The 67,500-nt window shown below is 46.5% G+C and overlaps 3 protein-coding genes across 9 annotated transcripts in view; all 3 read right to left on the bottom strand.

Annotated features, from left to right (window-relative positions):
* Positions 1-22,186, bottom strand: part of fwd (phosphatidylinositol 4-kinase beta fwd) — a 93,533-nt gene extending 71,347 nt beyond the window's left edge. Inside the window, exons 1-2 of one of the 3 annotated variants that reach the window (XM_071672707.1) lie at positions 22,064-22,130; positions 8,368-8,430 (exon numbers count right to left, since the gene is read on the bottom strand). The gene's annotated coding sequence lies outside the window, so the exon portion shown is untranslated. Of the gene's footprint in view, positions 1-1,226; positions 2,061-8,367; positions 8,431-22,063 lie in introns of those variants that run through there. The other 2 variants (XM_071672706.1, XM_071672705.1) reach the window with 2 other exon arrangements.
* A 1,267-nt stretch (positions 22,187-23,453) lies between these two features.
* Positions 23,454-53,321, bottom strand: LOC139754816 (ionotropic receptor 93a-like). Of its 4 annotated transcripts, none has more exons than XM_071672671.1 (12): positions 53,204-53,321; positions 45,219-45,396; positions 42,273-42,400; positions 41,463-41,579; positions 41,125-41,363; positions 39,649-39,777; positions 37,455-37,626; positions 33,809-34,045; positions 31,655-31,920; positions 30,874-31,011; positions 27,205-27,391; positions 23,454-27,011 (listed from the first exon to the last, which is right to left on the bottom strand). In XM_071672671.1, exons 2-12 carry the CDS (start codon positions 45,313-45,315, stop codon positions 26,589-26,591), a joined length of 2,133 nt encoding a protein of 710 aa, XP_071528772.1. In that variant the 5' UTR covers positions 45,316-45,396; positions 53,204-53,321; the 3' UTR covers positions 23,454-26,588. The 4 variants fall into 4 exon arrangements, with proteins under 4 accessions (XP_071528772.1, XP_071528792.1, XP_071528781.1 ...); XM_071672691.1 differs by having other exon boundaries at positions 45,219-45,340; positions 53,204-53,313; XM_071672680.1 differs by lacking the exon at positions 53,204-53,321 and having other exon boundaries at positions 45,219-48,531.
* A 13,328-nt stretch (positions 53,322-66,649) lies between these two features.
* Positions 66,650-67,500, bottom strand: part of LOC139754809 (glutamate receptor ionotropic, delta-2-like) — a 39,941-nt gene continuing 39,090 nt past the window's right edge. For both annotated transcript variants that reach the window (XM_071672657.1, XM_071672648.1), the window contains one exon: positions 66,650-67,500. This exon is cut by the window's right edge and continues 1,126 nt beyond it. The gene's annotated coding sequence lies outside the window, so the exon portion shown is untranslated.

The following is a 67,500-nucleotide window of genomic DNA, read 5'->3' as shown; positions in this document are numbered from 1 at the left end:
TGCCAAGGCTTGGGCAATCAGTGGAGTAGATCAGGCATTACCCACGGACGTTACCCACAGGCGTTACCCATAGGCGTTACCCACAGGCGTTACCCAGTCCACTGCCCTCAATGATGACCACACAAGCTTGTGGTATGAACCACACTCTAGCTAGTGTCATGGTCAGTCGAGACTAATCATACTCGTATCTGTCAAGGTCAACACTATCATTGAGGCCCACCACCCACCACCTTCACTGTTCTCATTTAAATCAACCCATCAAAGGCATTTAAACCGGTCATAGAAAACGGTACGGCTCTACTGCGAAATCCATCAGTAAACAAAAAGCAGCTGATCAACATGACAGTTAAGTGACGCGCGAGCGCTCGCTCAGCGACGGTGCCACACCCACCCAACCCCCCCTTGAGGAAGACCTTTGACCTCACACTCGAAGGTCAGGTCAGAGGTGACACCCACCCTTGTTGCCGCGGATCGTAAAGTCGTGCCTGCCAAGGCTTGGGCAATCAGTGGAGTAGATCAGGCATTACCCACGGACGTTACCCACAGGCGTTACCCATAGGCGTTACCCACAGGCGTTACCCAGTCCACTGCCCTCAATGATGACCACACAAGCTTGTGGTATGAACCACACTCTAGCTAGTGTCATGGTCAGTCGAGACTAATCATACTCGTATCTGTCAAGGTCAACACTATCATTGAGGCCCACCACCCACCACCTTCACTGTTCTCACCATTGCTCATGATGATAAAACGACACACACACACACACACACACACACACACACACACACACACAAACAAAGACCGTCAGGGCAACACACACAAACACACAAACACAAACACAGACCGTCAGGGGAACACACACACAAACACAAACACAGACCGTCAGGGGAACACACACACACACACACACACACACACACACACACACACACACACACACACACAGACACATACACACACCTCAAGGTGAAAGACAGAGATGATTTGTATAGCCCTCCTCCTCCTCCATGAGGTGGTTGGTCCAGACGAGGAGCAACAAGTCATCGGAGGGGCGGGTGGAACAACCCAGCCAACTACCACCCGAGACAAAGAGTTCGGGGACTAATCAATCCATTTCCTGCCCAACGAGGAGTTATAAATAAACATTGGGTCAACCAGGAGGGGCGTGCGAGTATAGCGGCGAGGCTACCAACACACACATGCACCCACCCCCGCCCACTAACCTGCCATTGTCGTCAGCACTGTAGCACATGTGCGGCGACCTTCCATGATGGTGTGCCCAGCTGGGCGGGCGGGGCTCTCCCTCCGTATGGGGCGAGGAGGGGCGGCGACGACGCTATCCCAGCAAGGGGGGAGGTTGTGCTGCTGCTGCTGCTGCAACTATCCACACGTCTCTGTGTGTGGAGGAGGAGGAGGAGGGGTTGGTGGGTGGTGGCGGCGGCCACAACAAGAGGAAGCGAGACTCGGTGTTGGTGGTGGTGACAGCAGGACGCACTGCTGCCCTTCACACTCCGCCAGGACACGTGCACCCACACCACACACACCAGACCCCCCCCTCTCCTTTTGCAAGCCACAACACACCAACACGCCCCCGCTACGCCCGCCGCCCCTCCCCAGCGTCAACACTGACGAGCCTCCGCTGACACAGGAGGGCGCCGCCGCTCGCACATGACACGGTGATCCTACGAGGGTGTCCCATCCACACTCGTGTGTGTCTGCCACGACACACTAGTCCTTGGGCGGACGTATGACACACACACAGACACACGTGGCCTGGGGTTGACACAGAGCGGTGTAGGGATGACAGGGAGTGGTGTGTGTGTCGGGTGAGGGGGAGGCTGTGGTGCCTGTAGACGAGGGGCGAGGTACTATATACACCAGCAGCGGCGGGGTGGCTGGGAGGCAGCTGAGGTGGGTGGCGGCTCTCACACCACTACACACTACACACTGGCCCACCTGGACACACTAGGCCAAACACTTTGAGGGTTACGCGCACGCCAGACACACCCTTCCCACCACCACTATGGCTAAGGCGACACTGATCCTCTTCTGGCATGTGGGGGAACCGCGCCGCCTGAGGGAACATGCGCGCGCACCACCCTTCCTCCTCCTCCTCCACCACCTCCTCCTCCTCCTCCTCCTCCTCCTCCTCCTACCTCCCCCCCCGCCAACACACCATCCCCCGTCCTCCCTCCCTCACACAACACCACCTCCACCTCCTCAAGACCTTAACATACTCCAGCAACCTCCACCACCACCAACCAGTGTCACGGCTCCGGCAAAATTAGTGAGGATCATTGAGCATATTGAGGTGCCCACTAACCCACCCCCTCCCCCTTGTGAGGTGGTGGGGTGGGTCACGGGTGGTGGGGTGAGAGGGGATGGGGTAAGTCAGGGTGTGCGTGTCTCTCTCCTCCATCTCACCGCGCCCATCCCCCCTCCACACACACACACACACACACACACACACACACACACCAATAGCCCACCCTCACCACCGCCCCCCCCATCCCACCCACCCCCTCCTCCTCCTCCTCCTCCACCTACCCCCAACCCACCAGACAAGCAGCAGCGGTGTTTAGCCCACGCACTCCACACCCAGATCCCCTCACTACCACTGACAACAACCACCACCACCACCACCAGTGACATCTCTCTTCAACACCACCAACTGCACTGACAACACCACCACTATCTACAGCCAGCATCACCACCACCACCACTGACAACATCCACCAACACCACCACTACCTACAGCCAGCATCACCACCACCACTGACAACATCCACCAACACCACCACTATCTACAGCCAGCATCACCACCACCAACCACTGACAACACCCACCAACACCACTGACAACACCCACCAACACCACCACTATCTACAGCCAGCATCACCACCACCAACCACTGACAACATCCACCAACACCACCACTACCTACAGCCAGCATCACCACCACCAACCACTGACAACATCCACCAACACCACCACTACCTACAGCCAGCATCACTACCACCACTGACAACATCCACCAACACCACCACTACCTACAGCCAGCATCAACCACCACCAACCACTGACAACATCCACCAACACCACCACTACCTACAGCCAGCATCACTACCACCACTGACAACATCCACCAACACCACCACTATCTACAGCCAGCATACCACCAACCACTGACAACATCCACCAACACCACCACTACCTACAGCCAGCATCACTACCACCACTGACAACATCCACCAACACCACCACTATCTACAGCCAGCATCACCACCACCAACCACTGACAACATCCACCAACACCACCACTACCTACAGCCAGCATCACTACCACCACTGACAACATCCACCAACACCACCACTACCTACAGCCAGCATCACCACCACCACTGACAACACCCACCAACACCACCACTATCTACAGCCAGCATCACCACCACCAACCACTGACAACATCCACCAACACCACCACTATCTACAGCCATCATCACCACCACCACTGACAACATCCACCAACACCACCACTACCTACAGCCAGCATCACCACCACCAACCACTGACAACACCCACCAACACCACCACTACCTACAGCCAGCATCACCACCACCACTGACAACATCCACCAACACCACCACTACCTACAGCCAGCATCACCACCACCAACCACTGACAACACCCACCAACACCACCACTACCTACAGCCAGCATCACCACCACCACTGACAACATCCACCAACACCACCACTACCTACAGCCAGCATCACCACCACCATCACCACCACCACCACTGTTACACCCCTACAATCACCAGCATCGCCACCACGATCACCACGGGCCATCATGATCTTCTGCTGACGGTGCCACCGTGTGTCTCGCCCAGTACCGTGCATGTTTCCCTGTGGCCATTCGACACACTGTGGGACCCAACACCTGAAGGGCAGACTAATCACCCTTAACCCTTGGGCACGACGGTACGACCAGTGGGGCGCGGTGGTACGACCACGGGGGGGCACGACGGTACGGCCAGTGGGGCACGACGGTACGGCCAGTGGGGCACGACGGTGCGACCAGTGGGACACGACGGTGCGGCCAGTGGGGCACGGCGGTACGACCACTGGGGTATGACGGTACGGTCAGTGGGGCACGACGGTACGGCCAGTGGGGCACGACGGTGCGACCAGTGGGACACGACGGTGCGGCCAGTGGGGCACGACGGTGCGACCAGTGGGACACGACGGTACGGCCAGTGGGGCACGACGGTGCGACCAGTGGGGTACGACGGTACGGCCAGTGGGGCACGACGGTACGACCACTGGGGTATGACGGTACGGTCAGTGGGGCACGACGGTACGACCACTGGGGTACGACGGTACGGCCAGGGGGGTACGATGATACGACCACTGGGGTACGACGGTACGGCCAGGGGGGTACGATGATACGACCACTGGGGTACGACGGTACGGCCAGGGGGGCACGACGGTACGACCACTGGGGTACGACGGTACGGCCAGGGGGGCACGACGGTACGACCACTGGGGTACGACGGTAAGACCAGTGAGTCCGATTACAGTCCTATGGAAGCCGTCCTCCCGCGTCGTGCTAAGCTTCCCTGGGAGTGTGGTCAAAGTGACACTCAGTGACAAGACTTAAAGTGTCATGTGAAAAGGAGTTCTATATCAAGGCCAACGGGCATACCGGCCACCTCCACGGGTGTACCGGCCACCTCCACGGGTGTACCGGCCACCTCCACGGGTGTACCGGCCACCTCCACGGGTGTACCGGCCACCTCCACGGGTGTACCGGCCACCTCCACGGGTGTACCGGCCACCTCCACGGGTGTACCGGCCACCTCCACGGGTGTACCGGCCACCTCCACGGGTGTACCGGCCACCTCCACGGGTGTACCGGCCACCTCCACGGGCGTACCGGCCACCTCCACGGGTGTACCGGCCACCTCCACGGGCGTACCGGCCACCTCCACGGGTGTACCGGCCACCTCCACGGGTGTACCGGCCACCTCCACGGGCATACCGGCCACCTCCACGGGTGTACCGGCCACCTCCACGGGTGTACCGGCCACCTCCACGGGTGTATCGGCCACCTCCACGGGTGTACCGCCCTGCCCGAGGATTGTACCATCGTGCGCGACGATCGTACCGTCCTACTCCACGATTGTACCACCGTGCAGTCCCGTTCCAGGGTCGTACCGTCGTGCTGGACGATCGTACCGTCCTACTCTAGAATCGTACCGTCCAATTCCAGGATAGTACCGTCTTGATAGACGATCGTACCGTCCTACTCCAGGATCGTACCATCCAACTCCAGGATCGTACCGTCCAATTCCTGGATAGTACCGTCTTGATAGACGATCGTACCGTCCAACTCCAGGATCGTACCGTCCTACTCCAGGATCGTACCGTCCAACTCCAGGATCGTACCGTCCTACTCCAGGATCGTACCGTCCAACTCCAGGATCGTACCGTCCAATTCCAGGATCGTACCGTCCAACTCCAGCATCGTACCGTCCAACTCCAGCATCGTACCGTCCAACTCCAGCATCGTACCGTCCAATTCCAGGATAGTACCGTCTTGATAGACGATCGTACCGTCCTACTCCAGGATCGTACCGTCCAACTCCAGCATCGTACCGTCCAATTCCAGGGTCGTACCGTCTTGCTGGACGATCGTACCGTCCTACCCTAGAATCGTACCGTGGTGTTCGTGGCCTTCAATATTAGCCCCCCGACCCCCCGCTATTGGCCTGGTTGCCCCGTCTATTCGGCCCAGGTGACACAATTTCCCATGAATATAACCACTCATAAGACACACACTAGGCGTCTGTCATACAAAAAAAAAATAATATATATATATATAAAAATATATTAAACTGGAGCAGGTCAGGAGGCTGGCCTTAAATAATCTTTATGGAACAGAATACACGAAAAAAAAAATATATATATAATAATCTCTGACACAGATGTATGAACATACTCCTTGATTCCCCCGACACGTTCCACCTTCAGGTTTTCTGTGGCAAGAATTTCTATCGCAAAATAAAATTCGTTCCTGCGAAGTACACTCATTTTTCGTACGCACGCACGTACGTACGTGTACGTGTGTGTGTGTGTGTGTGTGTGTGTGTGTGTGTGTGTGAGGAAAATAAAAAATCCTAAAATAATGAATGTTACAACTTCCCTTCACACTTTTTATCAAGAAACGATGAAATGTATCAAGAAATGAAATATATCAAGAAATGAAATATATCAAGAAACGATCAAATATGTCAAGAAATGACGAAAATATATCAAGAAATCATGAAACATATCAAGAAATCATGATATATAAAAAAAAGATTAAATATGTCAAGAAATCATTAAATACATCAAGAAACGACGAAATATATCAAGAAACGATGAAATATATCAAGAAACGATGAAATATACCGTGAAACGATGAAATATATCAAGAAACGATGAAATATACCGAGAAACGATGAAACATATCAAGAAACGATGAAATATATCAAGAAACGATGAAATATATCAAGAAACGATGAAATATACCGAGAAACGATGCAACATATCAAGAAACCATAAATTACATCAAGAATTAATGAAACACCAGAATATGACAACATTCCACCCAATAAATTACAACAGCGTTTAGCGTTTGAGTTAAGAACACCCACGCCCGCGCCCCCCGCCCGCCAGCCAGCCAGGAACGCGTAGCGAGCGCGCCTCTGACGTGGTCGTACGCCACAAGCGACGAACACAAACACGTTGCAAGGCGAACCCGCACAGCCCGTGCCCCCCGCCCGCCAGCCGGGAACGCGTAGCGAGCGCGCCTCTGACGTGGTCGTACGCCACAAGCGACGAACACAAACACATTGCAAGGCGAACCCGCGCAGCCCGCGCCCGCCCGCCAGCCAGGAACGCGTAGCGAGCGCGCCTCTGATGTGGTCGTACGCCACAAGCGACGAACACAAACACGTTGCAAGGCGAACCCGCGCCCCCCCGCCCGCCAGCCGGGAACGCGTAGCGAGCGCGCCTCTGATGTGGTCGTGCGCCACAAGCGACGAACACAAACACATTGCAAGGCGAACCCGAAGCTCGCCTCGAACTCTGGACCGAGCAACCGAGACGCGACCCCGAGCGATACCTCGCCTCCCTCCCTCACCGACCATGATTCATCCACGTGATTCGCGAAAAGCTTTAACTTGGGGACGAACTTCGAATGCACACACACACACACACACACACACTTGATCGCCGCTTCCCACAAGAGACGTCAGGGTACCTTAAAATCACCGGCCATTAATACATACATTGAAGCGGAGCAAGAGTCGTTCCCAAGGACACGACCATCACCACGAGATCCAGGATCATCATCCTTGGGGGTCGTGCACGACGACGAAGACGACCACGACCTATGGGGACGACACGTGACCCCCAACAGATAAGCCCCAGGGCCGATACGAGATAACCAGGGTCGTGCCTTTTTTGGGAGACACCTGGCGGGCCATAGATAACCACCCCCCCCCCCCTAGCGCACTAAGACAACGAGAACGACCCAAAGACACACTGCCGTCCTGTGGCGGTGACCCGAGGTGGTGACCTCTCCACCCCGGGTGATGCGGGCGATTCACACTGATGACCTGAGCAAGCATCATGGGAGTTAAGGTAATCTTGGGGTCACAGCATGACACGTCCTCGGTCATTGACTGTGACCCCCCCGAAGATCACCTCAGGTCACAGTATGACACATCCTGGGTCATGAACTGTAAGGTAATCTTGAGGTCACACCATGACACGTCCTGGGTCATTGCCCGTGACCCCCCCCCCCCCCGAAGATCACCTCAGGTCACAGTATGACACATCCTGGGTCATGAACTGTAAGGTAATCTTGAGGTCACACCATGACACGTCCTGGGTCATTGCCTGTGATCCCCCCGAAGATCACCTTAGGTCACAGTATGACACATCCTGGGTCATTAACTGTAACCCCTCCAAGATCACTTCAGGTCACAGTATGACACATCCTGGGTGTTCATAACTGTGACCCAATCCTAGTGACCCATGATGACCTCGGGGTCAAGGCATAACTGTGATCCCCCCCTACGCATACAGTGAACCAAGATGACCTTGGGGTCACAGCATATCTGTGACCCAAGATGACCTCGGGGTCACAGCATAACTGTGACCCAAGATGACCTCGGGGTCACAGCATAACTGTGACCCAAGATGACCTCGGGGTCACAGCATGACGCACCCTGGGTCATCCATCCATACGAGGACGCGGAAGGCGGGTGCCGGGGGAAGACCGTGGGTGGGATGTCCCAGCGAAGACACTTACCTGCCGCAGCTCACGGATGGGCACTGTTATTCACCCACACGCCGCTCGCACATCACGCCTCACCTGCAACACACACAGAACACATGATCATTTCTCCATCCCGCACATGGAGATAGATAGATAGATAGATAGATAGATAGAGAGAGAGAGAGAGAGAGAGAGAGAGAGAGAGAGAGAGAGAGAGAGAGAGAGAGAGAGAGAGAGAGAGTTAGTGGAGTATGGAGGTGTGGCTGGCTTGGGCACGTCAGGAGGAGGTGGTGGTGGTGGTAGTACAGTATAAGTGAGGTGTGGCCTGGACTGGGCAGAAGGCCGTTTGGACCAGGAGGATCAAAAAGTGGTGTGGTGGAGGCGGTGGACGAACGGGTCGAGTGAAGGTGGAGCACGGCCGGGGTGTGGTGGGTGGAGGTGACGAGGGCCACCCCCACGCAGGCCACGCTATACAGCCCGGGCAAGCAACCCCTCCATCAACCCGACTATAGCGTTACAGAAATACAGGCGAGTATATGAGGAACAAAGTTAGAGAGAGAGAGAGAGAGAGAGAGAGAGAGAGAGAGAGAGAGAGAGAGAGAGAGAGAGAGAGAGAGAGAGAGAGCTGTGCTTGACAGCCACGGGCATAGTAGTTGTCTGGATACAGACAGAAGCACAGAACAAGACGGGTCAGCACAGTAACATATGAGTCAGGTAACGGTGGCCTGAGGGATCCCGTCGGTGCACACACACACACACACACACACACACACACACACACACACACACACACACACACACACACACACCCGAGCCTACATTACGTATACATAAACATAAAGATGCCTAAATATACACATACACACACACATAAATATGCATATACACATACATGCCTACACATACGTAAACAAACGTAATATAAATACACCTCAATATACGTATATGCACTAATAAACATGCCTCTACATATGTACATACAGAATAAGAGAAGACTGCACCAATTCATGAGCACGATGGGTTCTGGAGGTTACATCAGTAAGGGTCCGTGAGCTGTTAAAACCCAGGAACAGGTGAGGGACGTCCTCATGTGTATCACAGCGTCGATCAAGTATTCACGGGTCACACACAACACCTGATACCTGAAGGTGGCCACTGTTTACTGAACAGTACTGTAGTGTATGTGGCCCGGATGGCTATGTGATGGGTGTGACCCGGATGGCTATGTGATGGGTGTGGCCCGGACGGATGGCTATGTGATGGGTGTGGCCAGGAAGGGTATGTGATGGTGAGTAAATTGGACGTGTGTGTGTGTGTGTGTGTGTGTGTGTGTGTGTGTGTGTGATGGGTATGACCTAGACGAGGGACGTGAAATATGGAGGGGGTGTGTCCTGATCAGTGACAGAGGGGGCGTGTCCTTGTTAGTGATAGAGGGGGCGTGTCCTGGTTAGTGATGGAGGGGATGTGTCCTGGCTAGTGACGGAGGGGGCGTGTCCTGGCTAGTGGTGGAGAGGATGTGTCCTGGCAAATGATGAGGGGGGGTTGGGTGTCCTGGCAAGTGATGAAGGGGGCGTGTCACAGCTAGAGATAGAGGCGTGTCCTGGCAAGTGATGAAGGTGGGCGTGTCCTTCCTAGTGACGAAGGGGGAGGAGGAGGCGTTCTGGACAATGAGATTAGAGGGCGTGTCCTGGCAATAAACGATGGATGATCTGATTAGTGATGGAGGGGAGGGAGGAAATCCCAGCCAGTGATGGAGGGAGCGTGTCTAGCACGAGATAAAAAAAAAATAATAACAATAATGACCACACCAAAGGAAGCCTTAACAATGTGCAGGAAATGATATGATCTCCGGGGAGAGCCTGTTGCAAAGCTGGGGGGTGATAACGGCAGCGAGCAGCCACGGCGATGAATGAGGGAGGTTAGGCTGGCTGACTGGCTGCTGCCGGGATGATGGTGGCTGTGGCTACCTAACGCTCGCACGTGAGGTGCACGGCAGGAGTAAAACGGGTAGTAGTATGGCAAAGCGGAAGGCCGCCCCCAGGTACCAGAGATTGGTGATGACCTCTGGGGTGACAGATTGCGGGGCCGGGGAGAGGGGGGGGGAGACAACAACCCTCCTCCCGGGGAGGGTGCGGGTGGGGGAGGAAAGGATGGTTTTGAGAGCGGCCGCCGGCGGGGTAGCACACCACACCACCCGCTAAACACCAACAATCACCAAGTCATGTCGTCCGCCGCCAGCCAACGCCAGACTCTCCCCCCCCCCCCCCCGCGGGAGAAAGGAATTGTTTCGGTAAAGCGGCAGTCCTTGGGCGGCTCTAATGTAGAGTCGGCCATTGTTTGGGTGGTGTCTGGGGGTTTGGGGCCACACACACACAACCCCCCTCTTCCTCCCTCAGGTCTTACATAAAAAAAACAACACACACACACACACACTCCCGTCCCTCACATCTACACTCCTTTCTACCAACAAGAGACACTCAGTCAAACACATCGTCACATACCCACACACCACCACCACCACCGAGTAAAAGCATAGACAGCAATCGCATGGTTCTGGAGGCACACAACATATGTTGCCCGCGCGTCCCTCACATTACGTAACTTGCCAGGAGAGCAAGCAGGGGTCCTACTGACAGCGGCGGAGAGGAGAATAACACACACGACCCGCGGAGGAGATATGGCCAGATACAATGCCCATGAAGTATGTGCAACATGGTGTTCCACTGAGTTCATCGAATGACTTAACGTATAAAATTCATTTTCGATCATTTAATGTCGCCAGGAACCCCTTTCTGAAAGGTGTCCTGAGGTTACAACAAATACTCTCCTTCTCCAGATGGCTCCTCCACCATCACAGCTACGCCACACTCAGTGCCAGGGACAAGATGTACTCCTGACGGAGGAGGTAAATCCTCCCAAAAGACGACTTTCCGACTGCGGTGTAGCCTTACGCAGCGTAGTCCGGCAACACCAAAATCATATATATATATACTTGCTAACATATGGTGGTCCTGGCTCTACCATGGTATGGTCCAAGCCCTTACATCACTATCACAGGGAAAGAGAGTTATCAGCCAGCCGGGACGGGTCAGGCAGTGTTGACACAGTGGCCACATTTGAATAAGATAACAAGAGACACACATTCCAAGGTTCTATGCCACCTCACCGCCATCGCAGGAGCGAACTTTGAACTTGCTATTACGGTTGTTCTTCTCTTACTGAGACAGTATTAAGATTGTAATAACAAGAGTTACGTTTCACGATAATCTTCATAATACTGTTTTCACTAATGGGAACACCTAGTGCCACTTCGCGAGAGCGTGAACGACGCAGTGTCATGATGGCAGGGTGTGAGGGGGACAGCTGATGTCACGAACCCCCCTCCCTTCCCCCTTAGACACGTCACATGTACACTGACGTAAACCAACATGACCTACGGCGCCGACAATGACGGAACTCGTACGACTTCTGGCATTAAAACAGTTGCCCTCTACGACCTCTGGTCTCACAAAGATCCCATGTCAGTACGTTACGGGAATGCGGAAGCCCATTTGGCCGCCCGTCGAAATCTATCAACATCCCGTCACTCATCATCCTATAAAATGACCTCATATAACTTACGATTTCGGTGTCAGTGAGGAGGTATGGCCTCTGAAGCCACAACAGGTCATGCCATGTGACTTTTAAATTAATATGCGACCTCTAGCTGCGGCGAGTCCCCGAGATGACACGCCCTTTACCCTAAGCCTCTGGTACACTGGGGGCTCCACGAGGGTAAAACTCCCTCCCCATACTATACTAATGAGTATTTACGTAACTACAGTGGCTCCATGGAGGCTCGGTATGAATTCATGAGACCCCCTACACACCATGATGAACCTCTGAAAGTCCCGTGTGACGTGGAGAGACTCACGTAACACATGAAGACCAAGTAAACCCATAAGACCCTCAGGGAAGGCCCGTGTGGACCCCAGAGAGTGCCCCCTGATACCGTAACTGACCAAGAAAAACTTACAAGTATGTCTGGAGATTCACGTGACCCTTCAAAGATAAATAACTACAAATCAATGATAATAATAATAATAATAATAATAATAATAATAATAATAATAATAATAATAATAATAAAAATAATAACAATAACAATAATAGTCATTCTAGTAACACAGAAAAAAGGGTGTCGGGTTTAGAAAGCATTTCATGTTTACATACTTAAAATAAATAACGGATGACGTGGAGTTCCAGCGCAGGAGAGCGATTCTCGGGAACATCGTCGTCAACTAGTTCCATGTGGATGTACAGACGACTAAAGTTAACCCGGAAAATATGCAGTATACTGATAATGTGTCAAGGGTGAGGCGGGCATTACGCAACATGGTGTAATAACCGTAAGGTGACTGTATGAGACGTCAGGTTGTTTTGAGACGTCACGTTGTTATGCACTCAGCCATCCCGATACAACAGCAAATTTCAAGGGTAAATTATAACATGTCCGCAACGGGGTGCCATTTACATCTGGTCTTGGAGACATACACACGTCGATGGCATTATTGAGTAAACGCTCCGTATGCAAATCATATTTCGTGTGTCTGAATACCAACTGCATAGATTAGCAGCCGAGGGGTTTACCTACGGTAGAGATCGAGTTCTGTGAGCTGGGTGACATATTACTTTACGAAGACATATTCCATCGTCGACTACAGCCATACACACAACGGTCCCTCTGCCACACAGCACAGCCGCGCAAGGAGTCCACCTGCCACACACACACATACCGTGAGGTATTAAAGATTGATGGAATAATCAATGGCAGACAGCAAGTATGTTAGGCATCTGGTGTGACCTACATACTGTCCCGTCCACATCATCCCATAATATCTATACACCAGCACGACCGACATGACATGCACGTTCTCCTGTACCATCATCAACCCCACTCCTGCATCACCCAGCCTGTACCGTCATCCCCTCCTGACCCACCCAGCCTGTACCGTCATTCCCTCCTGCCCCACCCAACCTGTGCCGTCACCCCCTCCTGCCCCACCCAACGTGTGCACTCACCCCCTCCTGCCACACCCATCCTGTACCGTCACCCCCTCCTGCCACACCCATCCTGTACCGTCACCCCCTCCTGCCACACCCATCCTGTACCGTCACCCCCTCCTGCCACACCCATCCTGTACCGTCACCCCCCTCCTGCCACACCCATCCTGTACCGTCACCCCCCTTCTGCCACACCCATCCTGTACCGTCACCCCCTTCTGCCACACCCATCCTGTACCGTCACCCCCTCCTGCCACACCCATCCTGTACCGTCACCCCCTCCTGTCCCATCCTGAAGCGCATTCTCCTGTACGGTAACCCCCCTGCCTCACCCTGCACTACCATCCCTGGCCCAACCCTGTACCATCGCCCCCCCACCCCACTCCGTCATCACCCGACCGTACCATGACAGGTAAATTCCCGTGTACTATCACCCCTTCACCCGCCAGGAAAACGAGAGTATCTACCTGTCTACCTACAACGAGATTTGGTGAGCGCGTAGCGCCCATCGCATGCTTCTCTGCGCCGCTTTAAAAAATACGAGGTTCACCAGGGATTGACAAACTATATATCTAGTTTTCTTTACACCGACTCTGTTGTTGTTGCAGTACATTTCTTACTTTTTACGGTATTCTACTGAATAATCTGGCCATTTTTTTTTTTTTTTTTTTGCTGGACTGATATCCTTTTTGGTGTATTCCCAGGTATTATTCCACGACTGATAATTCTCCAATTTCCTTGTTACACCGGTGCTAGGCCTTAACTACATTCTTCATTGCCATCAATCTCCTGCAATACGTTATATCATCACCTGTCTTTCCCTTGATCTTCCTACTCGGTAAAAGATGAGAGATCTTTCAATTTCTCACGGTAGTTCCAATGTCCCAGACCACCAATTCTGCTTATGAAATGTTTCTGGATAATTTCTCTAACAAGCTATTTTTTTTTCACTACTGCGCGTCAGAGTCGACTCTCGGGCGCGCAATTATAATTTACGTGAGAATATCACATGTTCCCATGTACCTCTCTGAACTGTTTTATTACCGTCTGTTTGACTGGCGATCTAAACACCGTAGCCGCATTCACTTTTGCTTCATCTGTGTACATCTGACATTCCTATCTTTAGTATTTTATCTCTCGTTATAAAAGCTATCATTATCATACCACTCATTGTCTGGGTTAAAAAACAACGCTATCTTATCAATGTTTTCCTTCAAGTCTCTCATTAACAAAACCCCCTAGATCTGAGATTCTATTCGCTATTTTCTTTTAACTGTTCTGCAGGGCCGATATAAAGCTGCCGGTTCGATGACAAACTCGTTCAAACTCCCTTTTCGTTAAATTTCATTAGGTTCTCTTCAACCCATTTCCAGATTATATCAGGTGTTTCTGACCCCTATCGTTTGAATCAGTGCCGTGCCATTATCACAAAAACTTCCTTTCCATGAGCTCTAGGTCTGTGTCTGCAATCATTATCAACTATAGATAATAGTTCCTTTGTGGTTCTGTTGCATGTCCTCTCCTTCACACATGGGTCAATTTGCTACCACTCTCAATCTCCTATTAGTGAAAAATACTGTTTTTCTAGTTTACCCTTAGAGAATCTGTATCTAACGCTATCTAATACTTCACCATGAAAAAAATCCATTCTTTCCCTTAAGGAGAATTTCATATATGTCACTGTAGTAGACTAATATAAATCATGGTTGTGTGCTCTTTCTATGGCAAAGATCCCCGCTTCCTAGGCTTCATTATCATGCTTTCGAATAGCCTGATTGTAAGTGATTTAGGCTAAGGGTAACTGGGTCTATACTTTATTGGCACTAGCTTACATCATCCTGCTACATAGTGTCCTGAGAAAAAGGGAGAGAGAGAGAGAGAGAGAGAGAGAGAGAGAAACTGAAACATACACAGGCTCATGATCCGAGAGAGTTAGAAGACTTATACGAGATTTCGTCAAACAGCAAGGCTAGCTTTCAGGAATCACAGCAAGAAAATCTAGTTATGAAAAACGAGTCGTGTGAGTTTTGTGTCATAAAGTGTTATATGACTAGGAGAGATTGCATATATGTGGACTAAATGCCAGCAGAAAGAAAAGAGGTACCTGGAGCAATATGCTCAACACTCAATTCTGTATTAAACACCATTCCCCTCTCATTCAAGCAACACACCAGTCCCCTCTCATTCAAGAAGCACCCCACGACTATACATCACACACAAAGTAAAAATAAAAATCTTACACGTACTTCACATTTCAGCGACTTTTAATTACAGATTCCTCATCTTACTCACAGGTGTCACTAATAATTTGACAACATAGCTAAGACAAATATCACACATGACAGTCATCCACCTATTGTCAAAAATAAAGTGTAACTGCAGCTCTCCAAAAACTATTATGGACAGCTTTACAGAAAAAAATATTCTATATTTTTCAAGAAAATATAGTTAATTTCTTATTCACATTGTTACGAACCAGTGCCATGGTTATCACGAACCTGCGTGTTTGTTGTGTTTATGACGAAATCAGGCCGGGAAAAATAAAAACCATCACTAGCAAAGAGGATACGAGCCATTAGCCCAAACCCTCTCCTGTCCAGTCAACACTTTCCCACAATGCAAAGAAAAGTATAATATGTACTTCTTTGGGCATACTCTTAAATACTATAAACACAGATGTATCATGTAAAGGAATTCTTTTCAATATGCATCAAGCAACAAGCTATAGAGAAATAATGCACAAATAAAGACTTAAACACCATGCCATCAGACACTACACTCCCTAACCATGTACAAGTTACACTTTTTCGTCTGCACTCCCACTATACAAAGACAGTTTCAAAATATCAAAAGACTCGTATCTATTACCTCAATGAAGACAGAACACTTAGTAATCAATTGCACAACAACTAGCTCACACAAACATATAGAGAACATCACCGCACTTTATGAAATCTGATCCCACCCTGTGGCCACAGCAGGCCTACATTGTTCATCTCTATATGTGAAAGTTTCGCATCATTTGTAAGGATAAAATCCGTATATTGTTCCCTCTTGTTGGTCTGTGGTTTACTCGTAGAAGGTTAAAAGATTCACCAAGATTTATTCTTTAGAATTATACTCATTTACTGATCTATAATTCCCTTCTGTATATTTGCATCTATATTCATAGCTGTCTACTCCTTCCTGACATACAATAAAATGTTAGTTAATGTCACTTGTCCACATAAATGTAATCATCAGATCAAGTCTCTCCATAATCCCTTCACTGTTATTTTAACTTGGAGTATTATTTCTGGTTTACAGCTGTTCTTTTTCTCATTCCCTCTTGGTGTTGTTTTGATTAATTCTAAACGTTTCATATTATTGCGAATATAAGTTTATGTCATCATTCATTTTGGCCTCCTGTTCAACGATGATGCATAATTTCTAAATAATTTTCTCTTCTCTGTCTATTCTGTACACTTTGCATACTTTTGTTTTACATGTCTATTAAAGTCCTACAAATATCCACTTTCCTTACCATACATTTCCTGTTTGACATTCATATTTTCCTATTCCATTGTCCAAACGTACTGTTTCTAGTGCTACATTCCTGTATAATACATACCGCACTCCACATGAGCTAAGAAGACAATATTCAATATGTTGTACTAACAATTCATAAAGTTTCCCGGAAAATATGTTTTCTTATCCACATGACTAACTGCCATATGGATTCATACCAACTTCTTGAAACTGTTTGCATGTACTGACATCACCTTAATGCTACCTCGCTGATGCGGGAAATGGCAAATATGTATGAAAATATACATATATCTCCTTTTTAGAAATTAACGTGCTGTCAATGGACTGAACGAGGGCATGTGAAACGTCTGGGATAAACCATGGAAAGGTGTCTGGGACATGTATGTGGACAGGGAGCTGTGGTTCTGGTGCATTACATAATGCACATGACAGCTAGAGACAGTGTGAACAAATGTGGTCTTTTTTGCCTGTTTTCCTGGCGCTACCTCACTGAAGCAGGGGATAGCGATGCTGCTTCCTGTGGGGCAGGGTAGTGCCAGGAACGACTAAAGGCAAACAAGTATGAATATGTACATGTGTATATATGTATATGTCTATGTATGTGTATGTATATGTGTATATGTTGATATGTACATGTATAGGTATGTATATGTACGTGTATGAGCATTTATGTATATATGTGTGTATATGAGTGGACAGGCAATTCTTCATGTTTCCTGGCGATACTTTGCTTGATGTGGGAAACAGCACTTAAGTGTAACAAATAATATATACATACATATATATTCTTTCTTTCATACTATTCGCCATTTCCCACACCAGCGAGGTATATAGATAGATAGATAGATAGCTAAATAGAGAGAGAGAGAGAGAGAGTCTAGTACTAAGGATATTTTTATCCAGCATACTTGGCATTCACTCATGGTTTAAATTAACTTTCTTGTATGATTCACTAACAACAGTACTCTGGCCATGTACAAACACAGAGATTAAGGGGAGCCCAAAAGGCAAAATGAAAAAAGATAAGTGTTTTATAAAATCATATTCATGACACAGGTGATTCGCAAAAAAGTCTAAAATATCTTGTTTCCTACAAATGATTTTGCACCCTTCTGATAATTGCTGATGTGATGCTGAAGCCATACTTCTCAGTTTTTGGAAAATTAATGACTTTTAGTGAAAAACAATTTCTTTCAAGTAAAACAGTCCTCTCCTTACCACTTACTTAGCAGCTTTTTCTTAATGTGGCTCTTCTTTTTATAAGTACAAACTCCACTTCCTATGAGTACACAGTTTAATCAAGACACTCACCGTATCGTTTTTGGTGACATATGTCTTTTTTTAAGAAGTCTCCATCAGGTCACTGTTCCTTACATTTCCCTCCAGACATCTTTAACTCAATATTAATTGGAATACTTCTACACTCTTTCCACTTCCCACTTTTTTCACTAATAAATGTTTTGAAATATAATGTTATAGAAATTACTAAAAACTGTTCGAACCAGGTTAATTCACACACACACTTTATTTTGATTCATTATACCCACAGTACCCTACAAATATTGGTACCAGATTTGCTGATATTAATGTTAAACCACATGCTTTTTCTTTCATCACACAGTTAAGGGATTAATAAACAGATACTTCCTTCTGCAAACTTTCATTAAAATGTTCAACTTTTTAAACTACATAGAGTGCAAACACTAAAGTATTCACATAGTATTTGTCTACCCGTGCATCCAGACTTGATGTAAACAAACAGTGCTTCAGTCCCCAACCCCATTGCTCATTACAATGAGATGTGTTAAAGCTATCAAAGATTTTCTGTATAACTCCATGGAATCCCTGCCAAAATGAATAAAAAGCACCCAGCACCTAGTGCAGTTGTGGACATGTTAATATGATATGTAATATGACAGTGGATGACAGTAATGTGATGAAGCAATATGATAGTGGATGGTGTCCTGTCAATATCAGTAAACCACTTTCCTTTGCCATACAATGATCTTTGATGTACTTCTGTTACACAGAGAACATCATATGCAAGGGTGTGTGTGTGTGTGTGTGTGTGTAAAAATATTCCTCAGAAACATATCCCATCATTCAAAATTGTCTATTGGTAAAGTTGGCCTTGTTTATATCATTTCCCTTAGAGTAACACTTTTCAGGAATGCATCCGAAATGTAAAAACAGAGCCCCTGCAGTATATGAGTGCTGCAATAAGATGACCATTCTATCAACTACAATAGCATGAATATCCAGACTTTACACCTTGCTAAACAATCAGAATCCTTGGAAATGTTCAATATCTAAACTCTGGAAAAATTGTTCGGTCTTGACCATGCCAAACTTAAGAAATTTCACTGTATCACCTACAACATGCATTTCTTGTTTCCACCTTGTTTACAGGCCTTTGTTTTAGGATTTGTCATTCATAATTATTCCTAATCATTGATCTAGTATTTTATCCTTTACTAATTCCTATAAATTCATCTGCTTTAAAAAAGGTTAGGATCTTAGAAATCACTGTGTTTGGTATATCTCAACCTAAAAGAGCTTGCAGTAAAAGCATAGTCTGCACCACTTTTCATCCCTCCCCCCAGCATATTTTCACTACCTCCACTGTTCCTCTAACTCATCCTTGAACCTATTCTTTTTCATCTCCAGCTCTGTCAAGCAACTCATTCATGTTATTTTTCTGCTCCCACTCATTGCCATTCCATTTATTTCTTGATATTTCAAACTTATCATTTCCAATTCTTTTCTCATTATTCACTGTGGGTGTCATACTCACAGAGATATAACACTGCAGTTTAGAGCAAGGGGTTCACACTAAATAATACAAGAAGTTCATAAGACAAGTTACTCATACGTGAATTTTACTGAAAAAGAATGAGTGCAAGAGGTATTCATTATAAGGATGTATAACCCTCTTTACTGCTCAAGCAGCGAGCAGCTCTAAAGAAAAATAAAGGCAAGCAGAATCATCAGATTTGCGCTCTGGCTTATTTTCTCTCCTTTCAGCACACACCTCTCCCTCAAATATTTACAAGAAAGACACAAAGCCAATGATGACAAATGTATACTCTTGTATATATATGTTTTATTGTCATTACCCTTAAAGGCCACAACTTACTAGATCTTTATAGTCACTGAATTGAGTTTAAACATCCTATTATGTCTGAAGCACTTTAGGACAAGACATTCCAGTCTTTCCCACACAATGCACTGTGATACAATATCCCTTGTCTGTACTACAGGGTGAAGCTACCCACATGTGCACTGACACAATGTCCCTCGTAGTATGTGTTCAATGTCTTCACCGTGGATATTACACCTTGGGTATGAATAATTTGCTAAACTGGTGTTTGTAACATTGGAGAGATGGGTGGTATCCAGAACCTAGACAAAAAAAATGACTCATACATGCCCAGAGACTGTAGTTTTAGAAGCGTGTCTGGCAGAGATGACCTTACGAGCAGGATGGGTAGGCAGTTGTTAAGTGCTTGACATGTTCTTACAGTGTGTAAATGTTTTGACAATGTCATGTTTGTCGGGGGCATGAAAGATCTGTAAGTACACTTGCTGGTATCCAAGGATTTCCAACATTCCAGAACCATTTCAATAACCACAGTTTTCCTACAGGAAATTGATTGCAAAAATTTTTTCACTTTCATCAAAACAAGGATTCAATGCCGTTCCAGCAATGTTTACGGAAATGGACGCACTTGATATAATTGATGTATTTTGATTTAAGTGGTTGAACTGGAATCCTTTCTCTCTCTAGACTTTACACAGGGTGAAATTTTAGATGTATCTACTCCTATGATACAACATAAATACTGGCAACTATGCAAGGTTGTTGATTGCTGTGGAGTTCATTTGTCTATAACGATTGGAAATGAATTAATGTATGAGGGGACCTGTTGGTGTTAATGGACTCTGCCTGCTAAAGGCTACGCAGCAAATGAGTAGTCACCTTCGGTGAAGCTGCATCACTGAAAGAAGTCTCGTCAAAGAATTTCTCAGTCCAAAAGTGTCTACATTTCCCTACTACTGGAGATATCCCATCCTTAGGCTGCCTTTAGAAAAGTTCTGGGTAACACCAGAACTCTTTCTCAAAAACTGGTTCTGGGATAATTATAGTTAAAATATATAGGGAACTTGTTTCATTATAGGATCATATTCTGATATATCTCTAGACAGCTGAACTCAAAGTTTACATCTAACACGAACAAACCCTCCCTCACAACATAACCACTCATGATTTAACAAGAAATAAAACATATGAATGAAAAATAATAACCCCACCCTCTGATCAAATATTTACACACACGAACAATTCCATTAAAATGGAATGGAGATCATAAATCTAAAACATACACGTCTACTTTCAAAAATATTCATAACTTTACCCTGGGAAGTTGAGACTTACAACAATTGTTTCTAGGTTATCTCATCTTCATAGTATGTTCTTTCATGTAATAAACAATTCTTTCACATATCATTATTCAAGAGACCATGAAGTATGACATCACATCAGTGGGTTTAACACAAAACATATCCACAAGACAACACAAAGAAAAACAATAAACTGTTGAGACACAAATATGATAGTAAAAACTGGGTCTTCTACTGTATTACTGGTGTATTTCACAAACCCCAAGGTAATCATCTATATTTCCAGTGGTATTTGGAGTTGGGGAATACCAAAAGAAGCTGTGCACCACCAGGTCCCCATAGATCAGCTGGTCGCCCTTCATCAGGTCCCTAAATGTCAATAGGAATTCCAAAACAAATCCCAAAACACGTACTGGTCACCCTACACCTGGTCCTCTACGTCAGCAGGTTCGCCCAACACCAAATTCCACAAATCTTCAGGTCGCCCTACACCAGGTCCGTGAACATCAGCAGACTGGCGTACACACCAGGTCCATACAAGTCAGCAAGTCGCACTAAATCTGGTCACAAACCCCCCCTCACCAGGTCGTCCTTCCACCAGGTCTCCCAAAACATCAGCAGGTCGCCCTTCAAGTCCCAAGACGTCAGCGGTCACTCGCCCAGCACTGTATCATATCTCGCCCTCGAGGTCGTCCTTACACCAGGCCTCGGGCATGCACCACAACAGGTGTCAGGTCAAGAGATGGAGGAGACTAACCTGAACCATAAAGAGGAGTTGGTGGTGGGAGGGAGTCACCAATACACAACTTGTCACACACAACAACACGACACTGCCGCCATCTGCGAAAATCAATCAGCAACTGTTGAATATTCTTAATATTTCTCTATTTTTCTCGTCAAATCACAAAGCTCTTTAATCATTTTGATCCTATCTATATTATCTCTTCTTTCATGTATAAACTGTCGATAAATTCATTCAAACAAGCTTGTCCGCCTGACTACTAGTCTTTATACCAGATGGGTTCAGTATGGCGCGAAAATTCAGATTTGACAGATCAGGCCGAAAAAAATGTGTATGTTGGGTTCCTCGCTTTATATTAGTAGTCTATCCCTCATACTAATACAAATACCCCTAATTCTACCGTGGCATAATAATCTAAGTATGATCTAGTCCTGGTAAAAAGTATTTCCTTCCAAGCGCTGTGAAAGTTACTTCCCGCCGCCAAGTGAAAGTGACGCAAGCTGCAGCTGCGGCTCCCACGCCTCATTTTGTAATCTAGGAAGAACATTAACTTGAAGTTACAGGTTTTCTTTTTCTAAATACAAAAGAAATGGTTATCAAGTGAGCTCTAAAGACATACGTTTTGGTTGTTGACCGTCATGGAGAGTCGTTTGAGATAACACCAAGGAATAGTAATGGTATTCAAACTTGACCATATTCAGTCCGTGTTCAGCGAATACGAATAGGTTTTTCATTCATTACATAGTCATACACTTTCTGCTGTCAATCACCACAACTTAGTGCGAGATATTTTCCTTCATATGAACATAGGAACCGATTTATTTCACAGCTGATGACCTCCAGCAACGGTGGCCTTGTTACATGGTTGGATGAAGCTAACGGTAAAACACCCCCCTCTAGATTTGTTGTTGCCAGGTCGATATTCCTTCAAACTGCGTGACAGAAAGACGTAGCTTCATGTCAACGGAGGCAAGCTTGCCAGAATAACACCCTCATTTGTACAGTTTCGTGGTTTTTAAAGTGGGGAAAGATGGGGGCGGCTCGAGAATAAGTGTGGAGCCTTAGGGTACGTCAGCGAGTACGTGGGCGCAGCTGATGAAGGTATACAAATGGAGACAGACCACTGGGGGCCTTTCGAGGCTGTTGATTATAATGGAGATCATTAGTGTGTGGTAAGAGTAGAAAACCAAGACAGATGTCTCGAGAAATGATTGTAAACTTTAATATGTTTAGAGTGTTAAGTTTTATAGCCTATGTTTCGCTGATAGCCTGAGAGAGTGAGAGAGCACATTTAATGGGGTATTCCCGTTGTCCTAAAGCAATCAATTATTGAGTTTTATTTACATAACACAGTGCAATTCATTCTCTCCTGAAGCAGTAGATTAGGTGTATAATACAGCTGATATTTCTTTCATATGAAATGGTTTATTTCAGTCCTCTTCGTTGTTAGAAATAGATAAGGGATAATTGATGGATTAAATACCTAGGCAATGACTTTCTGATTTCTAACAAAACTATATCATTTAGGATTTAACTTACAATTTTCAGCAATATATTACACTAACATTTTCTCTGACATACATGGTTTATTTTTTTTTCTACAACAAATTACGTAATACTCTAATTTGCTGGTTGTTGCCACAGTTTCACTGATGCAGCTGGCTTAGAAAACATCCCTTTATTTCACTCTTAAGCCTAGTCCACGTTGGCTACCTTCCCTCCATGACTTCGAACGTTTTCTTGAAGCTTTGCAAAGGTATGTCAGTATCGTTTTGAATGACAATGTCACTGTTGTCTTTCCTGTCACGAAGAACGAGGTCTTAGAATTTCATACGTAAAATCTGGTATATTTTCAATGACTTCTGAGTACCAGGGGATCAGTGTACACCATTTAGTGTCCACGAGAAGACCTACCTACACCAAGGTGATGGTTCTTCAGCCTACACTGGAAGAAGGTGTCCCAAACCCCAGCATCACCTGTGGACATCATCTGTTCGTTCAGCAGTAGTTTCTGTGTATCAAAGCCAACCCGACCGTCTGACACTGGATGGAAAGGTAGACTCCCAAGGGCCTTGACTGTAATGATGTGACCTGACAACTGTAGTAGTATGATTGTAATGATTCGACCTTACAACTGTTATAGTATGATTGGCATACGGGTCATTCGGTGTCCTACAAGCATATACACCAAATGTCTTCAGGTTAACAGTTACAACCGAAAAATAACAAAGGTCAGGTTTGCAGATGCAGTTATTTCTGTGGACTTTGAGAATACCAAGGTCCGACCTCTGACTTGACCTGTTAAGGATCGTACCGTCGTGCTCAAACATCGTTTAACAGTTTCTAGCAAGCAACTCTAGATCCACCACCTCCTCTACTCACCGACCTGTACAAGCCAAGAAACTCGGGAAGCCATCTAGCTCGACCAACCTTAAAACAGAATTCTAGGAGTTGAACCTTCCCCTCGTACATGTGTAACACCACCTGACCCTGAGATAAGCGGTCTTCTCAGCGTTCTTAAACCAGCGAAGCCAAGAATAATGTCCACCATGCCTTATGCTGGTGTTGGCTTCCCTCGCCCACGGTGGAAACTGAGGTTTTGAGGATTATAAACACACTCAGGACACGAGGGGTATGTTCTTAATTATTATTATTTTCCTGAATTAAATGTATAGTAACTCGTGGCAAGACAGTAGTATTAATGGCGTAGATATCATGACCATAAGGTTGAGAGTGGTGAAAAAGCCCTCATCGTAGGCATGGGCTGTGCCTACGTCTAGAGACTAGTATGGTAATCGCAGGTAACTAAACAAGTAACGTATTACTAGTACATTAATATACATGCAGTATAACCTACCAGTCATTACATCAATTTATTCTTCAGATTCCCCCAAAATTCTCCGTAAATAAATAGAAGTCTGTCAGCCATTGTTGTTTACGAAAGTGGCGTTTACCTCTGCTCATGCGCCATAGGTCATCTGTCTCATGAACTACTGAGAAAAGTATCTGTCGTCCACACGGTATGGCCATCCAAATTCATAAGAACAGAAAGTAAATTCTCTTCTTTATAGACGTAGAATCAGTTGTGATAAGGCTTCTTATATCAAGATATGGATCATTACCAACAACTGTATATTCCCCGTTGCTCTAATCAAGAACCTGTGATTTAAATCAAGGTGTTCTGCCCGTATTTAGACGCTGTTGTTTCAATTACCTGATTACATTTGGGGATATCATGTGGTTCTCGAAGGCATCGCTTCGACTTGGCCTCTGCAGTTGCATCACATGACCTTCCTGGATAATAATATACCTGGCGAAGTTTTAAATGAGGCGGTGGTGAACAGAGCGACCCATGATCCGGGTATGAGGAGGTACTTGCCTATGTATAATCTCACAATCTCTAATTTTTTTCCCCTGAACGATACACCAAAAATGAAATGAGACGATAAGGAGTTTTGAAGCTTTACTCACAGAGGTCTCCAGCTAACACAAGGAACACACGCCCTCCTCACGTACCCCACCTCCCCTGCCAGCCAAACATACACACACACACAATACCACCCTTAACTCTTCATGCAGCGGATCTACAAGCGTTGTGTTCTGTACTCTCCATCAACGTCTGTGATTCCTAGGTCTTCAGTAGTGTGACAGCGTCTGAGAGAGACGCTCTCGCTCTCTTTCCCCCCACCGCCACATCACTAGTCATAGGTCGCGTTCACAATACGAGCCGTAATAACCTCGAGAGGATAAACCCCTGTACGTAATATTGTGTTACCCTTTACAGAAGCAACATGTACTCGCGCCAGATGTCATGTACCCGTCTCGTTGACCTTCCCCAGTACACACACACTCACGTCCCACTACTCTCTCTTCACTTTTAAGAAAATGTCGTGTGCTTTCCTACTTAACATTCTCCACACTTTCCTAGTTTACCTTCTCTGTCTTTCCTATTAGTTACACTAAGTGTCTGTAAAATACTAATGTTGGGAGTAGATCAGATCACCGATCACAGACCTTTTGCTACACACAATTCATGTCATTCTCTCCACCTCTACAATTGGCCCAGGTAATGTCAGCAGAAATGCGAGGCTCAGTCGTCCTCAATGTACTGTCCTTCTTTCGTGTCGGCCAACCATTACACTCAACATGCGAAGATCTTCCACGATAGATAAGAGCGTTTATATTCCTTAGCACACCCATTACATAATACAAACCGTGACTGTAACATTCACCTTGATGAATTTGATGACCGGTGATCACAAATTCACATTTATCTATCGCGTCCATCATCATTCTTTTGTGGTGTTATTATTTTTGGAATATTAACCTCCTCCATCCCTCCCGCTTCATCACGTCCTCTCGTTACGTTTTCCTGACAGGAAATGGATCTTGGTCTTCAATACTCCACACAGATCAGAGTGTGTTTCCCGTGAATGCCTTTCCAACCTGTGTGTGTTGCCGCGTTCTTCCCCAGGGTGTGTAGCTGACGACGGCCCCCGTGGTCAGGTGTGGATCTAAAGGTGAACGTGTGCGAGACTTTTCAGGATAGAAAAACGCTGGGGAGAAGGTCCCTCCTCCCCCCAGTTACTCTTCCCTGAGCAGCGGGACTTGGAAGCCTCCGGCAAACCACTTGGACCGGGTTATCCTGAGGTGTCGGTCCGCCACTTTCACGCTGCCGAAGGAGCCTGTTCCTCGCCGCCGCCGCAGACCATCTGACTGTCAGCTGCTCGCCTGCGAAAGAGACGGCAGCGAGGGTAAGGCCCAAGAGCAGGAGCATAAAAGGTCCCTGCATGTGTTGGATAGTGAGGCCCCTCCTACTGCTGTGTTCTCCCTCCGTGGCTTCTGTCCTCCTCCCTTCCTTCTGCTGTTCCTGCTCGAGACTCTGCGACTCCCTGCGCTTCGCTCGACTCTCTCGCTGGGTTCGGAACAACTCGTCCTTCCTCCACTGGTCGTACAGTCCAGCCTGTAAGATAAGATCAGACTTAAGTCTCTCTCTCTCTCTCTCTCTCTCTCTCTCTCTCTCTCTCTCTCTCTCTCTCTCTCTCTCTCCTGCTGTAACCTGACGTTAATTCTTGAAGTCAGCCAGTCCTTTCACGATCCAAATGGCGAGCCACTTCGCGAGTCAAGTCACCAGCACTGAAGCTATGGCGACTCACCTCCAAGATGGCTTTGATGTTGCGGTCGAAGGCGGCCTTGAAGGGGGCGTCGTGAGGAATGGGCCAGGCGGACGTCGAGGGAATGATGTTCTCCTGACCCACATACATCCGTGTTGAACCGTCCGACTCGGTGAATCGGTAAGCAATGATGTATTCAAGGTATTGACGACTCCCTATGTGAGCCTGTCTGGACAGAGAGGAAGAAAAAATTAGAGGATGCAATGTAATTTTTATATCTAACATGTGGGTCTCTAAAAACAGATGAGCAGTTTTCGTATATTGCTTTTTGAGTTGGGAGACCAGATAGGTGAGGCGTAATTTAGGGTGGAGCGGATGATTTGTCTGTAGAGTACCGTATAACACTGTAATGTCCCCTGGCACGGAAAAAACATAACTACTCTTCTGAAAACTTCTGACAGCATTACTGGCTGGTGTTGCTCATCTGTGTGAACCTGGGGACCAAACAACTTGATGTGGTCATGAAGCATTTTCTGTATCAACTAACGTCCTAAGCATGACGGTACTGTGCGTATTGATGTGAATGTAACCTCTACAGCACGATGGTGATGATGATGATGACCTGACCTCTAAGGATTAGGTCAAAGGCCACATTATCATGCTTAGGAAGTTACCTGGTAAATACCACATGGGACCAACAAACACCTAATAGAGTGAACATATATAGCTGACATTACAGCTCGTTCCTTATTCTAAACATCACATTTTCAATCATTTCAAACTACAAAACTGACAAACAGATTTCAGATTTCTGGGGGGAAGGGAGACCATTATATAATAGGCAGTATATGACATTAGTTTCAGCTTGTTGAGCAGAGCAATGAACAAATTTCCAAATCTCCTTCCTCACCTGCATTTTTCTATATATTCATTACTTTACATAGAAAATAAAACTCTACAGAAACTACACTCTGGGAATACAGTCTCGTTAAAGAACCTGTCACTCCAAAGGAGTCCTCCATTTCCCTGCAACTGAATGTAGCGCAGCCGTGGGCCTGTAGTTCCTGGAGAGAGTTCCTAGGGTAATTATAAATATCTGTCTACCTATCTAGAAGGGAGGAGGTGTTGCCAAGGTCTCGTAATGCTGCTGCAGAAGGGAGGAGGTGTTGCCAGGGTCCGGTGGTGCTGCTGCAGAAGGGAGGAGGTGTTGCCAGGGTCCGGTGGTGCTGCTGCAGAAGGGGGGAGGTGTTGCCAGGGTCCGGTGGTGCTGCTGCAGAAGGGAGGAGGTGTTGCCAGGGTCCCGTGGTGCTGCTGCAGAAGGAAGGAGATGTTGCCAGGGTCCGGTGGTGCTGCTGCAGAAGGGAGGAGGTGTTGCCAGGGTCCGGTGGTGCTGCTGCAGAAGGGAGGAGGTGTTGCCAGGGTCCGGTGGTGCTGCTGCAGAAGGGAGGAGGTGTTGCCAGGGTCCGGTGGTGCTGCTGCAGAAGGGAGGAGGTGTTGCCAGGGTCCCGTGGTGTTGTCAATGACGGAGTCCCGGTGGTGGTGCGGGGCCAGGCCTCCCTCCCCACTGAACACCTGGACACCGGGCCATCAAGGTCATGTCGCCTCGCTGCGCACGACGCCGCCCAGATCTTCCGACTCGAACAGCGGGCAAGAAGGACGTTGGGGGACTCCATACGAAGCTACGGAGGGCGTGCGTCGCTCCGGTTATGTAAACTACTACAGATACCAGATGTCCTTGGAGGGGATCTGGTCGTGTTTGCTTCGCCATCACCAGCTGCTCTGTGTGTGTGTGTATGTGTGTGTGTGTGTGTGAGTCACAGCGAGACAAGTACATGACTGGGACTGACTGACTGGGGGTAGCTTGTACTGGCATTTCCTGTGTATCAGGGGGCAGCTGGAGTGAGCTGCTGGCAACACCGCCAACCAACACTCTCTGTGGAGTTCTCTCTCTCTCTCTCTCTCTCTCTCTCTCTCTCTCTCTCTCTCTCTCTCTCTCTCTCTCTCTCTCCGTACCTCTCCTTCCTTCTCCAAGGAGTCCCTTGTACCCTTACGAGTCCCCTTACAGCGCTCAGGAAGCTGGCCACGTCCATCGGTCGGGACCACAGTTCACTGAAGTGTTATGGTGTGTGTGTGTGTGTGTGTGTGTGTGTAATGTGCAGTGGTGTTACCGTGCTCCGCCTGCGAGAGGTTACTGCCGCGCGAGTAACGTCACCTCCGTCGAGGCTGTATCACTGGGAGTACAATCGCTTCCAAGAACTTTTCACTCTAAAGGAGTCTACATGTCTTGCTACTGGGAGGAGCGCAGCCTTGAGATGCAAGTGTCTTTTCGAAAGGGACTTTCCATGATCACCATGGCCACTGTGGCCAGTTCTTCCCATGGCCATTATGGCCAGTTCTCCCCATGGCCATTGTGGCCAGTTCTCCTTATGGCCACTGTGGCCAGTTCTTCCCATGGCCACTGTGGCCAGTTTTTCCCATGGCCATTGTGGCCAGTTCTTCCCATGGCAGTTGTGGCCAGTTCTTCCCATGGCCATTGTGGCCAGCTCTTCCCATGGCCATTATGGCCAGTTCTTCCCATGGCCATTGTGGCCAGTTCTTCCCATGGCAGTTGTGGCCAGTTCTTCCCATGGCCATTGTGGCCAGCTCTTCCCATGGCCATTATGGCCAGTTCTTCCCATGGCCACTGTGGCCAGAGTACCTCATGAACCAGGTGTTGCTCTGCTGATTGACCTGAACAAGGCTGTGGACGCTTTCACCCGTGAACCAAAGGTCAACAATCATATGAACTCGAGACAACAAGCTGGGTCACTGTCAGGTGAGGCACATGACGTCACCCTCTGGGCCAGTGAGCACGGCGGTGAGTGTCGTGAGTAAGGGAGAGTGTGTGGGGTGAGTACGGCGATGAGTGTGGTACGGCGGTGAATATGGGAAGTATGTGAGTGAGTCTGATGACATATGCGGTGAGTATGTCAGAGTAGGATGAGGGTGGGTATGGTAGCGAGTGGGGTGAGTATACGATGGTGAGTAGGGTGAATATAACAGTGAGTATGTTGAGTATGCCTGGCACATAACCTCATGAAGTAAACATTACCTAACAGCTATTTCCCCGCGTTTCTCCCGTTTCGCATCACGTCCCACAATCATATGATAAAAACACCATTTTCAAACATAATTCAAAGCCTGGATTACCTTGCACTGTACAGGAAATAATATCTAGTATAATAGGAAAATGCTCTTTTTTCTTCCTGTGCAAAGCTGTCTTTACTAGTGTTCAAACAGCCTTCAAGGACGACCTTTGAAAAGCAGAAACATATGGTCCTTCTTGAGCTGAACGAGAACCATTGTGCTGTCATAAGGCTGAACCTTGATAGACGGTCTTTTGTTGGCCTCTGAAGGCCAGGTTCTGGTATCCCAAGGCACCTCCATCACAGTATGAGGCGGGTAGGCAGCCTAATTTGAATGAGTGTGATGACCTAAGTACAGTCTCAGAGGCTCGGGTGACCGGCCCTTGGTGGCCTTAGAGCGGCCTTTAAAAACAACGTGTGGTGGGTCAAAACCTAGCCCAAGGGTTCTGAAATACCTACATCCCAAATCCGAAAGCTTCAAGACCGTACATTAGTTCGTCAATGTAAAGGGGAGGGAGAAAATAAATACGATAATTGTACAAACGCTTGAAATCACTGGAGAAGAGGAAACTTGAGGCTCACGTACTTTCTCCTGAGAGATCCCTGAAGTCCTTCAGTGACGGAGACTCCAGTTACCATCAGCCTGCCCAGGGCGGAGAAGGTGCTGGACTCGGATTGGATGAAGAAGTTCTTGTACGACACTCCATACGACTCTATTGTGGCCCTACACGCGCCCGCATCAGGGAGGGTGGAAGAAAAGAAGGGAATATATATATCATTCGAGTCTCTAAAAAGAAGGGAATATATATATCATTCGAGTCTCTAAAAAGAAGGGAATATATATATCATTCGAGTCTCTAAAAAGAAAGGAATATATATCATTCGAGTCTCTAAAAAAAAATTGTTCCTTGACTACCATATTCCCTGGTGTGATATGAGAAACCATCGTGAATTTAAGACCATCAAGGTACTATACAATTACCACCAATCTACCATCATATTCTGGATCGATTACTTGTACGTATACCTCAGCGCTTCCACTTGTAAGCCAGCATTCCCCACGAAGCAACGCTCCTCACATTACCTTACTCTCCCGACTCTCACATGCCTTGGAGGATGATCTCGACGCCAAGTATCTTACCCTTAAAGAAGTGGCTACATTCGACCTTCATGCTGCAACCATCACATCCTGCCCTCTCTTCTCTTCCTCGTCTCTGCTCATGTGGTCTATCCCATGCGACAGTCTGAGTGTTGATGGTGAGGTAGCCACATGTACAGACATAACCCTGGTCGTCACCACATGTGGTCCATGCACTCTAAGCCCTTCCTTTCTCCCTCGCCTCCCTACATCCCGAGACCTTCCTCACCTCTCCACAGTAGCCACCAGTTCTCTCAGGGTCTCGGGGCGCGATGGGTACTGAGGCAGGGTGAGGGAGGCAGTTAGTTTGCTGCGGTAGGCGGTGCTGATGATGAGGGCGAACACCAGCCAGGCCGCGACTAACACGCGGTTCGAGTTGCTGCTGGGAAGACGACGGGAGAGGCCTTGCCCCATCAGCGTACCAAAGACCTCCAGTATCACTAACCCAGCACCGACCCTGCGCCCCGCCTCTGTTCGCATGTCCGCTCGGGTTACCTGCAGACACGATTCATACTGACGTCTCCCGCATGACGGCAGGCCCTTGGGTACACGACAGGCCTCGGGGGCCCCCTTGAAGTAACCTGCAGAGGTTCACATTCAAAGGTTAAGACTGTCATGCAGCCAAGGGTCGTATCGCGGTCGTGAGGCGCCCTCTTGTCGAGTCGGAGGGGATGACACAGGAAACATAAATGTCTCTGAATAATAACAAGAAGACACAGCTGTTGCGTCATCGTGTGAGACAGAGATTTTTTTCTGGTCGTGTGGGACACAGCCATGTTATCGCGTGATGCATAGACATGATGTCGTGATACACAGATATTATGTTACCGTGTGACGCAGAATCATGTCGTCGTAGTGAGACACAGTTCCATTATCGTGTGAGACTAAAATATGTTGTCGTGTGGTACACAGCTATGTGGTCGTGTGGTACGCAGCTATGTTGTCGTGTGGTACACAGCTATGTTGTCGTGTGGTACGCAGCTATGTTGTCGTGTGGTACACAGCTATGTTGTCGTGTGGTACACAGCTATGTGGTCGTGTGGTACACAGCTATGTTGTCGTGTGGTACACAGCTATGTTGTCGTGTGGTACACAGCTATGTTGTCGTGTGGTACACAGCTATGTTGTCGTGTGGTACACAGCTATGTTGTCGTGTGGTACACAGCTATGTTGTCGTGTGGTACGCAGCTATGTTGTCGTGTGGTATGCAGCTATGATGTAGTGTGGTATGCAGCTATGATGTAGTATGGTATGCAGCTATGATGTAGTGTGGTACGCAGCTATGTTGTCGTGTGGTACACACTATGTTGTCGTGTGGTACGCAGCTATGTTGTCGTGTGGTACACAGCTATGTTGTCGTGTGGTATGCAGCTATGATGTCGTGTGGTATGCAGCTATGATGTAGTGTGGTATGCAGCTATGATGTAGTGTGGTATGCAGCTATGTTGTAATGTGGTACACAGCTATGTTGTCGTGTGGTACACAGCTATGTTGTCGTGTGGTATGCAGCTATGATGTCGTGTGGTATGCAGCTATGTTGTCGTGTGGTATGCAGCTATGTTGTCGTGTGGTATGCAGCTATGATGTAGTGTGGTATGCAGCTATGTTGTCGTGTGGTATGCAGCTATGATGTAGTGTGGTATGCAGCTATGATGTAGTGTGGTACACAGCTTTGTTGTCGTGTGGTATACAGCTATGTTGTCGTGTGGTACACGGCTATGCTATGTAGTACACAGCTATGTTGTCGTGTAAAACATAACCATGTTGCGGGAGCCAGAGATATGTTGTGTTTTCAATTGGGTAAAGCCTGGTAAAAAAAAATTGTAACATCTGTAAAAAAATTTATATACCTGACATTTGTTTTGATGAACAAAACGCCCACAGGTCCTGCAACACACATCCCTGATCATTCATGCCAACGTTCATGTCTACGTTAATGTATACATCATGAAGGAAAAACATATACGAGACCCCGTGGTGAAGGTTGTACAATGATCATCAGAAAACGAGGTTAGGATACACGAGTTATATTCATGCATCTGGGACAGAAAACGAGCTTAGCATACACCAGTTATATTCATGCATCTGGGACAGAAAACGAGCTTCGTATACACTAGTTATATTCATGCATCTGGGAAAGTCAATTTAACTGATCTGTTTACCTCCCGTCGAAGGCTCACGTTCATGCAGTAACTGGCGGGGGGGGGAAAAAAAAAAATAGAGGACATGACAGCCTATAAGACGGCTGGCACAGCCAGATGCCCTGGATGACACAAACGTAAACATTTTCTTTACCTTTTCTTTAAGTGACAGAGCGTCACTAGCAGGCTGGGCGACACCAGGCCCTTGTGGAGTGAGACTGTGGGCGAATCGCATGCCTTACCTCGACCAGGGCTAGGGAGACGATTATCAGGGTGGCCAGGATGGCTGCCCACACTTCCGTGGCCAGCGGGTAGTAGAGATTCTGCCAGGCTGGCCTCAGCCGGGGCTTGGCCATACCGAAGCCTAGCGGGGAGTAGTCGAAGACGTCTGTGAAGTCGTACATCTCCAGGCGGTCGGGGAGAATCACGTGGACGACGCTGGCTACGAAGGCCTTGCGACGCCTCACCTGGTCAGTCACCTACGGGGGAACAGTGGTCAGTCACCTACGGGGGAAGAGTGGTCAGTCACCTACAAGAGAACAGTGGTCAGTCATCTACGGGGAACAGTGGTTAGTCATCTACGGGGCACAGTGGTCAGTCACCTACGGGGGAACAGTGGTCAGTCACCTACGGGGGAACAGTGGTCAGTCACCTACGGGGGAACAGTGGTCAGTCACCTACGGGGGAACAGTGGTCAGTCATCTACGGGGGAACAGTGGTCAGTCATCTACGGGGGAACAGTGGTCAGTCATCTACGGGGAACAGTGGTTAGTCATCTACGGGGCACAGTGGTCAGTCACCTACGGGGGAACAGTGGTCAGTCACCTACGGGGGAACAGTGGTCAGTCACCTACGGGGGAACAGTGGTCAGTCATCTACGGGGGAACAGTGGTCAGTCACCTACGGGGGAACAGTGGTCAGTCATCTACGGGGGAACAGTGGTCAGTCACCTACGGGGGAACAGTGGTCAGTCATCTACGGGGAACAGTGGTTAGTCATCTACGGGGCACAGTGGTCAGTCATCTACGGGGAACAGTGGTCAGTCACCTACGGGGGAACAGTGGTCAGTCATCTACGGGGGAACAGTGGTCAGTCACCTACGGGGGAACAGTGGTCAGTCACCTACGGGGGAACAGTGGTTAGTCATCTACGGGGCACAGTGGTCAGTCATCTACGGGGAACAGTGGTCAGTCATCTACGGGGGAACAGTGGTCAGTCACCTACGGGGGAACAGTGGTCAGTCATCTACGGGGGAACAGTGGTCAGTCACCTACGGGGGAACAGTGGTCAGTCATCTACGGGGGAACAGTGGTCAGTCACCTACGGGGGAACAGTGGTCAGTCATCTACGGGGGAACAGTGGTCAGTCATCTACGGGGGAACAGTGGTCAGTCACCTACGGGGGAACAGTGGTCAGTCACCTACGGGGGAACAGTGGTCAGTCACCTACGGGGGAAGAGTGGTCAGTCACCTACAAGAGAACAGTGGTCAGTCATCTACGGGGAACAGTGGTTAGTCATCTACGGGGCACAGTGGTCAGTCACCTACGGGGGAACAGTGGTCAGTCACCTACGGGGGAACAGTGGTCAGTCACCTACGGGGGAACAGTGGTCAGTCATCTACGGGGGAACAGTGGTCAGTCACCTACGGGGGAACAGTGGTCAGTCATCTACGGGGGAACAGTGGTCAGTCACCTACGGGGGAACAGTGGTCAGTCATCTACGGGGAACAGTGGTTAGTCATCTACGGGGCACAGTGGTCAGTCATCTACGGGGAACAGTGGTCAGTCACCTACGGGGGAACAGTGGTCAGTCATCTACGGGGGAACAGTGGTCAGTCACCTACGGGGGAACAGTGGTCAGTCACCTACGGGGGAACAGTGGTTAGTCATCTACGGGGCACAGTGGTCAGTCATCTACGGGGAACAGTGGTCAGTCATCTACGGGGGAACAGTGGTCAGTCACCTACGGGGGAACAGTGGTCAGTCATCTACGGGGGAACAGTGGTCAGTCACCTACGGGGGAACAGTGGTCAGTCATCTACGGGGGAACAGTGGTCAGTCACCTACGGGGGAACAGTGGTCAGTCATCTACGGGGGAACAGTGGTCAGTCATCTACGGGGGAACAGTGGTCAGTCACCTACGGGGGAACAGTGGTCAGTCACCTACGGGGGAAGAGTGGTCAGTCACCTACGGGGGAAGAGTGGTCAGTCACCTACGGGGGAACAGTGGTCAGTCACCTACGGGGGAACAGTGGTCAGTCACCTACGGGGGAACAGTGGTCAGTCATCTACGGGGGAACAGTGGTCAGTCACCTACGGGGGAAGAGTGGTCAGTCACCTACGGGGGAAGAGTGGTCAGTCACCTACGGGGGAACAGTGGTCAGTCACCTACGGGGGAACAGTGGTCAGTCACCTACGGGGGAACAGTGGTCTGTCATCTACGGGGGAACAGTGGTCAGTCCCCTACGGGGGATCAGTGGTTAGTCATCTACGTGGGACAGTGTGCATGACGCACTTTCATGTTACGTGCATGAGCCTGACGTACAGGATGGAGACAGTACAGTGTACAGCATCATGAACATGTACATGGCTGACAGCCGACCAAGACCAGGTAAGTACGTGACAATGTCATGCGTGAAACTGGTCGATGCACTGATACTGGGCGACTACAGAGTTAAACTGGTGATCCATAGAAAACCATTGATCAGTTTGATTATTTGTGGCGATCAATGATTGTGGAGTGTACATATGATCATATTGTTACGAAGACGTGTGTGTTTGTATCTATTTCTTATCAGGGCGAGGAGTGATGCTTGAGGCTGGCTCGGAGTTTCTGTCCACCCAGCATTTTACGAGAGTGTAACTACGCCGAGACTCTGGGACCCTCCAACCAATGAGAACTTCCCCTATATTTCTATAGCCAATCGAAATGTAAGGTTTATAGCAGCAAGGGCGAACACTTGTCTTCTGGTACCCACAACACCCGCTGAGACTTGATTCCTTTCTCTGAAGCCCAGCGAGGTGGGTGGTGTCCCCTGCTGTAAGTCCTGCTGTGTTGTAAGCCTGTAAGCCCTGCTGTGCTATAAGCCCGTTACCCTAGTGTTGTGCTGTAAGCCCGTTATAATTATCAGTGTAATGTTATCGAAGAACTGCCATAGAGGAAAGAGAACTCCTGGCTTGAAATCTTATCTGGAATTTTAAGTCATGTACGAATGTTATCTTATGTTCAATGTTAAGCTCACTTTCAATGTTAACGTAATGTTTCATGCTTGATTTATGTGCCTATCTTTGTACACTTGAATTCTTTCATTATAAGTAGATTTAGTGTAATGCTGGTCTTTAATTCAATCCCATAACTTTATTATTGTGTTATCCTGAGTTGTGCAACTTGACAAATCTATAACGTCCTTGCAAAACAAGGACCAGTAGTATTTGTAACAATATATCATAGTTTTTTGAAGAAAATCATCCACCGTACATCTGCCACAATGTCACATGTATATCTTCAATACGTTAGAAACAAATGCACAAAAAGGTTATTTCAATCCCATGATATAAGATCTGAGTACACAAAAATAACTACTGTACTTAGTACCTGAAATAAAACAAAAGAGTGCCTCATCCGTAGACAGCTTCCGAGAGCAGTGGCCGGAGCAATACCTGTAGAATAGGAAGAAGACGGCAACATTTGAGTGACATAACGGAACGGATGGAGAGAGAGAGAGGTGATGGCTGAAGAAGTTAATGAGACCGAAGGCTTGTGGTTTCCACAGTGGACTATAGAGAGGAGGATCAAGAGCCAACCCCAAAACATATTCGTGTTCTAAAGGGTTGAATCCTTTACTGACCTCACATCCGTCACTCCAGCACATCCTAAAAGGTATTTACCTGTTGCCAGGTGGCGGAGGGAAGGACTTGGATGGTGAAGTTGAGGACGTCTGCCAGGGTCTGGAGGAGCTGGTAGTCCACCCCGGAGTACCTGGTGGCGTTGCCCTCGCCAGATGTAACCCAGTAGGGTGGGTAGGGCAAGCCCGTCACGTTGACTGTGGCGCCATGGAAACTGTGGACAGAGGACCATGGCGAGTCAGGGACCATACTGCACCCAGGCAGACGCTGCTCTGCACTACACCACCTGAACGTATATGGAAACTTGTACGGGAGGAGAGGGTGGAAGATAATAACCAAAGTCTACCTTTATCAGTGTCTGTTCTACCAGATGGGTAACAGGTCGTGGCGTCATTTGAGATGCTGTAGTCATATTAGTATTATATGAATGATTTTTTCTGGACGTCTAGTACGAAATTAATGTGCATAAAGGAAAAGGGAAGATGAGTGAGTGTTATTATGCTGCACACACCAACTGGACTTCCCTAGATTATAGATAATGATGACCAGCTCCGTGATCACGACGGGACGACCTTTGGATAGAATGGTCTGGTCTTTGACCTGACCCTTAAAGATGCAGGCCATGACCCAAGGGTTGTATACCATCGTGTTGGAAGAGGTCACTCTCCATAACCGTCAGCAGGATAACAACTTCCTTCAAGCAAGTCTTCCTTCTATCTCAGTGTGACAGGAACGGACGGACATGACACACGACACCAGGTAACGCGTTCGTGAATGAGTAACCCAGGTAATAAGTTAGTCACTTCTTCCTGGACGGCAAGGTAAACCATACGAGGGTAACTTCCATGTGCCCCTCCGCCCATGACGGAGACACGACGCTAACCAAAGCTTCTCTGACGTTTGAAATCACCTTGAAGACCCTCTGTACTGGAGGCTGGGGAAGATGAGGAAAAACAAACCTATTACGCGATGCAATCGGGATAAAAACTTGTGACAGAGCGGCACATCATGTTGCACAGACCAGTGACTGACCAACACCTCTCCTGTCTGTTTGAGAGACATAGACCAGTGACTGACCAACACCTCTCCAGACTGAGAGACACACAGACCAGTGACTGACCAACACCTATCCAGTATGTGAGAGACACACAGACCAGTGACTGACCAACACCTCTCCAGTATGTGAGAGACACACAGACCAGTGACTGACTGTGAGAGACACACAGACCAGTGACTGACCAACACCTCTCCAGTCTGTATGAGAGACACAGACCAGTGACTGACCAACACCTCTCCTGTCTGTTTGAGAGGCACAGACCAGTGACTGACCAACACCTCTCCAGACTGAGAGACACACAGACCAGTGACTGACCAACACCTCTCCAGTATGTGAGAGACACACAGACCAGTGACTGACTGTGAGAGACACACAGACCAGTGACTGACCAACACCTCTCCAGTCTGTATGAGAGACACAGACCAGTGACTGACCAACACCTCTCTAGTCTGTATGATAGACACAGACCAGTGACTGACCAACACCTCTCCAGACTGAGAGACACACAGACCAGTGACTGACTGTGAGAGACACACAGACCAGTGACTGAACAACACCTCTCCAGTCTGTGAGAGACACAGACCAGTGACTGACCAACACCTCTCCAGTCTGTATGAGAGACACAGACCAGTGACTGAACAACATCTCTCCAGTCTGTGAGAGACACAGACCAGTGACTGACCAACACCTCTCCAGTCTGTGAGAGACACAGACCAGTGACTGACCAACACCTCTCCAGTCTGTGAGAGACACAGACCAGTGACTGAACAACACCTCTCCAGTCTGTGAGAGACACAGACCAGTGACTGACCAACACCTCTCCAGTCTGTATGAGAGACACAGACCAGTGACTGACCAACACCTCTCCAGACTGAGAGACACACAGACCAGTGACTGACTGTGAGAGACACACAGACCAGTGACTGACCAACACCTCTCCAGTCTGTATGAGAGACACAGACCAGTGACTGACCAACACCTCTCCAGTCTGTGAGAGACACAGACCAGTGACTGACCAACACCTCTCCAGACTGAGAGACACACAGACCAGTGACTGACTGTGAGAGACACACAGACCAGTGACTGACCAACACCTCTCCAGTCTGTGAGAGACACAGACCAGTGACTGACCAACACCTCTCCAGTCTGTGAGAGACCCACGAACATGTGTCCACTCACTTGGAGAACTTGTTGGGGAAGAGCGGCAGGCGGGAGATGAAGACGAGGCCACGGGCTACAGTCCAGGAAGCCAGGCGAGCTACCCGCGCCCCTCGCCCACTATACGGCAGGTGGGCGTACACCCCACACCTGCAATACAACACGGGTATATACATGCGTGAGTGTGTGAGCTGCCGTCGTACGAACCTAAGAGGACACATAACTTATATAGCGCTCCTTAAAACTACTGAATACACTGCCTTAATACAAGTTACTCTCTTATACCCTTACCAGTTCACATCCCGGGACCTGGCTGGCCTTACCCACGCCATATACTGAAGTACAAGTATAACACCACTGGTCATATAACAGCGAACTGTCGCAATAATCATAATTAGTAGATAATGTAAAGTGTTGGTTGTCTCAATACCTACCAACAGTTTTCTGTTCGGTGTTACACACACTTCTGCATACGAGGAGAGAGAGAGAGAGAGAGAGAGAGAGAGAGAGAGAGAGAGAGAGAGAGAGAGCTCTACAGTCCTGAGGCCCCGTCCGTAATCCGTTTTTTTTTTTCCTTCTTCTAAACTATCATTTCTACTCTCAAGGTTAGCGGCATTAACTGCAGCCTGGCTCGGCTTCTTCCGCGAGCCCATAACTCTGTCGCTGAAGAAATGCTTCCTCATGTACCTCTCCGTGTACACTTCCTCATGTGCCTCTCCGTGTACACTTCCTCATGTCCCTCCGTACAACTCGTCTAGCTTCCAGTGGCGTCCTTATGCTCAAGCCTCTCTCTCTCTCTCTTTCTCTCTCTCTCGTAGTATCAAAGATCTCTTCACGTCATCCTCAACTCCTGAGACAACAAAGCCATCACGTCTCTCTCCCTCCCTCCCTATGTGCTCAAGATTCGTGAGGGGGCGCCTCCCTCCCCTCTCTCCTCACCGCTCCCTCCACACACACACACACACACAGGTCCGGCACCATTCTTCTTACGTTCCCCTGGAGTATGGTGCAGTATGGCTCTTGAGGCAAGATTAGCCTGTTACATCACGTTCCGTTTTAGGACGAACGCACACACACACACACACACGTCGAGTTTATCTCCCCAAAGCATTCCACAGTCCTTGAATTTGAAGGCAATTTCGACACAGACCCTAATTATAATTTGCACGCTACACTATCCTGCGGCTTGTCATCATTTTACTAGCGTGTATTTCAACCTGTCACTCCCTCGTCCATCCAAACACTTCTCTCTAATATTGTTCTTTCAAAGCCACAAATCTGGCCAACTTCATTTACACCTCTGCATGTCAATCGTTTGATGTATATGGCTCACAAGCACAACCATCTACATGACAACGTGCTGGAACCCACCTGGAAACACTTCGACTCTTAAGGACCTGACCTCGTACACCTCACAGTACAGAGAACCAGAGGACACCACTGTGTCTGTAGCTGACGCACCTGCCGAAGTTTTAAAGTCCCCCAAGCCCCGAGTACCTTAATGCTGTTGCTGGTGGTGGAGACTCGACGTTTATAAACATGGTGTCCATCATGGAGAAGGTCCAGTGGGCGGTCATCAGTGCTCTGAGATGGCGTATGGCTAGACTAGTCACTACCAGGAGCCTAGTCCAGCTCAGCAGCAGGCGCTCCTTCACCGACCACTCCCCCAGGGAAGCCAGGAACCTGGCCTCCTGGCTCATCACCACCACCACCACACACCACGACGCCACCTGCACCTGCGGTAGACGTCGGGACTCGAGTGTGACACTCACATAAACCTCACCCTCACAACCGTAACACTCACCTACCCTACCCTACCAGCGTCGCTTGCTCACCTGGCGGACTTGGATGACGACCTGGGTGAGTCGTGCAAACGTGTCGTTGGTGTCGTGGCCGTTCATGGATGCCTGGAACACGGCCACGCCCCAGGGGGCCCACGGGTCAGCAACCTCCTGGACAACACGAGGGAGATGTTAATTACCAGGTGACAGCATTCCTGTCTTTTGGTTCCCTGCTACGTACAGTATGGGGAGGGAGGTGAACTCTGGTAAGGCCCGATCGCACGGACATGTCATTCCTTGACGGTCGCGCTAAGAAGGGGCGACACAGAAATCAGGTGGTGGGATAATCACATGAGCACCCATGACGGAAGCCTACCATACCCTCTTCCCTGTGGAACTTGTAAGACTGCACACACTTGACTTGCCCCCGGATCAAACCCACCATTAACTCGTACGTTTGCACCGAGACCAGTCCTTCTTCTACCACTACTACATCAACCCTCTATAAGGATTTGAAAGTCGTACCGAGAATATTAAATCTATCGTTAAAAAAGGGGGTTAGATCATGGATGTTAAAGTTAATTCTTCGTACTTAAAAAGTTATTTCTAAGCAATATATCCTAAAATTCAAAGGTCATCTTAGATTCCACTGATCATGCAGCGGCAGCATTTAAGTCCAAGTTTACTTTACTTTTCCACGTAGCAAATCAAATGTCTTTTAAAATTTAACCTACATCTCTTCAACAACGCGGGATCCTCATATCTTGACTGCATTCCATCTTTTGCAGGCATTGCATCTTCAGCAAGAACTTACTAACCGCGGTGCAAAGTTGACTTTCAGTGCAAAGTCTAGGGCAACTGCACCTTGAAGACGTCCATGTGTGAGGAGGCGTCGTCGGTGAGGAGGAGGAGGGAGCACCGCGGCCGCTCCGTGCTGCTCAGCACAGCCTCCACCACTCCAGCCGCCCTCGCTAACGTCTCCCGCTCGCCTCCTGAAGTACACTGCCTATCACGACTCGGTACCATTTCCCCAGTGGTATCCTAATGCTTTTTTTTTTTTTTCCAAGTCTTATTATGTAAGTTCGACTGATACGGTGCAAGGAAAAGGTTTAACCTCTTGAGCACGACGGTGCGAGAGCAGGATGAACTGGCGATCTGTGTGTTTCAAAATATCCCTTTCCGTCCGTTGCATAAGTGACATTTTTTTCCCTCTTACCCCGCGCCAAGGGGAAGTTTTCAGACATCAACGGAGTGAACTTAAACACCAGACGCACTATCACAAAAGCCAGATATCATAGCATTACACCACCACCATCACCACCACCCAGCCGCTTCGTCACGTCTTACGCAAGGCTTTCACCATCTCTCCTTTTCTCAACCGACCATATTTTCCAAGACCCGCGCAACACCTCACATTCTCCCCCGAATGCTTCGCATCCGCCACCCTATCATCTAACGCATCCACCACTCTCATCATCTACCACAACTATGGAATGAGTTAGATCAAGAGTTGGACAAAGAAGATATTCGAGTGGAAAGGAGGAATGTTTCTAAAAGACACGCTCTCAAGAAATGGACTGATACATATGAACAAAGCAAATTAGCGTCCGGTTTCCTAGTTAGATATACAGGCTACAAAAAAAGAAAAAAGGACATTACTTGCTCTGTACAGTGAATGATCAGACCAGACTTCATCTCGAATAAGCTGCTCATTTCCGGTTACCGAAGTTGATGAAAGATGAAGAAAACTCAGAACAAAAAACAAATCAAACCGTTCACTCGGAAACAAAACTCAGAACAAAAAAATAAAGCCAACCGTTCACTCAGAAACAAAACTCAGAACAAAAAAATAAAGCCAACCGTTCACTCGGAAACAAAACTCAGAACAAAAAATAAAGCCAACCGTTCACTCAGAAACAACACGTACGAACAGTCTCCATAGATGTCAATAAAAAGTGATGAAATACTAAAATCATATTTATACCATAATTCAAGTTGACTACTTCAAGTCAAGACTAAAACTCAGTGACCAACAATAAATCTATAAAGTTAGGAGAAAAAAAAAAATGCAAGACAAACATGAAAAAAACTTTTCAATCGTAAAGTAATTGAATATTGATTTAAAACTACCTCCAGATGGCGTCATGGTGAAATTACCAATACTTTTCGATCAAAGTTAGACGGATATTCTAGTGATATCGAATATCAGTATCTAAACCTGTTCAAAAACGAAATTCAACTCCTTTTTTTAAAAAAAAATTTGCGTAGCTTCCCCCAAGTCATCCAGTTTTCTACACTGAAAAGAACAACTTCTTTTTTAAAATTTGAGCAGCTTCCCCCAAGTCATCCAGTTTTCTATACTGAAAAGAACTATAGAGTTTTATGTAAAAAAATTTTTTTCCCCTTTAGAATTTCCACATCATTCTCTTCCTGTACTGCATGACGCTCCAGCGCAATTTTCCCTTTCAGGAAAACGCCATAAAGAACGGGCCATCATACCTAAGATTAGCATTGTCAAGCTCAAGGAACGTACCGTCAGGCTCAGCGAACGTACCGTCGTGCTCAAGGATCGTACGTACCGTCGCGCTTAGCCAACGTACCGTCGTGCTCAAGGATCGTACGTACCGTCGTGCTCAAGGATCGTACGTACCGTCGCGCTTAGCCAACGTACCGTCGTGCTCAAGGATCGTACCGTCGCGCTTAGCGAACGTACCGTCGTGCTCAAGGAACGTACCGTCGCGCTTAGCCAACGTACCGTCGTGCTCAAGGATCGTACCGTCGCGCTTAGCCAACGTACCGTCGTGCTCAAGGATCGTACGTACCGTCGCGCTTAGCCAACGTACCGTCGTGCTCAAGGATCGTACCGTCGCGCTTAGCCAACGTACCGTCGTGCTCAAGGATCGTACCGTCGCGCTTAGCCAACGTACCGTCGTGCCCAAGGATCGTACCGTCGCGCTTAGCCAACGTACCGTCGTGCTCAAGGATCGTACCGTCGCGCTTAGCCAACGTACCGTCGTGCCCAAGGATCGTACCGTCGCGCTTAGCCAACGTACCGTCGTGCTCAAGGATCGTACCGTCGCGCTTAGCGAACGTACCGTCGTGCCCAAGGATCGTACCGTCGCGCTTAGCCAACGTACCGTCGTGCTCAAGGATCGTACCGTCGCGCTTAGCGAACGTACCGTCGTGCTCAAGGATCGTACCGTCGTGCTCAAGGGAGTAATTTGACAATTACTGGGGCAGATAGATAGCTAATGAGTTGGCAATGCTAATAAGTAATGCCAGTGTACGATACCTGTCCACATACGGTGTGATACCTGCAACACAATTCAACACATACACATAATCCAATTAATATTTTTATATTTTCTATGTAACAAATGAAGCACATCAATATATAAAAAACATGCTATTCATATATTTTTTTTTTCTTTAGTAATCATGAATTCAAAACTAAAATATAAATGAATGAATATTGGCAATGACTGAAACGGCTTACTGGCTACAGAAGTACAAAGTAAATACAAAGTAAATACTTTCCATGGTCAAAATGTACAAGTGTGTCTTGTAAAACTATATAGCTGCGTTACGATCTAGTTTGCCACAGGATAAACTATACCTAACTCAGTGTTTTAAAAGTCCGTGGAAAAAATTGTGTCCCCCCTATTCAAACTTAGATTGTTAAAGGTTTTTTACCTAACCAAATCTAAACTGACCTACGCCTGAAAAACCTTGGGGTGAGGGAGAGAAATCCTCATATGATCTGAAAAATCAAAGTACAACTGCATTATAACAGCGCCATTAATAACTGACCTGTGTGGTTGAGGAGGGTTGAGGCGGACATACGAGCAGCAGAGGCGGCGGCCATGATGCATGACGTCACCACCAAGGCAGCGCAGGCGACCTTCATTTCTTGCCTCCGTCCGTCCGTACAACTGATAAGATACCGCTTGAGAATCTGTTTCAGTATAACGTCTGATGGTTCTGTCAACTAGAGATAACAACAATTACACTAGTAAATCACCCGTGCCGTGTATCAGAGAATGATGAGAGGACTTCCAACCCCGAGGCAAAAAAGGAGCGCAGTGGTTCACTCACCACGAGCAGATGCTGGAGACACCATCACCACCTCCCCAGCCCTCCAAGTTTCCCTTTATTCCTTCTCCATTCCTTCTGTCATCCATAGAATCACTCATAACAAATAGAAGAAGAGAGAGAAGTGCAGTACAAGTTACGATAACTATACAAAGTTGATGTGACAAGGTATGTTTTTATCAGTTTTACAGGGCGTTGTATGATGTGTGTTTTGAGAGGCTACGGAAACACGAGTAACAGCAACAACACACAGTGCTCTATTGGGTAACGAAGGGAGGTGATGTGGCCTAGTGCAAGAAGCTACTTAAGGTGTTTTTTTTTATGGTAAGACGGTGATGTAAAATGAGATGTTGGAGGCTGGCGTGGCAGGTGTCCAGTGGGTGCTGGTAAAGTTGCTGAAGCTGAGGCAGGCATCCCAAAGGAGGGCGTGGCCGTTGTCTCGTGGAGCTTCTGCAGGAGGGAGATATAGCAGCCACTACAGAGCCTTACGGTCTGAAGTTCAAGTTACTTCTTGAGACAGGCGGAGGCGATGTCCTACATGAGTCCTACAGAAAGTGAACGTCACGGGTGAGACACTACAGAGACGTGCCAGGAACATGAAGCCTCCGGAGTCACACGGAAGACTACTACTGACGGAGGAAGCGCCTCAAGGGATCCTTGAGCCTGCAGTCGCATGGTTAAGACTTCAGGCACCAGCGTGGCGCACTTAACTGTCTGAGACAAGTCGACTGATGGGCTGATTTGCCCTCTGTAATGCTCGGGTATATGAGTGTGACCCGACTCAGGCCATAAGGTCGGTCCTGGGGAATGAAGATGACCATTTAGGAACTGTCAAAGCCTCTAGAATGACTAGAGACCAAAGGCGGGGATAATACCGCTGACTGGGTAGCAGCCACGACGAGGAGGCACCGCTGGTTGGCAAGGGGACCTGAAGAAGACGGAAATTCTGACATTTAGATCTTATGTGGTTGCCTCTGCTGACCTTGCCTCTCGCATGCTGTGTGACCCAGGTGAGACCATCGCAGCGGTGGGACGACCCATGTTCCCCAGGGAGAGATTAATTCAATTGTTCAATGCGGTTGATGTAAACTTACAGTGGTCAGGTGTTCTGCACTGTCCCTCAGCATCTAGAATTATCTCCTCCTCCCAGCGAAGATCCTGGGAAAAGTCTCTCCGTGCTGGATGCAGCGGCATTTTTATCTTAAGTCCCATGTATACAGTGTATTCTGCAGTTTATACTTATTTGTAATGTACGGGGAGGGAGTTCTACGCTCTTGGGGGCTTCATGTGAGTGAGAGTTTCCATGCATGCAATCCACGATTTCCACAGAGAGAGAGAGAGAGAGAGAGAGAGAGAGAGAGAGAGAGAGAGAGAGAGGCCAATATTCCGTCTCAAAGCTACGCTGTTAAATAATTTGCAGCTCTTTGCCATGTAGCTTACGTAAAAAGGCGTCGCTCAAACCCTCAAAAGATTTACAGGTTTACGCGAACATGCAAAATAACCTCGATTTTCTTACGCCACTTTGCGGTAGCCACGATCTCAAAGCCCTTGCCTTCGTTGATACTGGATTTGTAAAACGATAATTCGACACATTAAGCCACAACGATGGTAGCTTGTTGGATCCCTTCCGTCTGTGTGGGTCAGCAGCACAACTCGGTAACTATCTAACTTAAGCTTGTTTAGATCTGGTATAGAGACTGACCTTGACATACAGTCATCACAGTGTTGACATCGCATGGTCAAAGTTTAAACTGAAAAGGTAAAACACGTAGGGTATGGCGTGGGTAAGGATCTACACTGATAGATTGAACAGCCTTTATTTCTCTCAAAGATGATCGCTGTCGAACTAGGGAGACTGATAACTTAACTCTCTGGTGACACAGCTGGTGTGGATGCAGTGCTCCTCAAGAGCAGGTAACACTTAAAAAAAACTATCAAGTGCAATGGTTCATCAGCAGAAGGATTTTGGCTTAAGGTCATTAATTAATGCTAGAAGGGGAGCCCGTGTACCTCTGCTTAAGCACAACGGTTGTACGACCTTTAAAAAGCATTAAGATACACCTCCTGAGCATACGGCAGTATGACTTTAGGGTATGATGACCTGGCCTTTGACCTGACGCCTAAAAGGCCAAGTAAAAGGCTAGGACATCAACCCCAGAGGTGCCGCGCTCGCAGTTCGTACCGTTGAGGTAAGTCGTACAGTCGTGATGTTCAGTCGTGTAAAGTCGTGGTAAGTCGTAAAGTCGTGGTGTAGAGTCGTACAGTCGTGACGTTCAAGTCGTACCGTTGTGGTAAGTCGTAAAAGTCGTGGTGTAGAGTCGTAAAGTCGTGGTGTAGAGTCGTACAGTCGTGACGTTCAAGTCGTACCGTTGTGGTAAGTCGTAAGAGTCGTGGTGTAGAGTCGTACCGTCGTGCCGCAAGGGGGTTTAAAAGAAGTGGTTGGGTATTTGCCAAGACTGGTGCAGGAATGCCAGGGTTTACACTGACTGGCTCAGGGGGAGGAGGTGTCAAGGCTGGCAAGTTTCTCGCCACATCCAGATCACACACAAGAAGATCTCTGTCTTGCCGCATATACCCTCCAGCCGTGTGCCAACCCACGCACACATACCCTACAGTGTCACGCAAATATCCATTATACGCCCGAATACGTTTGAATTACCGACCGTTCAGTAAAAGACCATATTTTCTGTGCCCATTTCGGCCAGCAAGGAATGAAACACGCACCGCACACAGAGCCAGCGAAAGCACCTGCACCGTTAGCCATCCACAGGAGAGGGCGCAGACAAGCCAGAATTAAATGTTAGGTAATATAAATAACTTCAAAGAGAAACGTATAAATAAGGCCACTACACATTCAAGAAACAACGAAGCGAATTGGGGCAAAGTAGTTATACCAATGGGAAGCCATCATTAAAAGGAGTGATCTCACCGAACTTAAATATGAGGCCAGACACATCAGCCTTGGCCCGTGGAACCTGCCTAAGTGAGGTTAGTCAGCTGCCGACCCGGGTGGTGCACGAGTGACGCCATGTAGTCAAGGTGGGCGGGAGGCGGCTTGGTGGCTCTCTGTTTGTCTCATTGATTTATTATAGATTGCATTTATCATTAATATATATATATATATATATATATATATATATATATATATATATATATATATATATATATATATCATCCCTGGGGATAGGGGAGAAAGAATACTTCCCACATATTCGCCGAGTGTCGTAGATGGCGACTAAAAGGGAAGGGAGCGGGGAGCTGGAAATCTTCCCCTCCCATTTTCAATTTTCCAAAAGAAGGAAGAGAGAAGGGGGCCAAGTGTGGATATTCCCTCCAAGACACAGTCCTCTGTTCTTAACGCTACCTCGCTAACGCGGGAAATGGCGATATAATGTATATATATATATATATATATATATATATATATATATATATATATATATATATATATATATATATCAGGACTTTGGATCTCAATGACTATGGCAGAGATATCTCTTGCGATATGAAGAAAAATGTAGCCCATCCTACCATTAAAAAATTATGCGTCACATCAAGTGGTTGTGTAAACAATAACAATCTACTCCAACCTTGACTACGTTGGTGTGCGTGATGGCGCAATTAATTTATTGCTCAGTGCGGGGAGGGGGAGCTCTTAATCTTAGTCTCTATCTATCGTAACAACTCATTTACAAGTTACAGGACGAGATTTCTACACTCATGGGGACTCCACCTCCTCTTGTACTTTATCAAACTGTTATTTCAGTGTGAAATAAATTACTTATCTCTTCCGTAACAAGTTTCCCGAACTGTATATACAATTCATCTGTCATCACCTTCAAATATTTATGGCTAAACCAGACACTGGTTGGAACAAAGCCTCTGCCGCATTCCGCGGGGGAACAAGTTCATGATAAACACACGGGTGCAAATGCCGCTCTTCTCGAGTCTATTGATTTATTATATGGCCGGACCGCAAGTTCCTGGAGGGATCCATCGCCGAAACTGTGTGAACACACATACTACTACGTAACAACCGGTCATGAAACTTTATGGCCAAACTGACCTGCACGGCGGATTGTCCCAGAACTAAATTCTTTGCTCTTATCATCAAGTGGACTGAACAGCAATGGACAAGTATGATTTGACATATACAAATACCTCTTACACTAACCTGATTCGTGTAGAAGGAAAAGAAATCTAGAATCTGTAACTCCATATATGTACGCTTAATGTTAATGGGTAATGTCCCACAGAGCTGGAAAAATAAAGAAAAATAAGGATAGTTAAATTTAATATTTCTCAAGGGCTATAATTCTCTTGTACCCAGCGAAACGTGTAAAGCTTACATTATCTTTAGACTGAAACAATGATAGTCTTATTTACTTACATTATCTTTAGATTGAAACAATGGTATTCTTATTTACTTACATTATCTTTAGATTGAAACAATGGTATTCTTATTTACTTACATTATCTTTAGATTGAAACAATGGTATTCTTATTAGACTGAAACAATGGTATTCTTATTTACTTACATTATCTTTAGATTGAAACAATGATAGTCTTATTTACTTACATTATCTTTAGATTGAAACAATGGTAGTTTTATTTCCATTATCCCTGGAGAACCCTACAACACCCGATGGTACCAGTAGTGGTTACCACACGTTTTGTGTAATTATCCCAACTAAAAGGCCTCAGCAAAGGCTAGGCAGCTGCAGAAATTTTAAGTCGCAACGATGCAAGGCTTACGCAAAACTAGGCTGCAATAAAGGACACGCAGCAGCAGTGCTAGGGTGCAGAAAGAACAGACTGAAGCCTGGTTAGGCTAGGCTGAATCAAGGCTTGGAACCAGCAATTCTAGGCTGCAGCAAGGCTAGATTGCATTAAGGTAAGGGGCTTCAGCAAGGACTTGTATCATCAATTTTTCATCTGTCCTTGATGTCTTAGGCCATGACATTCACTGTAATATTCATCCGTCAAGACACACAAACGTGATTCACCTGAGGATGTTCACCAGGCAAGCACAGGGCCTATCACCCGATTCTCTTAAGAGTAAGATTGTTAATTGTTAACGCAAGAGACAACGAGAAACACCTTCACTTCTTCAAAGTTCTTGCCTGACGCCATGTAAGAAGCAAGTACGTCTGACGTGATGCCTGGTGCCATATACATTAGGGGATCTCTAGGATGTTTCCTTTTTGTTGTTGTTGTTGTTCCTAAAGCTACGTCGAATAACGGAAGCAAACGTAAAATTAATGGCTCGCCTTACGCCATATACATAATCTATCACACACATTGGTTAACATGCTTTATGCTACATTACTAGAAGTGAGAGAAAGTTCCAAGGCAGGTTTAGGATTACATCAGCTTTGTAGCCTATCGTGTGCGCTTGGACTACGAAAAGTTCATTTTCCAGACGCAACCACAAACCAGCACTAAGCTGTACACTTGCTGTAACTGCTCGGTCACCACGCTCATGTTAATGCTGTTATAGAATTAAGTTATGGATAGTGGTAGTGACGCATGTGGTACAAAGCCGCAGCTCAGTGGTCATAACCCGCATAGGGCAGTATCCCCAGGTCACAGTAGTGAAGCTTCCGCAAGTCAAAGTGGTAGTAACAAGAGCAATACAACGACCCAGCTCACACTAATAGTGTGACATGTAGCACAACACCCTAGCTTACATGGTTGTGATATCTAGCGCAACGCCTAAGCTCAAAGTAGTGTGACACGTAGTACAACACCTCAGCTCCCAAGCTCTTCCTCCGCAGAAACTAATAAAAGAAGCCGCTATTTGTGATCTTAATGGGAAAAGCTGTGAGGGTGTTAGTACAACCAGGTTCTTCAAAGATCGTTCCTCCAAAAAGGGCATTAAGTCGTCACTGGCCGCCTTTCAACGAGCTCCACAGTGCTGGCAGAGTACACATTAATTTTCAGGCAGACAATGCTGTCTGTGGTCCATGTCAACAGGAGAGGGAATGTTAAGGTACGATACCTGGACGTCGATCGAACGGGTCAATTCAATCTAGTGACAAAGAGCAGCAGATGAGAGAGAGAGAGAGAGAGAGAGAGAGAGAGAGAGAGAGAGAGAGAGAGAGAGAGAGAGAGAGAGAGAGAGAGAGCACCTCGCTCATGCAGAACAGGACACCCAAAACATATGGTGAAGATGAGGGTGAGGCGAAGCTATCAATTTAATGAATATGATTTTATAATGAAAATACAGTTTGAGGACGAGAGTGGAGCGATAATGGCCTTCAAAACCTGATCCGTGAAATGATCCAAGCTAGGTTCACAGCAAGCCAAAGACTTAAGAATAATAGTAGTAATCTATACATTAATAATAATAATAATAATAATAATAATCATACCAGGAAGAAAGCTCTCAAGAGTAAAGACAAGACAGAGTTGTGATTGGCTGACCTTCCTCGGTTATGAGCCATAGGAAGAGCTGTCCCGATGAATGAAGCCCCACATTGTATACAGTAATGGCCCTCCTCTCCCCCACGACCCTCCACCAACCTATATATCTTCCCAGCCGTGCGGAAGTTACCTTGACTGTCTACCCACCACCACGGCCGCTATAATTAAAGAGGTCGCATAGCGGGATAGACTAAGGGAGCTATACAGTACCTATTACTTACAGTACCTATTTACTTACGAGCTCAGTTATGATTGCAAAAATTTGTATCCAGAAGGGCCGGGAGACCGAACGCGGTAATGCAACGATCATTAAGTTCTACGTCAAAGCAAAAGCCATGACATCAATACTAAGGCTTAGACAACATAATGTGGTAGGTCAGCACTAACCTTTATGTCGAAAACAAACTAATTAACGGTCGTCCGTGCTAATATCGTGATTTAAATGCTACTCCATTGCTAATGATTATGTTATACCGATTTAAACCAGCAGCAGTGACGCCCACTATTTGACCGTGTTGTTTACTTCTATAGATGCACCTATTAAACTCACTACCCAAGTCTAACGAACTCTTAGTGTCTAACCGTAACTCTCACATGGTGAGTCTAACTCTCACGTGAGAGTAACGGCAGCTGAGTCGAAAGTAACTCTCACTAGGCTACGGCAGCCATAACTCTCACATGGCGTCACCATAACTCACTCGGTAAGTGTCATGGCACTCTAACTAGATGGTTCTAACGGTAGCTCTCACCGAGTGTAATGGTTACGTCACAAAGCAAACAAAGTAACAAGAGCATATGAGAAATCAGTGTAGCAACTAACTCTGCTCTATAAACTCACTAGACCAACACACACACCAACTATGAACCTTTTAAGACTTCCTCAACACAAACAAAACATCAAAATCTTGAAAATATTTGAAAATAATGAAAACATCAAAGATTGCCCCGTCCTGGAGTTGTGTACAGCTAAACTACGCATTATAAAGGTCATAAGCCAGTTGCAGTGCGTTACATAACATACTTTACCGGCTAAGATTACATAGCAGTCTACTAGGCGACGCCACTTACCAAGATAATAATAAATTTACCAGTATACAGTCTAAGTCATATACTATACCGGCTACGATCATTTAGCAGTTGACTAAGCTACGGGATGTACCGGCTAAGATCATATAACAGGTTTGCGAGCCTACGTCACAGCCCGGCAAAGAACAGAATATATATACCAACCAGTTTGGGAGAAGGCTGAAGGGAAGCGCTTCATATTAGGTACTCACACAAGACAGCAGCGCGTAAGTAGGTGTGTTGAGAGGAGTTGGTCGAGACAGCGAGGGGGAGGACCTGGGGAGAGGATGTTAGTGTGAGGGAGGCGGGCTCGGGTATGACGGCTGGCGGGGTAGCTGGCCTGGCTTGCGTCGCCACCTGTTCCCTCTCTCCCACGGCGCTTTTTCAGTTCCCTCCCCACTACACCACACACACACACACACACACACACCCAACCACGCATATTTTCCACTTATAGTCATTACGTTCACCTTGTTTAGTGATTATCCTGGATTATTAAAGTAAATTACTGAACTAAACTGTCTTTGGTTATATTACTTTGAGGTAAGGATCAGGGACAATGAGATTTTGAGAAGACAATACACTTATAGATGAAAATTTACTTTGGATTCGTAAGTAAAACACCATTCATAATTAATCCAATAAAACTTTTCCCTTTTATCCTCTCCAAACTACTTGCAGCTCTTCAGAAGCACTGACCTGACTTTTAACATGTTATTAACTTCCGTAAACCCGAGGGCGTGGGCTGAGGCAATACATCCCCCTTACCAGTAGTTCAGTCACCCTTTTTTCTATGGCTATTCAGGCAAAGGGACTCGGCGCTACGAATTTGGAAAAGACTCATTCCTTCCACTCTGACTGGGCTTGTATCTCTGTTGGATGCGAATGGAAATACTTTATACGCATTTTCCTCTTGACAGGTTTTGTTCTTTTCAGCCAGAATTATCTGTAAATATTTTCGTCAGTCCATTTCTCCCTTGCTTTACCACACGTTGGTAGCTGTGATAAAAGCCACTCGAGGTAATTCCACCCATGACGATATTTTTGCATACACTTATACTGGTACACTTTACATACTTTTTCCCTTATAATTGCTACATACACCCTTAACACCGTTTCCCTTTCAATAAAAGAACAATGGCAGCTTTCACCCACATCCCCAAAATGATCCCTTGAAATTCCTGTAGACATTCTTATAAGAAGGTATTTACATCAAGTGAAAAATTCTAAGAGTTCCTACACAGAATTTGCGCCTGTGGGTGTTGGATGCAGAGTAACAAACCTATTCTCTCTTAAGAAAAGTATTAGATGTACAGATTGATTAATGTTATATTGGAACTGAATGACGAAAGCTTTGTATTAGGCCCACAAATGGTGACGCCCCAAGAACACTTACTACTCAGAAGCACAAAGGAACAACCCTGAAGGGTCAAGGATAATAAATTTCAGGTCATCCTACTCGAAGGCCACAGCGTCGTGGTCAAGTGTCACAGTGATGGCAGTCTAAGGCTAACCTGTCTTTTTTTTTTTTCTTTTACTGCACTGACACTTCAAGCCTAGCTTTGTTTCACGACCACTTCACCACTCCATCATGTAGACAATCTGGGGCATTAGTGTAGCAAGCAGACTATTATTCAAGTTCAAGGTTGAAATCACAAAAAATGGCATGCAGGTTGCCATACCAGCAGAAAAGTAGGGAATCCTTAAACTTTCCCAGAGGTGAGGGAAGGGCATGTCCCCCCCCTCTAGCTATTCCAATGTCATGTAGTGATTGTATTTTTCACAGTATTTGTAAGGCACAAGTAAATAAAAAAGATGGCATAAGGAAGGGTGCAGTACACTGGCATCTTGAAAACCCAGGTAATTGACTCATTTTCTTTCAAAGGCATCTATATCTACCAGTCATACAGGAACACCCATGAAAATGCTCTAGATGTTGCACACTATCGCACCATGATTGCCTTCCTCTTACTTATGAATGAGGGTACATGAACACGCGTCTTCACGAAATGCTGCAATATACATAAATGCTTACAGAACAATGTCAGGCAAATATCAGCAACATTCATGAAAGGGGATTCGAACAGCAATTTGAGCAAGACCGGTAAAAACGTTAGCCAGTCCATGAATGATACATAACGCTTGAATTAGTGACCAGCACTCACAATACAAAGGCTATGGCAGAGTTTGTCATCGTCATATTTCGTTCCTCTGAAACCTTCCCGAAGAGTCTTTAACAAGCTGCCAAACATTAAGTAACTGAATAATATCAGGCAGAGACTGATAATTTCAGAGTGAAGGAGTGAGTGATAATTATGTCAAAGGAAATTATATGCGTCTAAACTAAGTACACTGAAACGGGTAGCAGATAAAAACATTACAGATTTTTTTTTTTTTTTTTTTTTTTTTTTTTTATACTTTGTCGCTGTCTCCCGCGTTTGCGAGGTAGCGCAAGGAAACAGACGAAAGAAATGGCCCAACCCCCCCCCCCCATACACATGTACATACACACGTCCACACACGCAAATATTCATACCTACACAGCTTTCCATGGTTTACCCCAGACGCTTCACATGCCTTGATTCAATCCACTGACAGCACGTCAACCCCTGTATACCACATCGCTCCAATTCACTCTATTCCTTGCCCTCCTTTCACCCTCCTGCATGTTCAGGCCCCGATCACACAAAATCCTTTTCACTCCATCTTTCCACCTCCAATTTGGTCTCCCTCTTCTCCTCGTTCCCTCCACCTCCGACACATATATCCTCTTGGTCAATCTTTCCTCACTCATTCTCTCCATGTGCCCAAACCACTTCAAAACACCCTCTTCTGCTCTCTCAACCACGCTCTTTTTATTTCCACACATCTCTCTTACCCTTACGTTACTTACTCGATCAAACCACCTCACACCACACATTGTCCTCAAACATCTCATTTCCAGCACATCCATCCTCCTACGCACAACTCTATCCATAGCCCACGCCTCGCAACCATACAACATTGTTGGAACTACTATTCCTTCAAACATACCCATTTTTGCTTTCCGGGATAATGTTCTCGACTTCCACACATTTTTCAAGGCTCCCAAAATTTTCGCCCCCTCCCCCACCCTATGATCCACTTCCGCTTCCATGGTTCCATCCGCTGACAGATCCACTCCCAGATATCTAAAACACTTCACTTCCTCCAGCCTCTCACCATTCAAACTCACCTCCCAATTGACTTGACCCTCAACCCTACTGTACCTAATAACCTTGCTCTTATTGACATTTACTCTTAACTTTCTTCTTCCACACACTTTACCAAACTCCGTCACCAGCTTCTGCAGTTTCTCACATGAATCCGCCACCAGCGCTGTATCATCAGCGAACAACAACTGACTCACTTCCCAAGCTCTCTCATCCCCAACAGACTTCATACTTGCCCCTCTTTCCAAAACTCTTGCATTTACCTCCCTAACAACCCCATCCATAAACAAATTAAACAACCATGGAGACATCACACACCCCTGCCGCAAACCTACATTCACTGAGAACCAATCACTTTCCTCTCTTCCTACACGTACACATGCCTTACATCCTCGATAAAAACTTTTCACTGCTTCTAACAACTTTCCTCCCACACCATATATTCTTAATACCTTCCACAGAGCATCTCTATCAACTCTATCATATGCCTTCTCCAGATCCATAAATGCTACATACAAATCCATTTGCTTTTCTAAGTATTTCTCACATACATTCTTCAAAGCAAACACCTGATCCACACATCCTCTACCACTTCTGAAACCACACTGCTCTTCCCCAATCTGATGCTCTGTACATGCCTTCACCCTCTCAATCAATACCCTCCCATATAATTTACCAGGAATACTCAACAAACTTATACCTCTGTAATTTGAGCACTCACTCTTATCCCCTTTGCCTTTGTACAATGGCACTATGCAAGCATTCCGCCAATCCTCAGGCACCTCACCATGAGTCATACATACATTAAATAACCTTACCAACCAGTCAACAATACAGTCACCCCCTTTTTTAATAAATTCCACTGCAATACCATCCAAACCTGCTGCCTTGCCGGCTTTCATCTTCCGCAAAGCTTTTACTACAGATAAAAACATTTATTTACACCACTGACCATGGACAAGACATGAACGGTACTGTCCCTAAGAAAGATTTTGCGAGTTCGGAAACTTAAGTATATATTTCCATCCAAATGTAGAGTCCAATTGGATAGACTAATGGGGTCAGTACCTGAATGCTCCTGGGGATTCTACGAAGAAGAATGACTCGTGTGGCTTGTATCATCATTTAAAAATTTCATAATCCTTGCCATGTAATGGACAATCCAGAGAAAAATGAATAACAAATATCAAAATCACATTCTATATTACTAATTTGAACGATGTTTTGTGTCCCAATTTTCCTTTTATCTTTAGAATCCCATGTATACAATGAAAATGATCTATGTAAATATGTATTAATGAAATAATAAAGGAAAGTCGCTTAGGAACACCGAAATTAACATTAAAATCGAAGTTATCATACATATGTGGAGAAAAAGTTTTATTTTGCTAGTTAGAATACTGGTAAAAATAACTTTAATATATTCTACTGAAAGTGTTGTGGTTACCATTAATATTACGCACTTTTTATTACAAATAAAGTTCCTAAAGTAAAATGTTTCTCCGTACACGAATGCGCCTCTTGCGCGTTGCTGTCGTCTGCATTATACAAATACAATCCGGTGAAAAAAATGAAAATCTATGGACAACTCTGGGTATTTTGCTTATGATTGTAGTGTGGAACACATGTCGAATATGAATGCTTCAACATTTAACGTCAAGGTCTCTGATTCCCTGACAATATTCAGGCAATAACCATTTTCTGAAGGGTGTAATCCTCCATGATGGCCAGTCGTATCCTGTTGTCTGTGAGGCAAGACCGAGAGAATTCTATAACCTACAGTGCCGACAGCGTTCATCATGATTTACCGAGGTATAATTTGAGAGTACCATCATCATGTTCTCCCTTGTATCAAGTGTAACACTGTCATTAAAAACCCCCCGTTAGGTGTGATTAAATGAGTTACTGCAGATTTACATGCGTAAGTGCTTACCAAACGTGGAGTCTTGCCGCAGTCGACGGGGGTCATGGTGGGGATCCTCACCTCTCACTGCCATCACAGAAGCAAGGTAAGGACACTTTGATCACTTGCCTGTTGTACTTATGGCTGCACTACATTCCAAGCCTTGCCTAATCATGTTAGTCAGGAGGGGGAGGTGTATTAATTCACTTGGACGTTGGACAATATTAGGTCTGTGGACAATTTTAGCTAATGACAACGTGCTTACCCGATGGTTCCAACTGGGATAGTGTTATAGAGATAAAGTTTAAAATCATACACGGTGGTAAGTAGAAATGATAGTTTTCATTGTTATCTTTGAGTAATGTAGCAAGATGTTGATTTACATCTTGATTCAATAGTTATGTACTCACTGAAAGCGATTTGTAGTTAGGAATGAGCCACGTGGAAAGGAGGAAGAAACACTTGTAGTTTGCTGAATTAATCGTTGTTTGAGGCCATAACAACAGGGTATATACTGTTAGTGGGCACCATTAGGGTAATGCAAAAAAGTTTTATATATATATAGGGCAGCTTCGCTAACTCTTATCAAACGGGTAGAGCCAAACTGCCATAAATAAGTCTACTGCTCAATGGAGAAGGCTGGACATAACAGGCACAGTGTTATTATTGTAACTGGTCGTTCTGTTAGCCTAAAACTTTGGTGTTTAACAACACTATGGTCTGTGTCTAGACCTTGCCTGTTAGGTCATTATTTTTTGTAATTTTTTACCAGAAAATCACCCACTTATGAATGTATTTGAGAAATGAAATGCCTTATTTGTAACAAATTAGGTATGGAGTGTGTCCAGCTGGGTCCTGACGTGAATCATGAGTTCGAGACAAGACAATCAGGAGGTTGAGTAGTTAGCACCGAGTGAGCTCGACTTTCTTAACAAGGCCTAGTGGTGATTTACAGATAATAGGACAAAGGAGACAGCCAAGTGCAGACCGAGGCTGTAATTAAGGCATTCTGTGTGACTTATGAAGACGCTCGTTGTTACCCAGAGAAACGAATAAGTGTTTCTAGTAAACAAGGCCATTGGCTGTTGTACCACTCAGGTTGTCCCGTAAACATCATAACATTGAAGCTCAAGTAGAAGGAATGTTACGACCATTGTTTCCAGACGCTTTTAGGAGAACTAGAAATGTAGCGAGGGAGTGTTCTCTGCCATCTGCTGTTTTATTTATGTGGTTGTTGCATTAGGTTAAGGCAATGTCAGTGGATCTATTTATGTCTGGCATTCGCGAGGAGAGTTATCGACATGATAGTGAGAGTCGCAGTTTTCTCTTGAGTTTTGTAAAGATGAACGCACGTCCATATGAACGGCAAACAAGTGGCGTATATTCTTGTATACAGGAATTACCACAGCCATTGCAACCTGATCAGAAACTATATCCTCTGGAATCGTGGCGTAAAGTGCTATCATTTCTGCGCTGTTGGGAAGGTTGGGCGCGACATTGTCATATCTGGCGAGGTGATGTGTAAGGGATCATGTGATGTCTTCTATAACATCCACAACTGTGGCAAAGGGTGAAGTAAAATGACTTGGTTGTGGCGTTAAGGGAACTGCACTTCATTGAACTGTAGTTATCGTACATCCTCAGAGTACCTTTGACATTGATCATCCTCAGCGTTGTATGTACTGTGCTTATCATCTAAGAGTATATTGGAATTTTTACGCACATGCTGTATATATATATATATATATATATATATATATATATATATATATATATATATATATATATATATATATTTCATACTATTCGCCATTTCCCGCGATAGCGAGGTAGCGTTAAGAACAGAGGACTAGGCCTTTGAGGAGATATCCTCACCTGGCCCCCTTCTCTGTTCTTTCTTTTGGAAAATCAAAAAGAAAAAAAAAACGAGAGGGGAGGATTTCCAGCCTCCCGCTTCCTTCCCTTTTAGTCACTTTCTACGACACGCAGGGAATACGTGGGAAGTATTCTTAATCCCCTATCTCCAGGGATAATATATATATATATATATATATATATATATATATATATATATAACGAAGGTAAAGCATGTAACAAGGATTGATTTCATGTTTCATTGTGTTTGGTACCATATTTACAGCAATGTGTCTGGTAAACAAACCAACTGCGTTCGCGATGGAGACAGTCCAGTGCTGCAGTACTCCATCGGGAAGGAAGGGTAAATCATGTTGCAAAATGGGGAAAAAAATAAAAAGGAAAAAGAAAAATGATACAGGAAGCGGGTTTATTAGCGAGTTGAAGAGAAGACACCAACAAGAGGAACCCGTGTCTCAAACCTAGTCCACAGTGCGTTGGATTTTCCACGAACCCAGGAGGTTCCCCTCTCTCTCTCTCCACTTCCAGTCGACAAGGGCCATACGCGCAGTGAGCGCACGTCTGGTATAGCACTATCATCAACACCTGAAGAAGATGTGGTTCCAGAATGACGATTGTCGGCCTTACCGACCCTTCCGGCAGTCGACAGGAGCAATAAAGCCGTGGGGACCGACCGACCAAAACCGCCTTGGCTTACACAGTCGACAGGTTTTTGTACCTGCCAGTCATATATTTCTTCGTCTGTTATGTAGTTTTGTAGAGCCTTACCTTACGCTGTGCATTGTCCTTGCATCGTTACAATCGGGTACTTAGGGATCGTGAAGGGCAGAAGTGGCTCCACATTAAGCCTTTCAACTTTTGTTTACTTCTTAGAAACCCAGAAAACGTTGTCAGTTTTTTTCCCTCGCGTACGTTTCATCAATGGTTGATAACGTTAGGGAGAGCAAACGTTCTTGACATGTCGATCACCGTAGTGGCTTCGAGAGCAAACGTTCGTGATGTTTTAACCCACACTCGGGGCTTCGAGAGCAAACGTTCGTGATGTTTTACCCACGAGAGCAAACGTTCGTGATGTTTTACCCACACTAGTGGCTTCGAGAGCAAACGTTCGTGATGTTTAACCCACACTAGGGGCTTCGAGAGCAAACGTTCGTGATGTTTTTGCCCACACGAGGAGCTTCGAGAGCAAACGTTCGTGATGTTAACCATATTAGAGCTTCAAGAGCAAACGTTCGTGACAGGTTGACAACATTAGGGGCCTTGACAGCAAACGTTTGTGGTACGTTTGTGAACACAAGCATTTCCCCCATCTTGTTGGTAAAGGACGCGTTTTGAAATCGTGTCTGTTGGCTTCGAGGGCAATATCAGTGTCAGTGTATTGAATCTGTGGGTAACTGAGCTTAGTAACGGTGTTATGAATGTTTCAGAATCGACGAAAATCATATCATTGGGTTCATTTACAGTGATAAAACTGTACTACGTCTTCAGCGATGACTGTAGGCTGTGATAGGCTAGGCTAGGTCAGGTGGTTAGGTTAGGTTAGGTTAGGCTAGGTCAGGTGGTTAGGTTAGGTTAGGCTAGGCTAGGTCAAGTGGTTAGGTTAGGTTAGGTTAGGTCAGGTCAGGTGGTTAGGTTAGGTTAGGCTAGGCTAGGTCAAGTGGTTAGGTTAGGTTATGTTAGGCTACGCTAGGTCAGGTGGTTAGGTTAGGTTAGGTTAGGTTAGGTCAGGTGGTTAGGTATGTTGGGTTGGTATTGCGCTTCTGTTGTATGACTACGGAGAGATAGGGATGTACAATGGGAGCAGTATTTTCCTTCATGTTGAATTAAGATTGTCCCGGTTAATATACCTGTTTATATCAGCATCCGGATAAGCCTCTAAGGTTACAGTTAGTGTGGTAACTGTATATTTTGAAAATTACCTTGAGTGTAATTGGATATTTCTACCGTACGGGGAGGGAAGACTTACACTCGTGGGGCCCCATCTCTTGAACACCACCCTCTGCTATCGTGTACAACTCTTTTTAAACGTCTTTTATGCTGTCTGCATTGTACCGGGGAAACTTCATTGAGCGTACTGAATAATGAGGGATACAGGTCATGAAATTGGTCATGCGAATATGGTATCATGATTCAGTTTTGTATCACGAAACCAGCAGGTACGTCATTTCGGCCATGGGCGTTCATTCCTTGTTTCTCTTGTGTCCAGGCGGGCAAAATTTTTTTCATTCCAGTAACTCGTTGCCATCACATTAATCTATTTTACACGAGATATCGTAATTTTCTTTCATCGTTTTACGGAAGTGCGTTTGGTAGTTATGACATAGAAGACAGCATGATATGGCAGCAATACCGACATTGTAATTAAGTTGGCTTAAATATGTTATAGTTTATCCTGATACCGTTTTCTCTAGGTTTAGAGAAAACGTTCTCGTGTGACACTTTTGTAGGTAAACTTATATGAAAATAGTCAGGCCAGTCTGTTCTAGTATGCTTTTACTAGTTACATACATATTTACAGTACAGAATTGGATTATGAAATTAGTCGGTGCAAATGCATTTAAGGATAGAATGTTTATTGTCTCATGTTTATTGATGATTATGATGGAAAACAACAGCTCACAATTTGTAGAATATTTGAAGACATTGGCGTTGTAATTTTAGGTGGAATTTTCTCATCCTTCGACCATGACTTGATCAAAAATTCTCAGGAATCTGAAACTGTTCCTCGTTTCTTATTCTGGTATACATTTTGCTTGCTCTTTTTTTTTTTTTTTTTTTTTACCTTGCAAATGCCGGCTCCTATGGTTTTTGACATCTCAGATTAAACTGTTCTTTCCCCTTCTGTACCATTTTCTTTGATGCTACAGGTGCCCTTGTTCCTACTGCTCCATTGCAGATTATTTTACGGAACCCCCCACTACAAGGTTCTGGTTCCTGGCTACTGAACTCCATTTCCCAGTCAGTGATAATATGAAAATTGTAATGTACACGATTATATCATTTGACGTCCTCATTGACTACAAAGTTAAACTTCAGCATTACATGGTCACTTCTTCCAGTGGGTGTATTACATATTGTACACCAACAATTCTCCCCGTGGGTGTATTACATATCGTATACCAACACTTCTTCCAGTGGTTGTATTACATATCGTACACCAACACTTCTTCCAGTGGGTGTATTACACATCGTACACCAACACTTTTTTCACTTGGTGTATTATACATCGTACACCAACACTTCTTCCAGTGGGTGTATTACACATCGTACACCAACACTTTTTTCACTTGGTGTATTATACATCGTACACCAACACTTTTTACCACTTGGTGTATTATACATCGTACACCAACACTTTTTCCACTTGGTGCATTATACATCGTACACCAACACTTTATCCACTTGGTGTATCATATATATAACCCCTCCATATAGTCTGTGTGAAGGTAAGATCTAGCAGTGTTGTGTATCAACCCTCTTGGTGTGCATCTCTGACAGGTTGGTGTAGGAAAATTTCCTATATATACACACTCTGAAAACTTCGTCTCAGTGCCTCCCTATCACCGCGAGGGTTCATATTACCCCAGTCTGTCTCTTTATGATTTAAAATCCCTCATTATCGGCTCATTAGCATTTCTGAGAAGCGAGTGTTTGTCTGCCTCGTAAGAAGTGAGTGTTTGACTGCTTCGCTTGGCATCTAGACCGTTCCTTCAGGGTTATCTTCGTCTGTTTGCTTTTGGATCGTTGCAACTAGAGGATTATGTAATAACATCACCATGCACTGCTTCCCTCCGGTTATTCTTCCCATCATGCACCATCGGCACGGGCCATTCCCTGCACGGGCCATTCCCTGCACGGGCCATTCCCTGCACGGGCCATTCTCTGCACGGGCCATTCCCTGCACGGGCCATTCTCTGCACGGGCCATTCTCCGCACGGGCCATTCCCTGCACGGGCCATTCCCTGCACGGGCCATTCTCTGCACGGGCCATTCCCTGCACGGGCCATTCCCTGCATGGGCCATTCCCTGCACGGGCCATTCCCTGCACGGGCCATTCCCCGCTGTTTCTTGAAACTTGAGTCTTATCTTTTATCAACTGGGCCACTTCTTCCCATTCCTCTCTCTCTCTCTCTCTCTCTCTCTCTCTCTCTCTCTCTCTCTCTCTCTCTCTCTCTCTCTCTCTCTCTCTCTCTCTCTCTCTCTCTCTCATAGTTAGCGTACTTGCAGTGATTACGGGGAGTGAGGAATGCTGAATGGGAGTCGGAGGAAGGGGAGTTTTTTTCCCATCCTTATATTTGCTTGATCCCTTGCCTGAGTGGCCTCAGAACAGGAACGGTTGAACCACTGGAGGAAGTGGTCGTCTTGGAGGAGGAGGAAAACGCTTTCAATAACCTCTGCCATGGGTTGGTCGGAGACAGAAGCATCATCACATGAGAGCTAGTCATTTACCCAAGGAAAGTCAGGAAAAGGAAGGTTTCGTAAAACACTCCAGTCTTCTTTGATGAGGTGCCGATATCTACGTTGGGAAGGGGCTGCTGCTGCTGGAGGTGGGAGAGAGGTGGAAATCGATACATTTATGAGTATGATCAGATTTGCCAAGTGTGGGGGCGAGATTGCGTAGCCACAGCGCGAAGGATTAGAAGTGTGGAAACCAGATCCAGAATTTTACGAGGGTGGTCACAGCGGGTCACAGGGTGGTGTGGGTGATATAATATTTTTTGCCCCCTGAATTGTCCTCGACACCTGAGGAGGAAGTTTTGGACAATATGGTGCGGTTGGCTGATGGAACTTGACGCTGGCTGCCAGAATGACTGACCCCCCCCCCCTGGCAGCTAGCTGATAGGCGGCAGCTGATAGGCTTAAAACCCAAGGAAGTAAGCAAGCTCCATGTTGATTGGCCGCATCACCGCCCATGAGGCTGACCCCAGTGGATCAAAGACTAGATTGTACAACAGTAGATAAAGAAAGGTACTATATATATATATATATATATATATATATATATATATATATATATATATATATATCGGAAAGGATCACAATTTTGCGCGTGATCAAGTATATTCCTATGAGTCCACGGGGAAAATGATGTGATTATGACACGAAAGTGCACCTGGGAACTTATCGAGTTTCATTTTCCCCGTGGACTCATAGAAACATATATATATATATATATATATATATATATATATATATATATATATATATATATATATATATATATATATATATATATATTAGTCAGTTAAACGTGATTTAGATCCTTCGTAATGATTCAGACTCATTATAAATCACTCCCTATTACATTGACGTCAATTAATATGTTTTCCCTTCATCATTCACTGGCCTGTACGTCAGTCCAGAGGAAGGTGGTAGCCCCTGGTGGTGAGTGGGTGGGTGGAGGTCGACGACGACGACGGCTGCTGCTGCTGGTGGTGAGGAGGAGGAGAGGAGGAGGAGCGGTGGCGGTGCAGGAGGCTGGAATGCGGAGGATGTTTCCGTATTAGGTTCTGACTGGGGCAACAAGACACAAGACTTTCAGTGTTGGTCGTGTGTGTGTGGGGGGGAAGGGCAGCAGGGAAGCAGCTGCTGAACCAGTTTATTACGTCCGTGACATTTGGAGACCACTTACATGTAACACAAGCCCCGGGGCATCCTGGCGATGGCCTGTGATGCCCTTGGGCTGCGCTGAGGAAAAACAAATAACAGAAGGCATGTGTCGGGGCGCGGGCGGGGGGCGCGGCGCGGGCGCGTCGCCCCCTTCCTTTCCCCCTCCCTCCCCAAGACTTTGCCCCTCCTTTGAGGTGTTGGGGTGTGTCTCTCATGGCGAACCACCACCACCACTACGGAATTGCTTCTGCGCCACGTCACTACGGTCGGTTGGCTCTCGTTAACAAGGGCAGAGGGTCATTAGAGGCACTGATTGAAGAGCTGTGTAGTAAGGTCGTTAGATAGAGTGATGTCTATCTACCCATACGTACCTACGTTAGATATAATGTTATCTATCTACCCATACGTACCTATCTATCTATCTATCTATTTTCTCCTGTTAGCTGAGATGGCACTGGTAGGTGAGGCCTTCATCAAGGCCATCCTAATAACACTATATATGTGATTATTACACGAAAGTGCACTTGGGAACTTTTCGTGTTTCATTTTCCCCGTGGACTCATAGGAATATATATATATATATATATCCTAGCCTGAGCCAGGTACCCATTTTATCGACCAACCCCTAGGGCTCGATGAACAGTTGGGTTGACTGTGGACCGACTGCCGCATCCAGGATTCGAACCTATGCGCTCGACCCTGGGCGGCCCGTGAATGCGTCACGGTCAGGAATGGTAATGTATGTATGTATATAACTGCGGTTGTGTGTGTGTGTGTGTGTGTGTGTGTGTGTGTGTGTGTGTGTGTCTCCCAGCTGAGGTTATCGCTGGATGAGAGTGAATTTCGTGCACACAAGTCGTATACATGTTGCAACCTACCCTCACGCTGACTATGGTTGAAAGTGGCATTTTTTGCGTCATTGCGACACATCTAAACGTAAGGGTATGCTCGCTATATTCTGGTGGCCACACATACATGTCTATAGAGACGTTATGATGTACTGAAATACGTCATTCCTTCTCATGTGTATTACTAAGTTAGATACAGATCGTACTTCGTGTATAATGAACTTCTCTCTGTCTCTCTCTCTCTCTCTCTCTCTCTCTCTCTCTCTCTCTCTCTCTCTCTCTCTCTCTCTCTCTCTCTCTCTCTCTCTCTCCAACAGTTGGCTGTGGAGGAAAGCGAACATGCACTCGTTTTTTACATATTGGAGATGAACCTGTGACATTCACTTGGCTGAAAATGAATATTATTTACCCCCCCCCCCCCACCCACCAGTAAAAAATAATGTATGTTGAACACACACTCTCTCTTCTTACTGTTATATGACTCATGGATGAGGACACTATATGCAGGCATGTAACTTTATCCAGTTAACACTCTAGTTACAGGCACTGTAGTGATCATAGACCTGTGTATGTGTATGTGTGTGTGTGTGTGTGTGTGTATGTGTGTATGTGTATGTGTGTGTGTGTGTGTAGCAGGGGCAGTCATGTTTCCCACATGCCAGTTTCCATCAACTCATTGCCCCGCCTCGTCTGATCATCATCATATTTAATCTGGGCATCGCAATCATTGACTGAAGTCTGTTGATATTTCCACATGAGGAGGAGGAGGAGGAGGTGGTGTTGGTGCACCGATGTCTTCCAGGCAAGTCCTCACAGGCTGGAGGCGAGGGGAACCCTGTGTGCTTCTCCTTTTCCCGCTTTCGGAGCGAGCGCTCTCGGTGCGAAGTCATTTTTTCGAGTTGCCAGGTTCCGAACGCATGCGAGCGACAGAGTTTCACAACGCATGAGAACACACATAGGTTCCGGACGCATGCGAGCGCTTCATGACTCATGCGAACGCAGGCTTAGAGCGCATGTGAACGCAGGCTTAGAGCGCATGTAAACGCAGGCTTAGAGCGCATGTAAACGCAGGTTCAGACTGC

The sequence above is a fragment of the Panulirus ornatus genome, chromosome 2 (genome assembly GCF_036320965.1).
Source record: "Panulirus ornatus isolate Po-2019 chromosome 2, ASM3632096v1, whole genome shotgun sequence".
NCBI lineage: Eukaryota > Metazoa > Arthropoda > Malacostraca > Decapoda > Palinuridae > Panulirus > Panulirus ornatus.
This window is presented reverse-complemented; position numbering and strand designations above follow the sequence as displayed.

Coding starts and splice junctions, on each gene's coding strand:
- LOC139754816 (XM_071672671.1), bottom strand. CDS start 45,315: ATGAAGGTCGCCTGCGCTGCCTTGGTGGTGACGTCATGCATCATGGCC. Junction 31,012..31,654: donor CTGGTGGCTACTGTGGAGAG/GTGAGGAAGGTC, acceptor GGGCGCGTGTAG/GGCCACAATAGAGTCGTATG. Junction 27,392..30,873: donor CAGGGATCTCTCAGGAGAAA/GTACGTGAGCCT, acceptor CTCTCTGTCCAG/ACAGGCTCACATAGGGAGTC.